The sequence below is a fragment of the Hibiscus syriacus genome, unplaced genomic scaffold (assembly GCF_006381635.1).
Source record: "Hibiscus syriacus cultivar Baekdansim isolate YM2019G1 unplaced genomic scaffold, ASM638163v2 tig00002237_pilon, whole genome shotgun sequence".
Lineage (NCBI taxonomy): Eukaryota > Viridiplantae > Streptophyta > Magnoliopsida > Malvales > Malvaceae > Hibiscus > Hibiscus syriacus.
Window position 1 is genome coordinate 4,779,691 of NW_024061918.1, and position 72,089 is coordinate 4,851,779.

Below are 72,089 nucleotides of genomic sequence, written 5' to 3' on the forward strand. Positions count from 1 at the left end.
GAAAGGTAACTCTTTTTTACCTTTAAGACCTCAAATAAAACTTTTAAACTTTTGCTAGCCTTAGTGGGGTAAATGGGTGAGTTTAAGATACATTTTTGTGCCCAATGTAGGGCATTTCAGGTCGTATCGGTACTGGAATAACAACACCTATATTGTTATTTAGGTAGTGTAAACATGGGTGTTTTGTGAAGGTAGTATCGATACTCTCTCATAGGTATTGATACTCATGGTTCGGTATCGATACTCATGGTTCAATCTCGATACTTAAAGGGTGGTATTGATACCAGTGACAATTTAAGGATTCTAGTAGCCAATTTTGGACTGATACTCATGGGAGTATCAATACCAATGGTAGAGTATTGATACTCCCTATAAGAGTATCGATACTAAGGTATTTCTCGAAACATCAAAGATATTGTGAGTATTGATACTGTGAATTAGGGGTTTTGAGGTCGTATAAGCTTTATGTACCCAAATACAAGTGGAAACAATTAAAGTAACTAATTACACACCTAGAAATCAAGAAAGTCAGGATGATATAGGGCTGGCCATTATGTGACGCTCGAGAAACGGAAAAACACCCAAATTTATCTAGTATTATGACGATAGTCCTTCATGATGTGATATTCGAATATTGTCTGTCAGTGCGTTATGCACTTTAGTTGTCGCTGGCGTGGACGCCTCAAGACTCGATGTAAGTTAGTCAGGTACATATCTGATGCTCGTAAAATTCCAAATTTTGTTCAATGCTCGAGAGCCTACATGTGGGTTCATAAAATTTTGGTACCTATCCCGAAACTCTTGAGTAATAGGGATAGGACAAGGAGATAGTTTTCGATGCTCATAAATTTCGGCACTTACCCTAGGAATATTATGTCTTTAGATAGTTGGTGTTTTGTCCGAGATGCACACAAATTTCCCTGACCACATTGCTAGAGTTATCTTATGTTTGATATACTTCTGCATATCCTAGGTAAGTTTGGGGTGTTGTCCTGAGATGCACGTAAAATTCCTCCGACCACACCACTAGACTTACCTCAGCGTATTTTTTAGTGTATTTGTATGCACATGTTTTTGTTTGTTAGCATGATCATTTAATGAATGCATGTAGTATAATAGAGGTATTGTGTAGCACGGGGCTTGTGAGCTCAATTTTCGGAATATGTTTTCGTTCGCAGGTTTCAGGTTTCGTGGAGTGCGATGGGATAACGATATCATCGAAAGAGTCTCAGCGGAGTATCAGAGTACCGTGTTGACGACCTAGTGGGCATGTAGATGTCATGAATTAGAACAAGTCAGCTTGTAACATTTTAACTACTTATTCAATTCACCAAGTTTCTAAATTAGGGCCATGTTTTTATAATCTGTTGTGATTTTATACGTTGTATAAATATTTTAAAGTGAATAGGGTTTCAAGAAAAGAATTTTTGGCTTAACCACTTCGATTGTTCTGTGTACATTCAAATATGTTGGATTTGGGTGTTACATTTTGTACTATTAGAACTAGAGTTTAATCATTTCTAGGTTATTCTGGTCGAGGTACTCGCCAACTGAGACTATGATATCTTTTGTCCATCACTGATTGGTAAGTTAAGGTGATGATCTAGACTTATAAATGGGTAACGAAGATAAATCGATAAAATAAAATATATTAAGGTGACTAATTTGGGAATATGAAAACTAGTGAGTTTGGCATATCAGGTGCTAAAATATGATAGGAAAGGTTCGAGTGTGGAAGCTAGTCTCTCATGGTAAATATAGCTAAGAAAGTATTTTAGGAATCTATGGATAAAGGTACTCAGATAGAAGTGTAGAAAGTGTTATCGTAAGACAAAACCAAAAGGAAGTTTGTGCCTCATCAATAGATATATGTGGAAGGATAATCTCATCAGAGTGATTAGTGATTCATTAAAATGAGAGTCGATTAGACTGTCATCTTTTCATTAGCTTTATATACATAAGTGAGGTTAAGTTTTCTCCTTCAGTCATGTCTGAAAAATCAGAGTGCACAGCAAAAGCGATTACACCCCAGCAATATTTCAATTAGAAGTTGAGATTCTCTTAGGACTTTGTTTTTGTGAATCTTGTTCAGTTAACCGAGCCATTATGGGGTAAAGATATGTGTTATTCCTCTAAGTCAATGACCAATGAGGAACAAATTTTTATAAAACTTTTATGTCTTCAAAAGAAATCTTTTGTTTGATTCTTATAGAATGTAGTCCTTAATTATATCTTAGAGGAGAATCCTTATGATAAATGTCTCCACGAGCTTTTTGAATTCTATTCTTTATTATGATCGTGTCATTTCGTCGGTTAATTCTATCAATGGTGTTCATATGTGTTCGATCTAAATCTAGAGCCATCAAGTAAATCATTTCATTAATGAAATAAGTGGAAGTCTCCTTAATTTTGAAGATTCTCTACTTGTGATCTTTGAGCAATATTCATATGTAGATGAACAAATATTTTTCTTGCTTTGATAAGTGAATATCTTTTTAGCCTTGCTAAATGAATACTTTGTTTGTCCTAGTAATATTCCCTAGTTGGATGTCCTATGAAGGCAAGTGGTCGTATTAATTTTAAAACAATCATATTTAGCTCTAAGAAGAGTCGTTAGTGTGTTAATATATTTGTTAATGAGATTTTGTTATTTGGTAAATCGCATGTCAATTGTTAAAGGACTCATTTGTCCAAGATCTGTGTTATCTCAAATTTGTGGACCATAGGATTTCTGCAAATTGTGCACGATAAAAATTTCTCCATAACTTATTGAATTCACTCATATTCAAGTTTCCTTGACCACGAAAAATCGCTTCTTGTAAATTCTGAAATGATATCCCTTGATTAGATGTCGATGGAGTCTAATAATCAAGTTAGACCTTAAAGTGCGTCTCACATTCTCAAAATAATCTAGAATGTGAGTATTTATCTTTGTAAACTTCTCGGATGCTTTACGCGTTTTGTTGACCTTTTGTTAAGTCTCTGATGTTTTATTGTATTCGAATGATTCATTCAACACTAATTTTTAACAAGTTATTATAAATGACGCTTTGAGTTCTATCAGAGAAAAAGAAATACTTGTTGCTTCGTCTCTATTCCATGTTACGCTTTGTACAATTAGGGTATGGTAAAACTCCCCTGATCATATTGGTCTTTACCTTGTTAGAATTTCAATCAACCTATATTTGATATTATATTCAGTTGTGTCATCCTTATTTCCTCTTTGATGTCTTCATTTGTGCCATTGTATCGTGAAACATGTTGGAGGAATGTTTATGAATCAAAGATTTCATTTTTCTCAATTTGATAAAATTTAACCAGTATGTTGTATCTCTCATGCATTTGTAAATCCGGGGTGTAAGAGAGAAATTCGTTAAAGTTGCTAATTATATTACCGTGTTTCTTGGTTGATATGTTAAATATTGGAAATATTTCGCTTAATCGCATATTCCTAGAAAGATTACTCATTTTTGTTCGAGCATTTTATTGCGGAAAACTGATCGACTTAGAATTTGTGAACTCGTTTGGTCAAATATCTTTTAATACTTTAGATGAACGGTGACTCGTAGTGATGCGTTCCGAATAAAGTAGAATGCATTTAGTAAATGTCTTTGGAAGGACCTAAGGAATTACAATGGTTGTGCAGCTCGAATAGTTAAACTAGTTGTTTCATTTAGGAAATTTCGAGGATGAAATATTCTTTTAGGAAGTGAGAATTGCAACGCCCCGAATATCGACCAAGTAGTTTCGAGCTAACCCCAGAAATTATTTAATAGATTTATTATAGCATGAGGGTCTATTGGTTCAAATTTGAGTTTAATTGGGTAAGAAATAAGTCTTGTAGAAGATAAAAAAAAAAGGATTTTTAAATTTAGAAAGAATATATAAGGACCTAGAGTGTAATTTTACCATTAAAGAAAAACATGGCTGATTTGGAATGATTCTTTTCTATTTTAGCCGTGGGTTTTGTGGTGAGCAAAAAATGGCTCCTTTCCTTTTTCCTCTTTTTTTCTCTCTTCTCTTTCTTGCTTTACCTTCTCTCCACTCAAGTAAGAACAAAAGAAAAAGGCTTTATCTTTCTTCATCTCTTCGCCAATCCAAAAGTCTAAGGTAAGATTATTAATCTAGGTTTTTTAATCTTAATGAAAAGGTCACCATCTTCTTCAATGGTGGTTTTGAGTTTCATTAAGGTTCTAAGGAGGATTTAAGCTCCAAGAGCTTCCTCCAATGTTTCCATTCGATTTTCTTATGTTAAAGTTGTTATTTAACAACTAGTGTCATTCTTTTCATGTTGGAATCAGTTTATGGCTTTTGGTTAGTGAGAGAATGGAACAAGAACCCCCTAAAGGCAATAAGTTACCAAGAATAGTTTTTGGAGGATCTAGAAAGGTATTTGGGTAGCTAGGATTTGAATTAACACATTATAACTTTTCCTTACTACTTGTATGTCATTTAAATAAGTGTGCATACTTGTATGGGGTAGAAAGATCATGTGGGGTTTGGGCTCTTTTTTTTTTATTATGGACATTTTGGATGTTATTTTAGTATAAAAATGATGTATAATAACCCCTATAACTTCCATAAGCTTTAATAATCAACTTAGACCTTAGAATAAGTGTCGATGATGAGTTTGGGGGTGTTTCCCGATAAAACCTTTATGGTTTTTTGCGATAGTATCAATATTGTATTAACATTATCGATATTGTTCATGTTCTAGACGAAAACAGGTTTTTTGAGGCATCAATATCGATACTAGAGTGTTGGTATCAATATTGGCCCCTTGGTATTGATATTATGGGTAATAGTATCGATATTAGATGCTTGGTATCGAGACCGAATACTCGGTCTCAAGACCACTGGTCTCTATACCGAAGGACCGGTCTCCATACCGAAAAATTGGTCTATATACCAAAGATTGAGTATCCATACTGGAGGCTTGATATTTATACCTAACGTGGTTGAGTGACTTCCTGATATCAAATAGACTCAAGAGTGTGGAATATAATATCGATTTGAATCGGCCATCTAGCTTGAATGTGGGATATCACCAAAATGTTCTTAGGGTTAAAATTACCAAATTTCACTTATGGGTCTAAGTGAATGAAATAGCCTATACCAGTTACTTATGTATAACGAGAGTGTAACGGTTGTCCTTCCGTTTCAAAAGTGAATTGAGGAAAAGCATGCTGAGAATGACTAGAGTGTTACCACTAATTAGCACACCTGAGTCAAAATTCAGGCTAATAGATAACCCAACAAGTGAATAGTAGTAATACGATTGTAGTTTGTCTATACCTCATGTAGCTCTTGGTAGCTCTTTTGGTGTGCACGATTGGTTAATTGGGTTTATGAAGCATGTACAAGTAATCTATGGAAAATTCTATCTTTGATTTTTGTAAACATGAAAGGTAACTCTTTTTGACCTCTAAGACCACAAATAAAACTCTAATAATGTTTACTAACCTTAGTTGAGTGAATAAGTGAGTTTAAAATACATTTTCGTATACAAAGTAGGGCACTTCAGGTCGTATCGGTAATAGAAGTACAATACAAATACTCTTCTTCGGGTAGTGTAAAAACAAGGGTGTTTTGTGAAGATAGTATCGATACTCTCTCAAGGGTATTGATACTCACGGTCTGGTTTCGATACGTGTGGGGTGGTATCGATACCAGTTACAATTTAAGGATTTTGGTAGCCAATTTTGGTTCCGATACTCATGGGAGTATCAATACCAAGGGTAGAATATCGATACTCCCCATAGGAGTATTGATACTGAGGAATATTTTAGAGCATCAAATTTATTTTTGGTATCGATATTCACCCTAAGTATCAATACCCATGGGTCAGTATCGATACCATCTTCATGAATTGGATAATTTTTCTCAATTGGTTTAAGTGTTCAGATTTGGGGTTTTGAGGTCGTATAAGCTTTATGTGCCCAAATACAAGTGGAAACAATTAAAGTAACTAATTACACACTTATAAATCAAGTAAGTTAGGATGACATAAGACTAGCCATTGTGTGACACTCAAGAAACAGTCAGAACACCCGAGTTACTCTAATATTATTACAATCATCCTTCATGATGTAATATTCAAACATTGTCTACCAGTGCGTTAGGCACTTCAGTTGTCAGCTAGGTGTGGATGCCTCAAGACTCGACGAAGTAAGTTGGTCGGGTATGTATCCGATTCACATAAAATTATGGATCATTCCCAATGCTCGAGAGCCTACATGTGGATTCAGAGTATGAGCTTTTGATGCAAATAAAATTTTGTACTTCACCCCGAAACTCTCGAGTAGGTGGAATAGGCGAGGGAGATAAGTTTCGATGCACGTAAAATTCTAGCTCTTACCCCATGACTATTTCATCTCTAGATACGCTAATGTGTTGTCTGAGATGCACGTAAAATTTCTTCGACCACATTTCTAGACCTATCTCATGTTTGATATACTTCTGCATATCCTAGGTAAGTTAGGGGTGTTATTCCGAGATACATGTAAAATTCCTCCGACCACACGACTAGAATTACCTCATCAAGTTTTTGAGTGTATTCGTATTCACATGTTTTCTTTGTTAGCATGATCATTTAATGAATGCATGTAATATGGAAGAGATATTGTGTGGCGCGGGGCTTGCGATCTCAGCATTCATAATGTGTTTCCGTTCACAGGTTTTATGTTTCGTGGAGTGCGATGGGATAACGATATCATCGGAAGAGTCTCAGCAGAGTACCAAAGTACTATGTTGATGACCTAGTGGGCATGTAGAGGTCATGATTTGAAACAAGTCAGCTTTTAACATTTTAACTATTTATTTGATTTACCGAGTTTCTAAATTGAGGCCCTTTTTTTAAAACGGTTATGATTTTATACTTTCTATAAATATTTTGAAGTGAGTAAGGTTTCAAGAAAATAATTTTTTTGGTTAACCACTTCGATGGTTCCGTGTAACATTCGAATCTGCGAGATTTGGGTGTTACAGACAGCGTTTGACCGAGTCAAGTTAAAATATTTTGAGTTATTATAGTTGACAAGTCATATTTTATAACTTGAATTTGACTTGAATTTTTTTTGAGTTGAGTCGAGTTTATAAAATTTGAGTAAAGTTGAATTGAGTCGAGTTATTCGAGTTTTTGTTTAAATTTAATTGCAAATATCTATAATATTTTGATATTATTTGATTCCATTTTAAATGGTTTTTTTATAATAATATACAATACATATATATTTGTTCATATTTTTTTTTCAAATGTGATATATATATATCATATAGAGCCAAGGGACTCGACTCAAACTTGAAAACAATCCACTAATTACTAAAAATATTGAGTTATTCGAGATATTATTTGAGTTGTATTTTGAAACTTGAGTCAAATGTCAATTTTTCTTTTAGTTGAATCAAGTTTATGAACAACTCTAAGTCAATTTGAGTCAAGTTGAAAAGATCTATTTTTCATGTCGAATTGCATTTTGCTCACCCCGATAATGAATGGTCTTGCATGTTGTAAAATTCCCCTAATAACCTATGATAAAGAAATTGTAGCTAAAAAACATGTTGAACTTCATAGATTTAAAACAAAAACAGTCTCCAAACCACACACTTGAACTGCTCAAAGTACGATGATCAAAATTTGATTCGATTAAAAAATTGATTATTTTTAATTTTTAAGTTATTTAAGTCAATTCAGTTGTTTAAGATCGAGTACCAGTTGAGTTTGAATTTTTAAATTTTCACTAATTGAAAAATAAAAATTAAAACAATGTTGGTTTGGTCTTTAGCGAAGTTATTTGATTGTTTTATGATTTGATCATTGATTTTTTTTCTTCAATTCCTCTTTTTTTCATCTTTTATCAAATTTGAACCACATGTTCCTCAATATTGTATAATATTTATGTAGCTTCAATTCCTCTTTCGTTTTAATTTTATTTTTCTATCAAATTTGAAATACATGTTCCTCAATAACTGTATAATACAAGTATAGCTTCAATTCCTTTTTTTACAATAAATTTATTTTGTTTTCGATTTAGTCTCTCAATTTTATATAATTACCTTTTTTTCTCAATTCTCGTTCATTTTAAGTCCAATTTTTATCAAATTTGTTCCACATGCCATTTGCCACTATGAATACCTATATAACATTAATTCATCTTTTTAACAATAAATTTATTTATTTTAAGGGTAAACTACATGATTGGTCACTTTCGGTTAGGTTTTGCATACTTTCCCTCACTAAATTAAAAAATATAGTATTTAGTCCTTTCGTTTTTATTTAATTAAAAAATATAGTATTTAGTCCTTTCGTTTTTATTTAATTAAGATGTGGTCACTTATAGTTAACTACTGTTCACGGTACTATTCATAAAATATCTTTTGCTTTAAATTTGTTATAACAAAACATAATTCATATGATATGATATTTTTATAATATCATTTACCATTTTAAGGAAATAAATTTTGAATAACTTTTGAATATAAAATGGTTTTAGAAATTCAGATGAAATTTATAATCTGTATAGGTATAATTATACGGGTTACGGGTGTTAGATTTATTGGTATCAGAGCTACAGGTTTAGTTGATTCTAGGACTAAACTGAGTTTATTTTGAGTTAAAAAGTGTATACATGCCACTAGGATGTCAAAAGTTGCTGATAGTTGTATATATATTGTGATGATGCTTATTAGGAGTAAAGTTACTCTTTACTAAAGTACGATGATTTTGACTGTGTTTAGATGTCAGATCATCAAGAATCGAGTAGGGCAGGCGAGCATGTTACTCCTGTATAGAGTGGGAGTAATGAGGTAAATCAGAATCCACCCAATGCTCAGCCGAATGTAGATCCGTCTAATCTGAATCAATAGGATATGCCTGTTCAAGATCGGGGGATGTTCTTACAAGCCCTAGACCATATTATTAATCATCGAACCGAGTATCAGTTCCGAAAGAACTGAGGAATATAAGAGCGCCTAAATTTCGAGGTGATTCAGATGTTAATCCAATGGTTGTTGAATTCTGGTTGAATGATGTCAAGAATATGCTCAACGGGATTCATTGTGATGATCAAGGAAAGTTGGAAGGGGTTGTGTCTCTACTGATGAAGCAAGCCAGTGTGTGGTGGAATACAATCGTCGCAAGAGTTTCCATTGATCAGATCACATGGGAATTCTTTATGAGGGAATTCAAGAAAAAGTATATTGGGGACGTGTTTGCCAATGAGATGATGCAACAGTTCCTAAACTTAAAGCAATCTGGCAAAACAGTTTATGAGAACGAATGCGAGTTTTACAAGTTGAGTCGATTTGCTTCGGAGTTTCTTCCGACTTAGAAATCTAGAATCGATAGATTTATTTTTGAATTGGATTCTCAGTATAAGAGAAGTTTGGTTTCTCATCATTTTACTTCTTTTCAAGAAGCATTTAACAAGGCTAAAGCTATGGAAAAAGTTAACCTTGATGATCTAGAAGCGAAAAAATAACAAACAAATAAAAGGTTTGGAAATTCCTACTCTGCACCCTTTTCCAAACGCAAAAAGGGTCAATAGTAGAAAAGTTATGATTCTTCAGTAACTACGGGCAGAAAAGGATTTGCTGGAGGAAAGTCCAAGCAGACCCATACAGCTTCAGCATATACTAAAGGTTCAGAATTTTGTCCTAAACCAGAATGCGAGTTTTGTGAAAAGAATCATTGCAGTCAATGTCGACTTATGGAGGGGAAATGTTATCATTGCAAAAAAGTTGGACATTATAGAAATAAATGTCCAAAATTATATCCAGATCAGTCAGTATCAACACCGTAACGTGGTAGAAGTAAAAGAGGTAGCAAACTAGGAACGTCTGGGGTGGCATCTAATCGTGAAGGCAGAACTACTGCAAGAGTTTATCACATCAAGACTGATGATGACAGAGATGCTCCTGAGATTGTAGCAGGTATCTTTTATCTCTTTGATGAACCTGTTTTCGTATTGATTGATCCTGGTTCTATATACTCCTATATTAGTACAAAACTAATAAGAGATAGGGGAATCTTTTTAGAACCTATTTCTAGTGATATTGTGGCAATCAATCCATTGGGCCATAGTGCAAAACTTTGTCGGATTTGTAACGAATGTCCGATAAAGATATAAGGAGTAGAATTTCCTGCAAACCTATTAGAATTGCCTTTTAAGGAATTCGGGATAATCTTAGGCATGAATTGGTTATCTTCCTACTATGGTTGGGTAGATTATCGTTTGAAGAGATTGTTTTTAAAAGATACAATGGGTTCTGAGATAATATTTTTTGCAGTAAGGGTAAATCCCTTATTGAATGTGATTTCAGCTTTTAATGCTAAGAAATTATTGTCATAGGGATGTCAAGCAATTTTAGTAAATGTGTTAGATACGAGAACTGTTGAAGTTAAGCTTGGAAGCATTCCAACTATACGAGAGTATCCAGAGGTGTTTCCGGATGAGCTACCTGGATTACCTTTAGATAGAGAGGTGGAGTTTGGGATTGATGTATTCCCAGGTACAACACCTATTTCGATGGCTCCTTATCTAATGGCCCCAACTGAGTTAAGAGAATTAAAGGTTCAATTGCAAGAGCTACTGGATCGAGGATTTATAAGACTGTGTATTTCACCTTGGGGTGCACCAGTGTTGTTCGTGAAAAAGAAAGATGGATCAATGTGTTTGTGCATAGATTATCGACAGATGTACAAGGTGACTATAAAGAACAAGTATCCTCTTCCGAGGATTGATGACTTATTTGATCAACTAAAGGGAGCAGTTGTTTTCTCTAAGATTGATCTTAGATCAAGATATCACCAATTAAAGATTAAAAAGGAAGATGTTCCAAAGACATCTTTGAGAACACGGTATGGACACTACGAGTTCGTAGTAATGTCATTTGGATTGACAAATGCTCCAGTAGCATTCATGGATTTGATGAATCGAGTATTTCAACCTTATTTAGATCAATTTGTGGTGGTCTTTATTGATGATATTATGGTATACTCGAAGACAAAGATAGAACATGATGTTCATCTTCGTACTGTGCTCGAAATACATAAGGATAAAAAGTTATATGTCAAACTATCAAAGTGTGAGTTTTGGCTATCAGAAGTTTCTTTTCTTGGTCATGTTGTCTTAGCAGAAGGGATAAGAGTTTATCCAAATAAATTTCAAGCAATATTGGAGTGGAAACCTCCAAAGAATGTTACAAAGATACGAAGTTTTTTGGGACTTGCTGGTTATTATCGGAGGTTTGTGAAAAACTTTCCAATGATTGCTTCTCCTTTGACCAAGCTTTTGCAAAAGGATATTTCATTTGTTTGGACTCAGAAATGTCAAGAGAGTTTTAAAACTCTAAAGAAGATTTTAACAGAAGCACCAGTGTTGGTACAATCGAAATCGGGCAAAGAGTATGTGTATATAGTGATGCATCTCATAATGGTTTGGGTTGTGTACTTATGCAAGAAGGTAAGGTGATAGCCTATGCTTCTTGACAATTAAAAACACATGAGAGGAATTATCATACTCATGCTTTAGTTAGCAGCAGTCATTTTTGCTCTAAAGATTTGGCGTCACTATTTGTATGGTGAGAGATGCCACATCTACAGGGATTATAAGAGTTAAAAAAATTTGTTGACTCAAAAAGAGCTTAATTTGAGACAAAGAAGATGGATAAAACTTTTAAAGGACTATGATTTGATAATTGATTATCATCTAGGTAAAGCAAATGTTGTAGCAGATAAACTTAGTAGGAAAAATTTTATAGCTTTGCAAGCTATGGATGGGCGGCTATTGTTGAAAGAAAATGACGCACTATTGGCTAAATTAAAAAAAAAGTCGATGCTTTTAGATCGGATAATAGAGCTATAAAGGAAAGATGTCAGATGCTTGGAAAATATTTCATTAGTGGATAAAGGTGAGACTAAGGACTTTGAAGTCAAGTCAGATGGATGTTTGTATTACCGAGGAAGAATCTATATTCCACATGATGATGAGTTGAAGAAATATATTCTTTCTGAGGCAAATTATAGTCCAATGACTATGCATCCAGGCGGGAGTAAAATGTATCAGGGTGTAAAGAGTCGATTTTGGTGGTCGGGTATGAAAAGAGCCATTTATGAGTTTGTTGCTACATGTCTGATGTGTCAACGAGTGAAAGCTGAACATCAGGTGCCTTCGGGATTGTTACAACAAATTTCTATTCCAGAATGGAAGTGGGAGAGAGTTACTATGGATTTTGTTATAGGGCTACCATTGACATCAAATAAGAAGGATTCCATTTGGGATCATGGGAAAAGTATTTGCCTTTAGCAGAATTTGCCTACAACAACATCTATCAAACGAGCATCAAGATGGCTCCGTATAAAGCTTTATATGGGATAAAATGCCGAACACCATTAAATTGATTCGAGTTAAAATATCGAAATCTTGTTGGCCCTGATTTATTGAAAGAGGTTGAGGATAAAGTAAAAATAATTCAAGATAATCTCAAAGTAGCATTTGATCGATAGAAGTCTTATGCAGACTTGAAACGAAAAGAGATTAAATTTCATGAAGGTGATAAAGTTTTTCTTAAAGTATCGCCTTGGAAAAAGATTTTGCGTTTTGGGAGCAAAGGGAAACTAAGTCCAAGATTCATTGGACCTTATGAGATCTTAAAGAGTGTCGGACCGGTGGATTACCAGTTAGCATTGCCTCTAGAGTTGGACAAAGTACACATTGTTTTTCATGTGTCGATGCTTAGAAAGTATCGATCGGATCCTTCACATATCATTGCATCAGAGGAAATTGATATCCAACTAGATTTGACTTATGAAGAAGGACCAGTTCGGATCTTAGCTCGAGAAATCAAAGAACTGAGTAACAAGACGATTTCTCTAGTCAAAGTACTTTGGCAAAATCATAAAGTCGAGGAAGCTACTTGAGAAAGAGAAGAGGACATGAGAAAGCAGTTTCCACACCTCTTCATATCAGGTACGTCTTAAAATTCGAGGACGAATTTTATTTAAGGAGGGGAGAATTGTAATACCCCAAAAATTTAGATAATGATCAAAATGTAAATTTTGAAAGTTTGATGGTCAAAGTAGAAAATTGGGAAAAGTTTAAGGAATTAAGTGGTAACTTTTCCCAAAATGAATTTTATTCCATAAATGAATTTAATATTCATTAAATGATAATTTAAAGATAGATAAGCATGAAAAATATCTGAAATTTTATGACAAAGTGTTCATCTCTTCTCCATGGACGTGAGCTATACCAAGGTAAGGGAAAAATATTTGTTTTCCATTTTTGAGTCAATTCCTTTGGAATTTGGGTTATACCGTGAAATAGGAAAATGATCTACGTAAAAAACGCTATCATTTGGTACCAATATTTCTTTCTAATCTTGCTAGATTTCTAAGATCCCAAATCTAAGGGTTTATGTTTATGATGGGATTCATGAAATTGATGATAAATATTGATGATTTAGAGGTTGTAAATTCATTTTCAAGCTTGATTTATGGTTAAAACATGTTCAATCTTTCTAGAGATTATTATGTAAAATTCAGCCAAATTATAAGTTGGAGAACTTTGTGTTCTGATGAGAGTTGATTAGGGATTTGATTGTAGAGATGTTAAAAGGTTGATTGAAAGTTGATTTCATGCTTGAATCGAATCAAAATCGAGCAAAATCATGAAAACGTAGTTTTATAGGATAAAGTATTCGATCATGATGTATCTAAGTGATAAAATGGTGAAAACCCATTTTATGTAATTGGAAAAGTTGGTGTCAATGTTAAAAGGAATTATTAAGTGTTAAATATTTGGTAGAAAATGAGTTCCAAGTATATTATGGAGTTGTTATGAGATGTGTTTATGTTAGTACAATACTAACATATGTATCGTTATGAATTTGTGATTTATACAGATTGTGATTGATTTGTGATCGAAGCAAGTCAAACAGAAAAAGGGTTTATTGTGGACAATTAGTGAGGAACATATTGTGGATTATATAAAGTGTCAAGGTGAGTGCAATACATGCATGACATTGTACATAGATGTTTTATACATCCTCAAGAAGACTTGTGATAAGTCTACGTTGTTTTATCAACATGAAATTTTGACATGAATGTTATTTTGGGTATGAACTGCCCTAATGTTTGTTTCATGGTTATATGTTGACATGGATGATTTAATTAATGACTAGATGCCCAAGTATGTTATTGAGGTTCAGTGGTATTAATGGCATGCCATAGAGTCTAGCATCTACATATTAGGTAGCACTAGAGTGTCTAGAGAAAGTACATAGTGCAGGCCTCAAAGTGTCTAGCGAAGACACGGTACAAAACACTACGGTGTACAAGATGGGTAAAACCCAACCTCAACACTACGGTGCATTATTAGGCGAGCAATGCTTGACCTCAACACTTTTGTGCAATATTTGACTCATATATCGGGTTCCTCATAGATTGAAAATTGTGGGCAATAGTTGTGGATAAAAATGATATTATTATATTATGTTGATTTTGGCCTTTGAAAATGATATTAAATTTCACGTATGATTTGTATTGCAATGTTATTGTTTTAAATTGCCTCACTAAGTATATACTTAGCGTGTGATGATTTTCACGCATAGGTAAAAATCCAGTAGTGGAATAAAAAGTTCAAAGTGATGATATCAAGCATCGAGGAGTATATTTCAATATCAGTAAGACATCCTACGGTGTAATGCTTACTTTATTAGTGGCATGTACTTATTAATGTTCTATTTGCTTTGTTGAACATATATGGAAACAAAATTGTAACTTTATAGTGATAAAAGGTTAAGTTTTTATGAATTTTATTTATATATATTTTGCTGAAATTATTGTAACAGTGCATCAATACACATTTTAAATTCGATGTTTTTGTGGATCGGTACACTGTTCATTACTGCTTATTACTGCTCACGGTAATATTCATAAAATATCTTTTGCTTTAAATTTGTTATAACAAAACATAATTCATATGATATGATATTTTTATAATATCATTTACCATTTTAAGGAAATAAATTTTAAATCACTTTTGAATATAAAATGGTTTTAGAAATTTAGATGACATTTATAATATGTATAGGTATAATTATACGGGTTATGGGTGTTACACAATCGAAATGAATTTCATCTTAAAGAACTTTAGTGGAAAGTTTGTTAATTAAATAAGTTGTTGTTGCAGCCGCATAAGACCAGTATTTGAATGGATGAGAGGCACGAGCTAGCAAGGGTAATGCCATTTCAATCGCATGATGATGCTTGCGCTCAACTATTTTATTTCATTATGATGTATAAGGGCATGTCACACAATGTTGAATGCCACATCGGAGAATAACAAAGGACAATGAGCGATACTTTCCCTAAATCACTTTGCACCGCCTTAATATCTATACCAAACTATGTCCGAACTAGTTGCTAAAACATATGAAATTCATGCAACGCTTGACCCTTATTATTTAACAAATAAAACCAAGTGTGTCTCGTACAAGTGTCAACGAGTAAAACATAATACTGAAATCCATTCGAGACAATATGAGTAGGTCCCCACAAATCAGTGTTGACTTATTGAAAAATGTGAGGAAGTGTTCAAATAAGATTGACCAATCCCCATTACACTCAGCCTCATCGACCACATCAGTATTATCGAAAGTGACATGATGAGTAGCCCCCGAGTCAACAAACCATGACCTGGAGTTACCATTAATATGAGCTTAAGGACGACCATTATTTTCACCATCTGAAATAGAGGGAGAGCGAGCTACATGACTCGCATAGGCAAAACAATTACGAGAGAAATCTGAACTAAAATGACACATTAGCCACATGATTTGCATAGGAACAACCATTACAGGAGGAAGCTGAAACATCGTGGAATGTCTGATCAAAGTGATACCAACAGTAGTCAACGAGGTGACCATTTTTCTCATAAAATTGACATTACATTGTGGCATACCTTCTTCCTAGACAGCTGGAGTAATACTATGAATGCTCATCTTTGGTGGTCATACTCGAACCTATACTGGAATTATTAGTCTTGACTTGTGTAATATTGGCACTAAGTAGAAAACTATCAAGACGCTCATAATTTTTGTGCCAAGTTTCGTCATCGACAAGCATAAAAATGACCTCATCAAGTGTCAATGAGTCACGTCTTGCTATTTTAATCGTGATAACAGATCAATGGTCAGCAGATAAGTCATTCAAAATGGTAGCAATCAACTTAAATCAGAAACAGGATTGCTAGATACTAAAAGTGCATCACAAATTTTCTTCACTTGACAAAAAAATATATGTTGAGCTCCCTTTTAGTGATAGAGTTGAGCTGATAATAAAAGTTCATGATTGTTATAGTAGATTTGTTGGTAAAAAAACTATTGATCGTAGTCCAAACTTTTGTTGTCATATCCTCACTGACCAACTAAGGCAACAACGATGAGCTTATCATATATAACAACCACGAAGGTAAGGTACTATCCCGAGTAAAGAACAACTCATAGGGATGTGATCCAATTCAGCATCATGTTTAATTTTGCATCTCCAACCTTTCAAGGGGAGAAACTTTCTAATTTTCTACACAATGATGTGTATTTCATATGCTATAACCTAGTTATATTCATATATTTATACTACATCTATAGTTGTAATGATAATAATTTATTTACTATTGAGGCATAAGTTATTATTATATATTATAGTACACATCTTTATCTTATACACATTAATATAGTTCATGTACTTAACTTATTCTTTATGTTTTAAGTGTAGGTACATTTGGCCATAACTTGGGAGCTATCTTGGAGCAAAATGGTGAAAGCAACAGCAAGGAAACTTATATGGGGACGTTTAGGATAGCATAAGGAACATTTGTTGAAAAGTTGTCCGGAGACCCGTGAGCTCATAGCTGGATTGAGCTGAAGATTTGAGCTACAGGATGACTTCAATTTAGTTGGGGAGCTGCACCATCATCATCTCCACTTAGAACACTTCAAATATGTCCTAAGTCAATTTTTTGTGAAATCATACCTTTTCGCGAATAGTTGCCAACTCAAGAGGTACCTCTCCACAAGGAGATGTCATAATGTTCATCATGTTACAACTCACCTATGGTCAGCTCACCTCCAGTTCATTCACCTTGAACTAGTTCAAACATGAAAGGTTACCTTCCAACAATTGTGACCTTTCATGAATGTTGTTGCCCATGAAAATGATCTTTCATCAAGATACACGTTGGTAAAGAGTTTACATCCATTGGAGGCCTAAATCATGAAGAGACGTGAGACAAACACCATGCCTATTTGGACACCATCCACATCCTTTGCACATGAAGAAATTGGCACCAAGATGAACCAACACAACACCATTCGGCCAAGAAAGATGACTTTGGCGCCAATATGAACAAGCATATCACCATTTGGCCAAGGGAGAAGTATCTTCATCCTAGTGGAACCAACATGTCTTATTTGAAGGGATAGTCAAACCATCACCATGCCAAGGGACTTCTCCTTTCATTTAATGCATTATGTATTTTCAATTAAAGTCATGTACTTGTCGAATCACTAGGTGACTATTCGGCCAAGCCCCCTCATTTCCTATAAATTGATAAGCTTGCTTTCATTTGTAATAATCTCATTTCATAATATAAACAACCTTTGTAAGTTAAATCTCTCTTCAAAGTTCTTTGAGAACTGTATAAATTAAGCAAGTATATTTCTTATACTTGTGGCGTCATTCCTTCACCTTGATTCCTAAATTCCTAGATTTTATATCTAGTGGGTTGAAGACACCATTACCACCCCTCAAGCAAGTTTGTAAAGATCGGGGTTGTGCTCTCTAGCATAGCTTCTTCTTTGGCGTGTTTGAGATACACCATCATCACCATCTTCCATACAACATCAACACCATCAACCATCTTCCATCAAGACCACCAACATCTTCATTTATAATTCTGCAGCTCTTTTCATCTCTTTTATTCCATTACTTATATTACTTATCCTTTCTTATTTCATTACTAATTTCATCTCTTTATTATCTTTGTTGAGCCATACTTATAATTCAAGGGCATTACTAATTGTCATTCCTAGATCGGGACAACAATAAGGTTATCTATCATCTTCTTCATTGAGGGCGTAGATAAGCCTACATCACATAGGCTTTATTATCAACAATGGTGTCATCATCGAGAGCAACTGTTGCTGGTGACAGAAAGACCGACCCAAGAAGAAGTTTTTCCAATCGATGATTGCAAACAATGAGTAGGACGTGTTATTTCCACATAAGAAAGTTTTGTTCGTCCAATATTCACTAACTCGTTTGTTGGAGAACGTTTTCTGGGTGCCTATCAATGAACCTTTCGAATCCCCCATAATTGATCAGAAAAAACCGATACAATGGAAGAAGAAGAAGAAAAAGAAAAAACAGCAATTAAAGCACACCAGGAAACTAAGCTCTGATACCATATTAAAATCACTGTTTGATGCATGTAGGGTTTATAAGAGAATACATTTTTATTTCTTTAAGCTTAATTTTATAAGAGAGTGGAATATAAATATATATAGCATTTTGTGCATAGTTTTCCAGCTCAACAAGCTATGACCTCAGTATAACCATAATATTTACCAGCCTAACAACCTCTATGCCAGCTCACCAGTGCTCATGTATTGCATGCCTTGACATGATTCAATAACAATTATCATCACCTTTAAGTCTCTACCCATCGATCAAAGGCTAAACGGCCACTACTCCAAACGACTAAAGGTTAAAGGATTTTTAAGCCAAACGAGATTAGGGCCGATGACCATCGTACTCTGTGTTGTAGTTGGAGCCTCTTCTTATGTTTAAACGGAGTGGTTATGTAACATTATATAAATGTATTGAAACTGTAAATCCTGAAATGAAGGTTCGATTTGTTGTTGGCCTCAAGGAGTGGCGGGCTACATGGAATTTGGATTAATCAAATTGCTTAAGAGAGTTTTCCTTTGTTATAAATCCACGGACAACAAATTGGAACTTCCAAACAAAAAAAATGCAACCTGAGAAAGAGCTTAGAGTTTAGGATTTACTTTGTTTTTACGCTCTCTATCACTCTCAACTCTCGGGGTTGGGGTTTGTATCTTAGCATCCCTTCTTACTCTTTATCTATGGTGTTTCAATGGAGGTTATAGTTGTAGAGAAAAATGGAAGCAAGTTGGGTGTTTGTAGACTGCTGATGAAAGCATCAACGGTGATAGTGGGAGGAAGTTTAGGGTTTCTCTGTAATTTTTAAAAATTGTCTTTCTTAAAAATAATAATATTTTTAAGTTTTTAAAATTAAAAATTTTGGGAAAAATATAAAAGTGATATATGTTATATGACAACCTTTTTAATGGTCATTACGACGTATAAACTTAAAATAGTAATATTAAAAATGTTAAGCACCTAATTTGAACGAATAATTCTTTAGGCACCTAAATTTCAAAAAGAGTATAGTTTAGACATTTTTTTTTTTGCATTAAACCTTTAAAATTTAAAAAGTATATATATATTGAAAAACAATTAGAAAACTTTTAAGGTAAATTAGATATAAAATCATTGTTCAAAGACCTATTTGATGTTTTAGTAACCACTTTGTTACTTTTGAAACTTTAGTGGGAAAATGAAAACTTACTCAAATATTAGTTATCATTTGTGTAATTTACCCCTTTTCATTTTATAAATACCTTGTGACACGTCAGTTATCCGTTAAAGATCTAACAACAGTTAGTTTTGAGTGACCACATCTTAATTAAATAAAGATGAAAGTAATCAAATCTTAATTAAATAAAAACAAAAGTTACAAAATATTATGTTTTTTGAATTTAGTAAGGAAAAATTTACAAAACTTAAACGAAAGTGATCAATGCTATAGTTTAACCTTATTTTAATTAGTCTTTCAACTTTATATTTTATTTAATTTGGTCCTCCAACTACAATTCCTAACGAATTCTTTTTACCCTTCAATTCTTTGACTCCTATATATTCTCATCAATACCTTTGTTTACTCAAAATACATTCTTTAAGAAAAGTAGTGCCAATATATTATATATTTTTTATGGTATTTGATTTATTAAATAATATTATAAATCTTACTTATACATACGAAAAAATATAATATATATATATATCATATATGATTAGTGAATATCGTTTAAACTGAAACAAAAACAATACCATAACATTACAAATAGTTACTTTTAAAATTGAAATAGAAATTTGAACAAATATTTTCAATCTAACTCGACTCAAATTTTATAAATTAGACTAAAATAATTTCAAGTAAAGTGTGAATAATAAATTGATAATAAAAAATTCGATTAATTCAAATTTATTTCACTCGACTTATCTAATATTCATCCCTAAGGAATGGGCTTGGCTAGATATCCTCCACTCATGTCAATATCATTTGGACTTTCTCCTTTGGATTGTGTTTGAGAATTTAAATTTAGAAAAACTAATATAAATTGTGTTAGAATATGTAAATGGGTTAGACTTTTTTTTGGTCTAATTAAATATTTGTACTTAATTTATTAATTTAAATTGGTACTTGATCCTTAACAATAAATTCATTTACTAAATTAATGCACGAACCAATTTACCTAAGTGGTTAAAGAAATTGTCATTGTTTCTAGAGGTCGTTGTTTCTAGAGATAATGAGTTTGAGCACCAGCGACTACAGCAGAGTGATTGAACGTTCATTGTCAAATGGTTGATAGTATTTAGAACAAATACTACTTTGTAATCACCTTAGCTTAAACAAAAAAATAAGTCCAAATTTAAATATATGATTGAATAATAAGGTTTAATTGTTGAATTATAGCTTAAAATCAGGTTTAAATACTATAATAAAAAGATCATTATTTTTTATTATCTAATAAGACTTGTAATATCCTTGAAAGAAATCTCATATTCTCTCGCATATATTTACCCTATCTTACTAAATTTGGATATTAGAGGATTTGGTTAAATATTAATAAAACAATGTCATTAACTAAATTAAAGCTTTTTACCATAAATTTCTGATTTACTCAGAAGTAAGTTGTAAGCATATATTTAAATTGGATAGTATTATTGAATACGATATATCAATTAGTAAAAGTAATTTTAAAAGATATATATTATTTAAACACAATATTTTTATCATAATAAGTTCAAGCTAATCAAATAATTAAAACGACATAAACAAATACCTTCGACTGAAAAGTGACGTTGAATACTAACAATCAGTTGGTCTAGTGGGATAAGGTACTAAATTCTTTAAGCAAGGTCAAGGGCTCGAACCCTGACGTTTGCCAGTGAATTAAATTAGATTCGAACTCCGATCTGAATTAGTCGGTTAATAGATCATATACTGGTAATTAATTCAAAAAAAATGATATTGAATACCCCTAAGCAATGGAGGTGGGGGAATGCTTGGCTTGCTATCCTCCTCCCATGTCTATTCATTTCGGTTTCCCTTTCGGTTGTGTTTGAGAATTCAGATTCCAAAACTAGAATAAATTGTGTAATAAAAGTAATAGGATAACTTTCAGATTTGATAAATTTAAATAAAGTATTGTTCCTTTTATCTTATTTTAAAATTTATTTATGAATTATTGTTTTATCTTATACTTGAATTAATAGTTTAAGTTTAAATTTCAAACACAAATTAAGTTATCCTGATGGTAAAGGAACCATTCTTCCTTAAGGTCTTAAGTTAGACATGAGACTTCAATGTCAAGTGGTTGAGAGTTGTCTTTAAATATATATTACCTTGTAGTTATACCAGATTAATTAAAATAAAATAGATTTCGAAGTAGAAAGATTAGTTTTACTTCTCTTTTTTTTTTTTCTTTTTGCACAACCGATATAATTTTATTAATATGAGTAAAATTGACCTGAGGCCAAAAAGTTGCCACTTAGTGCTTCAAAGAAGCAAAAACACAAAAATAAGGCCTCACCTACACCCAATTCTCATGATCACAACGTAAAACGACTAAAAATAATAGTGATAGCATCCAACTAACACCCAAAACATATCAGATTTGTCATTGCCTAACAGACCCCTAATAGCAGTTGCTTAGATCGCTCCTCCAAACCACAAAAATCACCATGGTTAACTTTGAAAGTATTCACGATAGCCACTAAGCAATACATTGAAAAGCACAAAATGAAACTCATCAGGCCAAAGAATCACCCATCCCCATCCATAGATGTCGCAAAACTAAAAATTAGATAAATTTTGAGCGTTGATTCATTTATATAATTCAAAGTTTATTTCCATTACATCATTAAATCAATATTGTTTTGCTTGAGAAAATTTGTTTAAATATTATGTTTGGCAAGATTTGAACTCTAAACCGTTTTTTTTTCAAGATTTGATTAAATTATTATATTGATTTCCATTCAATCAATAAAAGTTTCTGCTATATTTTTATAAACATAATATACATATCATAAAGTTCACAATATTCATAATTTTTTATTTAAAACTGATAAGTAACCATCATTTGTTATAAGAAAAAATACTAATTAAATTGCTTTACAAAGGTACAAAACCTTCTTATTTATAGCTGAACTACATACAAAGTTTCTTTAGAATGATCTGTAACAACCTGACAGCTCACCAATAAGGGCTAACGTCATCCATGCAGCTGACTCACACCATTCTTTTAACTGTTTAGAGGATTTGTTACAGCTGTAACTAGTAGAATTACCATTGCTCTAACATTCTCTAATATCCTCAAGGGCTTCTCCATTGGTAACTCGAATCTTTTCTCGAAATGAAGCAAAGGAAGATTTGGACAAGGGCTTTGTCAAGCTATCGGCAAGGTGATGAGGTTCAGGAACATAACTCACACTAAGTTCTTTTTTCGTTAATTTCTTGCGTACAAAGCACATCAGCTCCACATATTTGGATTTTACATGAAAGACTGGATTTGAGCTTATTGCCACTGCGCTCGTATTATCACTCCGTATGACCGTAGTTTCCACTTGTTTCACATGCATGTTACGCAGCAACGTTCGAAGCCATACAACTTCAGAAACAGTGTCTGCAATACTCTTATACTCGGTTTCAGTGGTGGATCGTGCCATAGTTTTCTGCTTTCTTGAGCTCCACGATATCAAATTGCTGCCAAGGAACACACACGGCCGAGAGATTGACCTTCGATCGTCAAGATTGTTTCCCCAATCAGCATTAGCGAAAGCAACAAGTTTGGAAGCAGAACTATTTGCATGGAAGACTAAGCCATAGTGTATTGTTCTCGCCAGGTAACGCAAAATGCTTTTAACAGCTACCCAATGTCCTTCGCATGGTTTGTGCATATATTGAGCTACACTATGGTCGAGTGTGACTTAGGTACATCAGACCGCCCGTGATATTTTGAAAATATTGCCCATCAGTTAGATGTTTCCATGCTTCCTTTGTGAGTTCTAACACCATAGGAGTGGGGATAAGTTTAGCTCCTGTCATTTTTTTTCTTTCAAGTAAGTCGCGAATGAACTTTAATGCCTTAGAACAAGCCCATCCTTACATCTTGCAACCTCAATGCCAAGAAAATAGCTTGACGCTCCTAGATCTTTAAGAGAATTTTTTACCCAATTGCTGAATGTAGACACCCATTTTTTATCAGGATTATTATTATTATTATTATTATTATTATTATTATTATTATTATTATTATCATAATTATTATTATTATTATTATCATAATTATTATTAATTATATTTATTTTTATTTTTATTATTAATATTAGTATTTTGTAATGTTTACAGGTCCACAAATGAAGTTTAATACAGCAAAAACCTAGCCCATCTGTTCAATACAAACCTAAGCTGCTAATCCGACCCGAAAGAGGCCCAACTCAGCAACTCTACAAAAATTAGGGTTTCTAAACCCTAAACTTTCTAAACCCTAAACTAAAGACAGCAGCCGCCAAACACTTCAACTCCAGCCGCCGTCAAGCTGCTCTCGTCGCCACCAACGCCGAGCCATTGAATCATCGAGCAGAGCCATCGAATGTAGTCATTGCCTACGTCAAATAGCACCTGAAAATTGTACCAAATCGGCCAACAGATTACAAACAACTCCACTAAGCCTTTAAAATAATCAAACCTAAAACCTAATTCCCCACTGAGTTGAATCAAGCAACTATAAAAACGAAATGAAGGGGGAGCGAAGGAGAGGGGAACAAAGAGAAAGGAAAAACAAGAAGAAAAGGGAGACGACTTACAGTGGAGATTCAAAGCCATTGGGAAGCTTTAAAGCTGGCCGTGAAAGCTTGAAAGTTGTCATGTTCTTCACTTCTTTCGAAGGTAATAATCCAGATCTACGGGTTTTGGGTTATTTGTAGGTTAAAATAAGGTGTTTTTTAGGTAGATGATAAAATAAGGAAGGTTTTGGTGATTTTCGGTTTGCTCCGACCACCGGACGCCGCCATGTACCGCCGTGGATTCCACCGGCGAACGGCGATCTTCTCTCCGATTATAAGAGAATTGAGCTCCCTCTGTTTTATGTAAATGAAACAAATGAGAAAGATGTGAGAAAAAGCCTTAATGTTAGGCTTATATACATCTAATAAAACGATGTAGTTTAACCAAAGGAAGTAATCTGTAATTTCACTCATGGAACATTCGCAAATGGTGTTACTGTTAGTTTGTAATTTTCTATTATGGTCATTAGTATAACTTTAATTTTATTTTAATTTGAGTTACTATTTTAATTTATGTTACGTTTTAATCCCATTTTATATGTTATATAATTCCTGTTAATATTCGATTTTGGGCTTTTATTTTTCAATTTTCGAATTTAAGTCACCATTTATATGTAGTTTAACCAAATCGGCCAACAGCTTACAAACAACTCCACTAAGCCTTTAAAATAATCAAACCTAAAACCTAATTCCCCACTGAGCTGAATCAAGCAACTATAAAAACGATAAGAAGGGGGAGCGAAGGAGAGGGGAACAAAGAGAAAGGAAAAACAAGCAAAAGGGACAGGACTTACAGTGGAGATTCAAAGCCATTGAGAAGCTTTAAAGCTGGCCGTGGAAGCTTGAAAGTTGTTGTGTTCTTCACTTCTTTCGAAGGCAATAATCCAGATCTACGGGTTTTGGGTTATTTGTAGGCTAAAATAAGGTGTTTTTTTGGGTAGAGGATAAAATAAGGAAGGTTTTAGTGATTTTCGGTTTGCTCCGACCACCGGACGCCGCCATGTACCGCCGTAGATTCCACCGGCGAACGGCGGCTTTCTCTCCGGTTATAAGAGAATTGAGAGAGTCCGATGACTCTCTCTCTCCCTTCTGTTTTATGTAAATGAGACAAATAAGAAAGATGTGAGAAAAAGCCTTAATGTTAGGATTATATACATCTAATAAAACGATGTAGTTTAACCAAAAGAAGTAATCTGTAATTTCACTGATGGAACATTCGCAAATGGGGTCACTGTTAGTTTGTAATTTTCTATTATGGTCATTAGTATAACTTTAATTTTATTTTAATTTGAATTACTATTTTAATTTATGTTACGTTTTAATCCCATTTTATATGTTATATAATTCCTGTTAATATTCGATTTTGGGCTTTTATTTTTCAATTTTCGAATTTAAGTCACCATTTATATGTTTTAATATGTTGTTAATATTTGACTATGGTTTTGTTGTTGGGACAGCGTGCATGATTGATAACAATTTTAACTTGTAGTGATATGCATGGTTTTTATAACAGGACCGGTTAGCGAACCGGTCATGCTACTGGTTTACTGGTTCAATATGTCGAATCGGTCCGATCGGTCGGAAGAATCGGACGACGTCATAATTATTTTAAAAATTAAATGAAAATATCAAAAATATTTAATAAAAAATAATTTTTTATATCACAAGTCATATTCAAAGCAAGTCATAACATATATAAGTTAAAAACTATAAAATCAAGTGAAACAAAATTATTCAAATTAACTACAACATAATATTTAAGGTAAAACATATTAAATAATAAATATAATTATATAACTATAATTAAAAAATAAATTTGGGGTTAAAAAAATCATAACAAAATTATATAACTATAATTATATAATTATTCGTTCACTTCAATCAAGCTCGAATTTTAGTCTTCAATCGAGCTTCTAATTTTTTTTTGAGTTCAAGCCTTTTTGAGTTCAAGTTTCAATATTATATTTCGAGTTTGAGTTAAACTTGATAATTTTTAGCTTGTGAGTTTGAGTTGAGTTGAGCTTACTTTTAAAGTTTCAAGTTCGAGTCGAGCTCAGCAATACTCGAGTTCGACTTGGCTCGTTTAACAAACGACGTTGTTTGGTTTAATTTTAAAAAAAACAAAAATCCCAGTTTTTCCCGATTTTTTCCGATTTTTTTTTATTTTCAGCCGGTCCGGTTCGAACGGTTCAGCGGTTCTGATCAGTTCACTAATAACGGTTCAACCGGTTTAGATTGAACCGGACTAAACAACGATTCCCGATTGAACCGGTTGAACCGACCGATCTGATCCGATTTTCAAAACAGAGGTGATATGTTTAATCCGTGAGTAAATACTTTTAAAAGGATACTATGCTTGCATGTGACCATTCCATTTTCTTTAATATTCAACTTTTGCAACATGACCCCACATTTTCATTCTTTTCTTGATTTCACGTTATCCTTTATTAATGTAAATGGATTGCACTTACAATTAATTTGGCTAAATTAAAACAATTAATTCATTTACTTTTTGAAAGTTATGGTTTAAGTTTTAACCTAAGTAAATGTTTCATTTTAGTTTTCTTCTATGTTGGTCTTTATAAATTTAAATACTTATTTTTTATATTTGTATTTAGATTTGTAATATTTAGCATTTTATTTCAGTCCTTTGAATTTCTTTCTAAGTTATTAATTCGAAACAAATTAATTAAATTTTAATAAATTGATCATATTTTAACTTTATATTCGATTCAATAAATTCTACCATTTATGACAATATGTAAGCAACACAGTATCAATTTTGGGCGGTGTGGGGGTGTTAATCCTTCCCCACGTGTAACCGACTCCCGAACTCATTTTAATCGAATCTTTGGTAAACGCATACCAACTTTTGTCTTAAAAATATTTTTTCTTAAAACTGTTTTTAAAAGACGTTTTTAGGTATTCGACCTACCTAACTTAAAGGTCGATGACGACTCTTTTCAATTTAATCCAAAATAATCCAAAATTACCCAATTTTCCAAAATTAAAAATCACAACTGTTTTTTGAAACAATAAACGATTGTCCCGCCGAAAAACGGTTACGACAGCTTGGCGACTCTGCTGTGGACTTTTTAGAGAGTCAATCTGTAGGTCGGTTACACATTGTTGTTTGGTGGAAATTATGAGTTCGAGTCTTTAGTTAACTTATGATCCTTTTATTGAAGTTTTTAATTGCTTCATTATTTTTATTGGCATACTAACATTTGAATTTTTGCTTTCAGATCTGTCCAAGTTTTCATCGAGTGGTGTCGTTTTCCTTTTGAGTCAAAGGGTTAAATGTTCCTCCTCACACATATCATGGGCATTTGCATAACATAAGCTCTATACCCGAGCTATGAACCTTTCTAAGTGGGGGCGAAAGCGACGCCTTCATGAGAATTTATTCTCCGTGCAGGCCTAGCAAGTAACCTTTGGGATTCATATACCTTATGTCTTCGAGGGAATTTATTCTCCGCATAGGCATAAGGGAATGTATCCTCTCGAATTGAACTCGTTCCGCTTGAAACTTGTAATGGGTGAGGATCGAGGGTTTGACAGCCCAAGGGGGCACTGACATCAAAGACAATTCGAGTATCTTTTCTTGATAGAGCTAAAACCATGCATATAGTGAACCGTAGAACGGTTACTGAATCTCTGTCCGTCAGTAGGTAGCCAAATAGGTGTACACAAAGGAGGAGCGTTTTTGAACCTTTTCTTTTTGCTTTAAATATTGTTTAATAACAACATGTGAACTAGATACCATGCAGTTAGGATTATTTTCTTGAAAATACATCATTGTGGGTAGAAAGCATGTCCGGGTAGGAATGTTATTTAATTAAAGCATGTTTGGGTAGATATCATGACGGGGTAGGTGTTTTATTCATCTTTGAATAATAGTTTTATCTGTATTGATTATCTTACATGTACTAACTAATTTCTTTTGTTTTGTTTGTGTACACTAACTTCTTTTTTTTGTTTGTGTCATTTTTTTCATCTTTATTTGCATTGCATTGCATCTTAATAACATAATGCAAAAGTATTGATTCGCAAGTGGATATTCATTAGAAAATCTTCACAAGAAGAGATAAAAAAATTCAATCAAGCAGTCGCATACACAGACATATGTTGAGTGTTAAGAGAAGTCCAGAGTACTAGAATGAAGAACGTATAATATTTGAGATTGGAAAGTTGATCCTTTGTTCCAAGAAGTAATCCAATAGTATATTCTTATCTACGATCATCTCATAACTAGCCTTCAAGGAGCGACGTACTAACTTCAACACCGCTAAAGCATTAATGGAGTTAGTTTATAGAGCATTAAGGGGCATCAATTCCAAAAACGAATATCCAAGACGAAGCAGTGAACTCAAAAATCGTGCAGCATTCGAGACTAAAATGATAATCGACTGATCCAATGAATAATCCATCAATAGATTCTTATCTATGATCATTTCATCATTAACCATCAAGGAGTAATGCACTTCAGTGTCACCGGGGCATTAACAGAGTTAGGTTACAAAACGCTTAAAGGGCATCATTTTTAAGGACGAAGATCCAAGATAAAGAAGTAATCAACTTCAGACTCAACCATCTAAGTGAAGGCATGTATGTAAAGTGGATTGTCTAATAATGTGAAAGCTTTTATCACTGGTAAAAATTGTTCTACAATATTCATCGTTGGGATCAACATTTTTGCATCTGCATTTGCACTATTGCATTTTGCATACATTCATTATTCATTGCATTTATTTTACATATTTTACATTAAGACATGCATTCATTCATTAAAACACCAAAAATAATATAAAATATAATTTCCAATCATTGTAGTTATTCTGGCATTCACCTCACACCCGTACGGAACTCGGAATATAACTAAGAAAATGGAGGCAAGAATGATCCAACTTGAACAAGAACAAAATAAAGCTCAAGAAGAAATGAGAGAGAGATTAAATAAGATGGAAGGAGAGATAATAAACTCGTAAGCCGGTCTACTACAAAGGATTGAAGAGATGTTTAAGAAACATGCTACAGGTGGAAATAACACTGTGGAAGACCCTATACATCCTCCGGGTTTTACACCTGTTCACATTCATGAGCACATCTCTGCTCATCAAGGAATCCGATCACCAGTCTGCTTCACTATCCAGAACCTACAATATAATGCTGGAGCTTCATTCCCCACTGATTGTCCTGCTGCTTCTGGGCTGAAGCTAGGTGAACAGTGTGTTAATATTGAGGTCTCTGACCAAAATGAATTAGATGCAAATAAAGAGGTTATCCAAAGAATAAAAGATATAGAAGAGATAGTAAAATCCAAGGAGATGGTCAATGCATTCTATGGGAGTAACGCAATGGATCTAAGCTTGGTTCATGACCTCATATTACCCTCGAAGTTCAAAGCACCAGACTTTGAAAATACAACGGGAGCACTTGCTCATCGGCCCACCTTATCACATTCTATAGGAGAATGGCAGGTTACACTGAAAACGAGAAGTTTCTGATACATTACTTCCAGGATAGTCTTACTGGAACACCGATCAAATGGTACAATCAGTTGACCAGGTCCCAAATCAAATCATGGAGAGATTTGGCACGAGCATTTTTGGAGCAGTATCGTCATGTCACTGACCTAGTGCCTGATAGGTGGACATTGCAAAACATGGAAAAACGACACAGCGAAACCTTCAGGCAGTACGCCCAAAGATGGTGCGATGTGGCATCACAAGTACAACCCCCGTTGCTAGAGAAGGAGGATACAATTATCTTTGTGAATACCTTGAAGGATCCATATCTGGGACATCTGGTAGGAAATGCTACCAAGAACTTTGCCGACTTGGTCATTTCTGGGGAATTAATCGAGAACGTCATTAGGAATGATAAGATAAGAGGCTATGACAGTACTGATGTTAAGAAAGGAGCCGATGTCAATATAGTGAGTTCTTATTCAGCTAATCATGGGGCCAAACCTTATAAAATGACCCGAGAGAAGACCCCTCTTAGAAAAATTCCGGTGAAATATGAATAGCTCCTCCAGTACTAGTTGAGAAGAATCTCGTGACTCCAGTTAGGTCTAAACCGAAAGAACCTCCATTTCCTTAGGGGCATGATGCTAATGTAGTGTGTAGCTACCATATGGGAAGCTCGGGGCATACTACTGAGAATTGTGGGGCATTGAAGCGTAAGGTTCAACAATTAATCGATTCAGGGGTATGGACATTCGAATGATGATAGGGCATTCTGATGCAAACCAAGAAAAATCATTACAGCCACTGAACTTTTGATGCGCTCGCATATTGTCTTTTTTGAATTTATTTTCTTTCTCTTTTCGTTAAAAAAAATTTGTAAGTCGCTTGACAATCAATCATTTTAAATGCTACATTCTGAGGTTATGAGCAATGAATAATTTTCAGACTCGAAATTCTTTGAATATCATTTTGATTAAAAGCTCTTTTAAAAATCAGAGTTATAGATCTTTGACAAAATGACAAAATTGAAAACTGATAAAACAAGGACCCTTGACCTTACCACAGATGATACACTCGAATCCCATACCCTTCTCTTGTAGAGACCACTTTAGCCTTCTCCTCTCATGAGGAAATGATCAAAAGGCTTGGCATTCAGGTATGAATAGGAGCGGATAACATGGGGCATTTCTTATGTATGACATTGCAAAAACTTCCTAGACTACACTTCTGTTGAAGACGTTCAATGATGATTATGATCTTTAAGGATGAAATAGTCGAGTAGGTGAATCTGGTTTGGGTCAGTTACTTGGAAATTGAACTCTAACGATGAGATTTTCTTACTTTCAATAACACCTAGATTATAACAGGTTTTTCTTGACAAGCTTAAGAAATTGATCCATGTACCTAGATTATATTCCTATATATGCAATAAAGCTTTAGTTGTCCCTCTAAAGCAATTGGTTAATAGCCCCGGCTTTATGGATAATATTCAGCTAGCTTATTATACTATTATATACAATAAAGCTGAGCTATTCCGCTAGGCAATTGGTTATAGAGGAAACTCGAAAGCCCTGGCTTTATGAATAGATTATATTCAAACCATGACCTTGATCGGATACTTGGCAATTCGGTGTATGCTCCACTGTGATTATCAAGTCAAAGACTTTGTGATGAGATGAACCCTTCAGCTAGCCCGATAAAGGCAAATTACAATAAAGCTGATTTCAGCTAGCCAAACCATGGCAAATTTTATAAATAAGGAGTTTCGGTAAAGATGGACTAAGGGAGTTAAGGAACACCTGTTATAGTCAATTTCACACGAGCACTCAGAAATTTCATTTTTAGATCGATATTTCTGCACTACATTGGCTAGATGAGTCTACGAAGCTTGAACAAATAGAAGATTTCATAGAACTGAAATAGAATTTTTCTAGAAAGTTTAGTAATTGACTATGCTAGTTGCGTCATTTTGTCTGTATCTGATTAAAATGCCAAGCCAAAAGAGAGGGGCATGTCGTAAGGTTCACAGGGACCGAACAGGAAATGAAATTTTGATTACTAAAACCTTAAAAACTTAAAGGAGCTAACTTAAAACCAACCCATCAATTTTGACACTTGTCAAATAGGTATAACTTTGAAAGATTAAAGAGCTGTTGATTCTCTTGATATTTACTGAACTCATGTTCTGTGATTTGCTTCAATTGTGAGCCTAAAAGAATGACATTTTTTCTTAAATGAATTTTTCATATTAAAATAAAAAAAATGAAAACATTTTCAAACAGGATAATCTCACTGGAGAGTTTAACCTGGAAATTGACAGAGGTCCCTCAGACCTAGGAGCTCATAATCATAAATTGGAAAAAAATTGTGTTAAGGAGCCAGAAAAGCATATGTTTGCAAAGAAATGCGATGGTACACCTTGGTGTGAGAAAAGAATGAAGACGAACAGATCAAGAAGAGAACCATGATTGCATGATCACCTTTCCACTACTATTAATCAAGAAAAACATGCATTACACCTACATGAATTTGCATCTTTGCATCAAACATTCATTCATGATAGTTGCATTCAGCTATATTTTTGCAGATCTTTCAGGAAGAGTAAAAGACCACAAGACATCCTCAGCAAGAGGGAGCAATCATCTTCAGATTCAACATTTCCAGACAAATTTTATCTCGCTTGAGACAGTCTCATTTAATACGGATGATTTATCTCACTGAAGTTTGTTTTTCTTAAAACATACTTTGTCTCACTTGAGACTGCTTTACTTGAAAGAAGACATTTCATTTGACTGAAGAATGCTTTTCTTAAAACAAACTTTATCTCACTTGAGACCGTTTTACTTGAAAGAAGACATTTCATTTGACTGGAGATTGTTTTTCTTAAAACAAGATTTGTCTCGCTTGGGACAGGTTTTATTCAAAACAAGACATTTCATTTCACTACATGTTGTTTTTCTTAAAACAAGATTTGTCTCGCTAGAGACATTTTTTACTCGAAATAAGAAGATTTATTTCACTCAAGATTGTTTTTCCTTGAAACAGAAGATTTTATCTCGCTTGAGATAGTTTCTATTGAAACAGAAGATTTTATCTCGCTTTAGATAGTTTCCCTTGAAACAGAAGATTTTATCTCGCTTGAGATAGTTTCTATTGAAACAGAAGATTTTATCTCGCTTGAGATAGTTTCTATTGAAACAGAAGATTTTATCTCGCTTGAGATAGTTTCCCTCGAAACAGAAGATTTTATCTCGCTTAAGATAGTTTCCCTTGAAACAGAAGATTTTATCTCGCTTGAGATAGTTTCCCTTGAAACAGAAGATTTTGTCTAGCTTGAGATAGTTTCCCTTGAAAAATAAGATTTTGTCTCGCTTGAGATAGTTTCCTTTGAAACAGAAGATTTTGTCTCGCTTGAGATAGTCTCCCTTGAAACAGAAGATTTTATCTCGCTTGAGATAGTCTCCCTTGAAACAGAAGATTTTCTCTCTCTTGAGATAGTTTCCCTCGAAACAGAAGATTTTGTCTCTCTTGAGATAGTTTCCTTCGAAACAGAAGATTTTATCTCACTTGAAATAGTTTCCCTCGAAACAGAATAAGCCTCGCTTGAGAGATAAACATTTCCAATTAAGAGTTCATAATGAAAAGAACTCATCCGATAGAGAGAGAAGAAGTTCATAATGAGAAAAGCTTGTTCGACCTATCACTTGATTCACGGCATTTCAAATCAGTGATGCCTTGCTTGAGGGACCAACATTTCAAGAAGAGTTCATAATGAAAAGAACTTGTTTTAAAGGATAAAGTTCATAATGAGAAGAACGTGTTCCTTTCAAGTCCACCACAGATGGAGGTGACTCAACATTTTCAGTGAAGAGTTCATAATGAGAAGAACTCATCCACAAGAGAAAATAAGTTCATAATAAGAAAAACTTGTTCAATCGAACAACGAAGGAAGACTGGACAAAAAACTGGTTGTCTTTTTCATCTTTGCCATATTCTTGTTAACACAAGAATGTACAAAGAGAGGCAGCTGTAGACACCCATTTTTTATCAGGATTATTATTATTATTATTATTATTATTATCATAATTATTATTAATTATATTTATTTTTATTATTAATAATAATATTAGTATTTTGTAATGTTTATAGGTCCACAAATGAAGTTTAATACAACATAAACTTAGCCCATCTGTTCAATACAAACCTAAGCTGCTAATCCGACCCGTAAGAGGCCCAACTCAGTAACTCAACAAAAATTAGGGTTTCTAAATCCTAAACTAAAGACAGCAGCCGCTGTCAAGCTGCTATCGTCGCCACCAACGCCGAGCCATTGAGTCATCGAGCAGAGCCATCGAATGTAGTCATTGCCTACGTCAAATAGCACCTGAAAATTGTACCAAATCGGCCAACAAATTACAAACAACTCCACTAAACCTTTAAAATAATCAAACCTAAAACCTAATTCCCCACTGAGTTGAATCAAGAAACTATAAAAACGAAAAGAAGGGGGAGCGAAGGAGAGGGGAACAAAGAGAAAGGAAAAACAAGAAGCAAAAGGGACATGACTTACAGTGGAGATTCAAAGCCATTGAGAAGCTTTAAAGCTGGCCGTGGAAGCTTGAAAGTTGTTGTGTTCTTCACTTCTTTCGAAGGCAATAATCCAGATCTACGGTTTTTGGGTTATTTGTAGGCTAAAATAAGGTGTTTTTTGGGTAGAGGATAAAATAAGGAAGGTTTTAGTGATTTTCGGTTTGCTCCGACCACCGGACGCCGCCATGTACCGCCGTGGATTCCACCGGCGAACGGCGGCTTTCTCTCCGGTTATAAGAAATTGAGAGAGTCTGATGACTCTCTCTCTCCCTTCTGTTTTATGTAAATGAAACAAATGAGAAAGATGTAAGAAAAAGCCTTAATGTTAGGCTTGTATACATCTAATAAAACGATGTAGTTTAACCAAAAGAAGTAATCTGTAATTTCACTGATGGAACATTCGCAAATGGGGTCACTGTTAGTTTGTAATTTTCTATTATGGTCATTAGTATAACTTTAATTTTATTTTAATTTGAGTTACTATTTTAATTTATGTTACGTTTTAATCCCATTTTATATGTTATATAATTCCTGTTAATATTCGATTTTGGGCTTTTATTTTTCAATTTTCGAATTTAAGTCACCATTTATATGTTTTAATATTTTGTTAATATTTGACTATGGTTTTGTTGTTGGGACAGCGTGCATGACTGATAACAATTTTAACTTGTAGTGATATGTTTAATCCGTGAGTAAATACTTTGTTTAAAAAGGATACTATGCTTGCATGTGACCATTCCATTTTCTTTAATATTCAACTTTTGCAGCATGACCCCACATTTTCATTCTGTTCTTGATTTCACGTTATCCTTTATTCATGTAAATGGATTGCACTTACAATTAATTTGGTTAAATTAAAACAATTAATTCATTTACTTTTTGAAAGTTATGGTTTAAGTTTTAACCTAAGTAAATGTTTCATTTTAGTTTTCTTCTATGTTGGTCTTTATAAATTTAAATACTAATTTTTTATATTTGTATTTAGATTTGTAATATTTAGCATTTTATTTCAGTCCTTTGAATTTCTTTCTAAGTTATTAATTCGAAGCAAATTAATTAAATTTTAATAAATGAATCATATTTTAACTTTATATTCGATTCAATAAATTTCACTATTTACGACAATATGTAATCAACACAGTACTAATTTTGGACACTGTGGGGGTGTTAATCCTTCCCCACGCGTAACCGACTCCCGAACTCATTTTAATCGAATTTTTGGTAAACGCAGACCAACTTTTGTCTTAAAAACGATTTTTCTTAAAACTGTTTTTAAAAGATGTTTTTAGGTATTCGACCTACCTAACTTAAAGGTAGATGACGACTCTTTTCAATTTAATCCAAAATTACCCAATTTTTTAAAATTAAAAATCGCAACTGTTTTTTGAAACAATAAACGATTGTCCCGCCGAAAAACGGTTGCGACACTGAACTACTTTTTCAATTGCTTTAGAAGAATTCTCGTTGACTACTATGTCGTCAACGTAGATGAGCATAATCACATAACTTCCACTCTTGCATTGAATAAACAGAGAACCATTGGCAACCGTTTCTTGGAAATCCAAGTCGAGCAGAAAACAATAATATTTGGCATACCACTTCTTGGAGCCTGGTTCAGTCCATATAGTGCCTTCTGAAGTTGTCAAACTAGAGCTTCACCATCGGCACCATTTTGTTCGAAACCCATGAAGAGTTCCTCACCTAGGTCGCCATTTAAAAAGGCGTTATTTATGTCCACGTGGCGTACACAACAACAGATAGGACAACATTTATTGTAGAAGCTTTGACCACTGGACTGAAGGTGTCCCCAATGTTACACCCGGTGTTTGGGACGATTTTATTAGTAACTTCTCTTCTTCTTCTTCTTTTCCTTTTAATTTTGATCGATTTTATTATTTTCTCTTTTTTTCTCATTTTTAAATTTTGCAAATGGTTTTTACTTAGAGGACTAGTTTTTTTTCTTAAAAAAAAGTCTTGGTTATTTTTCTTGTAATTTATATGAATTTTAAGCCATCTTGAAGAAATTTTTTGTTTAGAATTTTCTTCATTGTTATGTGTTTATTGGAAATATATTTGCTTGTATCCTTTTTCATATTTGTTTGAGCCTCACCAAATTTTATTTTGCTGTAGTCTATGATAGATGCTGGACTGCTGGTTGAGAGCAACCGTATGCCAATTTATATTTGTCTGATTGTCTATTTTTCTTGGACTTTACTGATAAAATGATGCGATGCCACATTTGAGTTGGATTTTATTTGGAATTTCCAACTTGGTAAATGGAAATTTAGTTTCTAATATAAAATTGTTGTGGCTTCAAGTTGCAACAAACAAAGCAACTTAGAGTAGTTGACTCTGAAAGCTCAATATCTGCTTAACAAATCAAGAGTATCAAATTTGATTCATCAGAATATACCTGGGCCGGACATTTCGTTATCAAAATTTCATAGGAGAAGCATGTTTTTTTATTTTATTTTTCTAATTTCCTTTTGTAGTAGACCTTGGTTCTTTGTGATTATCAAAGAGGAGAGATATTGGAATAAGATTCATTAGAATATGCACATGTTTCTATAGTTGTTACTTCTCTTTACTGCCTGGTGGAGCCTATTACGAGGAGGATGTCGGATAAGATTTGAACATGATGATTGTGTTCTTCCTTTGGAAGTAAATAAACGGTCTAGTTTGTATTGGATGCTTTTATAGTTATGGCTTTTGCATCCTTTCAAATGACTTTTTAGTAAATCATCTGATGTATCATTCAACAGGGTTTGCTCGAGAAGATGGAACCATTTCTGAAGATACACTTAAAAGTGCTTTCTCTGCAACCGAAGATGAGTTTCTGACTCTTGTACGTAGGTCATGCGGAATAAAACCATTAATCGCAGCAATTGGATATTGTTGTCTGGTTGGAGTTATATGGAAGGGAACGTTATACGTCGCTAATTTGGGTGATTCTCGAGTTGTGATCGGGTATTTAGGTAGATCGAATAAGATAGTTGCTGAGCAGTTGACTAGAGATCATAATGCAAGTATAGAGGAGGTGAGACAGGAACTCAGGTCATTGCATCCAGATGATTCTCATATTGTTGTTATGAAGCATGGAGTATGGCGTATTAAGGGCATCATTCAGGTATGGTTACTTTTCTTCATTATCATCTGATTTCCATGTTTTCTGCTATGATGTATGAGTTGTTATTTATGGGGACCACAATTAGGACACACAAATAAAAGAAGGTATACTTTTTTTTTTCTTTTTAATTGAATCGCTTTACATAAAGCATAATTTGTTTGCTTAGCATTAAGATTGTTTGCTATCATTACACCATGGACGAGTAAGTTCAAGCTTTTTCTTTGTTTGCTCCTCAAATGGCAGCCTGCCTTTGTATGAGGACAACGCACGCACACCCTGCAGACACAACTGTTCGAACTTGGAACCTCTAGGGAGATAACACTCCCTTCTACCACAGGGGTCACTCAATGGGTTCAGCTCAAACTATATTTGTGATGGCAAACTTGTAATGTAATCCATTTGGGAAATACTCCACTTTTATAGAACTCGTTGTTTGACTGGTATGGTACGCCAAGCACATTCAGCAAGATGTGCATTTTAGTCTGATTTCTCTTATACTTCACTTGGAGGTCGATTTGATGTCGGTTTGCTTGCGACACATTTCGTGTTTGACTTTTCTATGTTCTTTGTGTTTACCTGTGAATTACTATGAACTGATATCAGAATGTTGTCCTATCTGTTGATGAAGAATGTTGTTGCATTTGAAGCTGCTGCTCAACAACTTAAAATGGGACGTACGCTAAATGTAAGATTTACTAATTTCAAATGATATTCGTGATCCAAGATTTACTAAACAAGCAACCATATAGACAATAGTAACGCGCCGACATACTTCCGGCAGATCATCTTGTCCTGGTTGTACTTCCGAGCCAACGCCATCAAAGAAGACTCGATAATGCCACCGCGGAGTCTCAGAACCAGCTGAAGGGTTGATTATGCACAACTCAAAACAAACAAACAATTAAATCAAACTAATATAAACGTCCGATAGTCAACAGAAAACCAAATCAGTCCAGGCTTCTCAATTCAATAATGTTGATGAAGCAATACTTAAATGATTTGATTTGATTAAATAATATGCCTCCCAGATAAAGCATAAAAAGCTAATCTAGATCAACTTGCATTGCCATTGATTGGTCAAAACTCTATCCTACCTAAGGATCCGCGATGGTCCCAGCAACACTAGTCGTTGCCTTTGTTGGTTCCATTATTTGTAAGAGTGTTTCGGTATTTCATTCCCCGGTGAATCTAATCAATCATAATCACCCCATTTTCATGTATATTTTTTAACGGTAAATTATATATTTAGTCATTTAACTAAAGCTAAAAATAAACAAAACAAAAGTAATTCCCTTCTTTCAGGAAGTTAAATAAATTTATTTTAACAAACCAAGAATCAAGTGAACAAAAATGCATATCTTCATGTGGGATTAGGATTATGAACTTTCGTTACACTGTATTTTTCATCTTGTTCAACCGAATAAATTCATGTGAACACTTTTATGGATTACACAGTCATCCAAGAAGATTTTAATGAATTAGCTAGCTACATTTTGTAATGCGGTTCTCGTTATAATAAAATAAAAACTGATAATCATAATTCCTCAAAATAAAGATACAGAGTTTGAATTTTAATTTACATTTGTATTCTTACTCAAGTATATCTCATTTGTTACATAACAAAAACTCATTTAATATATTTTTACATAAATTATGTAAATTTAATATTAATTAAAATTAAAAATACATGATATATTTAAATACTAAGTAATATATCAAAAAATAGAATTTTATATAAATAATTTTTATTTAAATATTTAGAATTTCACTTGTTAAAAAACCAAATATAGAACAAGGATAATTTGGTAAAATATACATTCTAGTAATCTTTTATTCCTTCAACCAAACACTGTAATCTTACATTCCTACCAAACTAACCAAACACAATAATGTAACATTCTCAATAATCCTATTCCCTGGTAATCTTTTATTCCCACTGGTAATCTTACATTCCGTGAACCAAACGCACCCTTAAATGTTTAGAGGATTTGCCACAGCTATAATTATTATAGAATTACCATTGCTATAACAAAATCTAAAATAATAATTATAATATAAATATTATATATTAATATATATATATATATTAATATATATATATATATATATATATATATATATTATTTCTATATAATAAATTATATAAATATAATATTTTTATATATGCTTTATAATATTTCTATAAAATAAATGATATATTAAAATATTTTTCAAAAAAAATCCTTACATTTTTTAAAATTTTGAAATTCCCATCAAAACTCAAATTTCTAAATACTAAATTCCTATTTTCACCCATTGTCATTAGATCTTTACTATTAATTACCCCACTCTTCTATCACCAGAAATCAATAAACGACGTGATAATTGATCATTAAACGTCGAATGTAAAATATTTTAGTTGAACCACAAATGACAAATGACGTGCACAATAAGAGGAAACTTCATTGTGACAATAAAGATGTGACTATTGACGACGATGATGGATGAATTTAGAAATTAAGGTTTTATAAAAATTTAAAAGATCGATTTTGATTTTTGGGAATTTTAGATTTTTTTAATTTTAAGAATTTAAGGGGTTTATGAAAAATTAATTTTGTATAAGTCTTGTATAAATATATTTGTTTTTATATATTAATATTATTTATAATATATTTCTATTATAAGTAATATTGTAGTTTTAAAACATAAATTATAAATTTTTTGAAATGTATGATATATTTATTCGTTTGTGAAAATATAATAAAAACTTAAGTTGGTTTAGTGATTATGCTACATATATGAATAAGGTTTTGGGGAAATTATCGGTGTGACCCTAGAATTTCTAAGAATTATGAAATTTTCTCTAAACTTTGACCATTGTTCAATTTAGTTCTAGAGTCACTAATTTGAATATCATATTTTGAATTTATTCAATTTAATCCTTAATAATTCATTTTTTATTTTGATTGAGTCTTCAATTTTGGAATTTTTTCATTTTAGTCCCTCCAGTTTTGCAATTTTCTCTTTAATAAACAAAATTAATTCACAAAACTTTTAACCCTGGTCGGGGTGTGACAAATACCAACTTTATTGCCTCGACGATGTAATGCATGTGAAACCAAAGCATGTAAATCTCAATTTACACTTTATGAGGGGGAAAATGTTAATTGAAGGTGGAAAAGCTGGTTTTAAATCATTGTCTAAAACACACTACCAAATGAGTCGATTTAGTATTCTTGTAACCTGTTGTTATAGAATTTTTTTAATAATTTAATATGATTACAATATAATATATGTTTATATTATTTTTTAAGCATTGAAGATGTATACATATATTGCACACGTAGTTATTCGAAATCAAAACTTTTAGAAAGAACGAAACTCCTTTTAATCATTGATATTGTTAGTTGGGTTCTATTATAGATTGTTTTTGAATCCGTTAAGAGCAATTTTGGACTTATAAAAATATTTTTAAATTTAAGAAAAAAAAGGGTAAAAAACATGTTGCTTAAAAAAAAGGAGCGAAAGCAAGGTGGAAAGTTTGAGATCTCAAACTCAACGATGGACCATTTTTTCCCGCAAATAGCAGGAAGTTTCATCATCTCTCTGCACTAGTTATGAAGTGAAGTGAAGTGAAGTGAAGTGAAGTGTAGGCTGTAGGACATACCAGGAAGGAAGTTTCATCCTCATCTCTCTGCACTACTTATCAAGTCAAGTCAACTCAAGCGTATCCTCTACATAGGACATACCAATAAAAGTCTTCGAAACCCAATACGTCCCCAAGATTCATGGTACCAATTACCATACCCAACCATTTTTCTCCAACCTCTTATTCTTGGAAATTTCCTCTGTCAACGTAGAAATGTTTACCATTTCAATGTTTGCTATAAGTTCCTTCTCACAATCTTCTTGTCCGAAGGAATTCAAGCCCATAGTTATGGATTGTTCCGCATTCTATACACCAAAACTTTCGTTTTTTGCTCCTTCCTTGTTGTTTAGCATCTTATGCCTTAGTATAGTCTCTGGCACTGCAACTGAACTTAAGTATGGTCGTCACTTGTCACTGTAACTCAGTTGTTCATGACTCGAAACCAGGTGATGAGAAGTACAATGTCATGCCTTTTTCTGGACGTCAGAATGGTTACTTCAGTGGTGGGGATAATGTCCTAAATCGTTCACATATGTACTATACCCCGGAATCGAAAGCACTCGATTCGAGGATGTGTTCAAGGTGGAAGGAGACCTGATCTTCCAAACCTCATATTACTACGAACAGAGTTTCAACCGTGACGGCTCATTTATTTCGAGTTTTAGCGATTCAAGTGATCGCGGAGCTCTGGACTTCGATTTTCATGGCTTCTGGTCTCGAACCACCGGGGAGCTTTGCATGGTGGGATCGAGCGATACTTACTCCGATGAAGGTAAATTGCTTCATCTTGCAACTGTCCTTAAGATTAATAACCTTAAGAGTTCAAGTAATATCAACACGTTAGTCACTGGGACCATTTCTAGCTTGAATCCTGCTAATGATCCAAGTTACTTTAATAAAATATCACTGCTGATGTTTCCTCAAATGAATTACGGTTACACCATGGCTTCAAAGCAATTTAGTCAAGGGTGTCCCCTGGGAACCGATGTCCAACTGAAGTTGTCCCTCAGCTTATCGCAAACTCGAACTATATGCGATATGTTGTCTGGTGGAGACAATGCTTTCGAACTGGAGTATGCAAGTGGTTGTGGTTCTTCAAAGAGTTGCTGTCCTTTCGGAGATGTCATCCGATATTTGCCTCCGGCGATGTCATTGAGTATGATTCAATGCTCAGGGGATAGGCTAAGCTTGAGGTTTCTGATAGAATTTCGGAACAACAGCTACAGGGGATAATATAGCTCTCCCAACATCAGCACTTCATTAATTGGAGAAGGAACTTGGGATGCAAAGAGCAATCGGCATTGTATCGCCGCTTGCCGAATCTACAATGCATCGAGCTCCTTTGACAAGTCTCCTGTCGGGGACTGCACAACACGTTTGAGCTTAAGATTCCCGGCAGTCTTGTCTATCAGACACACAGATACTGTTGTTGGTGAAATCTGGAGCCTGAAGAAGAGGAATGAAGCCGGTTTCTTCAATAGAATCGAGTTCCAAAATACTGGCCATCATAGGGGAAAGATTCAACTTCAAGGTTTGAAGTATGAATACACGGAGATGGACAGGGTGAAGAAATCTTGTCCAAAGAAGAATCCTAGGACTAGGAGCAGAAGGGTACAGTATCCAGATGGTTATTCTGGAGACATGGGTTTTAGCATGTCAATCCTCAATGGTTCCAAAGTAAATATCGGATGGGGTTCTTCGGATCCTCTTGGGGCCGGCAATCAGTCGAATCAGAGATTTCCATATCTAATACCATCCTCAAGCTCAAAGCCTAAACATCCTGGTGTTAAATCTAATTCCAGCAGTGGCTTGCTTAATATCAGCTATAAAATGAGAATTTCAGTGCCTAGCTGGGAAGTTTATCCTGGCCTTACTCCAGTTAACAAATCTTCAAACGAATATCTGGAAACGGAATTCATGATTTCTGCTGATGGGATTTATGATAATGCAACAGGTATCCTATGCATGGTTGGCTGCACCCGTTTAATGTCGGGTGAGAAATCATTTTCAAGTCATTCGATGGATTATGAGATCCTTGTGAATGTCTATTTTTCTCCGCAGGACTCAAACAGGAGAAGTAAGATCAAGGGAAGCATCGAGAGCATGTGTGAGAATACCGATCCTTTGTACTTCGAGCCTATGCAGTTTTTGGGATGGGCTCATTATCGCCATTGGATATCCGAATCGATTTGGAGAATGAATTTTGAGATGATCATGTCGGTCATATCCAATACTCTTTCAATTATCTTTGTGGCATTTCAAATCTTTCATGTTCGGAAGCACCGTGGCGCTGGTCCTTTGGTTTCACTTCTCATGCTTGTTATTCTAGCCTCGGGACACTTGATCCCTTTGGTTCTAAATCTCGAAGCAATGTTCGAACAAGATAGTGAAAGGTCTGTCTTGATTAGAGGTGGAACGTGGATCGAAATTGTCATAACCATTTTTAAGTGAAACAATTAAATATTATTTTTTAAAAAACGATTACGACTTTATTTTAGAAAAATTGGGTGATTTTGAATTGATTTGAATAAAATTGAAAAGAGTCGCCATCGACCTTTGGGTTAGGTAGGTTGAATACCTAAAAACGTCTTTTAAAACAATTTTAAGAAAAATCATTTTTTAAGACAAGACTCGGTCTGCGTTACCAAAGATTCATTTAAATGGATTTGGGAGTCGGTTACGTGCGGGGAAGGGTAAACACCCTCACAACGCCCAAAATTGGTACTGTGTCGCTTATACGTTGTCATACATTGTGAAAATCGTGAGTCAAACGTAAAGTTAAGATGTGATCTATTTATTGAAATTTAATTAATTTGCTTCAAATAAATTAATTACAGAAAATTCTTTAACTCGAAAAGAAATATCGAAATTAGTAATCCTCCATCGGGAAAGCTAACTTGACTATTTCTTGTCAATAAAAGAATATTCCCTCATTGATAAATTTGCGAAAAAATAAATAAAATTGACGTTTGCATTCGAATAAAAGGAAATAAATAGTTAATTAAAAATAACACACATTGCATCATTTGAATAAATTAATTAGTAAAATATACTCGACTTGATGCAAATTCCTATGTCATTAAAATGCCGTATCGGATCGTACCACTTCGATCAAGTGATACTTTCCTTGCCCGTTCTACAAATACAAGTTCTTGAAAATGTTCGAATTAGTTATAAAATATTTAACCAAATATGATAAATACATGAAGTGGTGACACAAAATAAATTAATATGAACATAAATCATGGAGGAAAAGCAAATATGTATATATATATATACGGCACAAAGGTGGGCTCCACACGAAATACACATAAATACACTTAACATAATACTATATACAAAAAAATAAATCCCGAATATATAATTTGTAAATTAGAAATTTAATAGGAAAATAAAGTAAATATATCACACTGCTCATACATACATATATATATATATATATAATATATATATATATATATATATATATATATATATATATATATATATATATATATGGAAAACATAAATAATAAAAAGGAAGTTTAATTGACACGAACATGATCCATGCACCAATATAACTATATTTACACCAAGCAAGCATACACATTATAATTTATATTATGGCCTAAGTGAACAAACATCAAAAATGGCAGATCAAAGTATGAAAATTAAAACTAAAAGCAAGGAATAAATAAACACATCACAAATTAATAAGCGATATCAGCCATTTAACCAAAACAATTAACAGTGTAAAATGACTAACAAAAATGATGAACTTTAAAGTTCAAAGTAAAATAGCCAACATTTCAATTAAGGACTGAAATATAATAAAATAAAATACCATGATACTAACAGAAACTTAACCAAAGATAAAATAACAGAAAAATAAGGAACTAAATGAACTAAACATAAACGATACTGCTTGAACATAAATAAAATAAAATATAACGGCATGGGCTTAGATATATACACAAACGCATTTACAGGCGAAAAAGGACTAAATTGCAACATAAATAGAATAGGATCTCAAAATAAAAGGAAATAAAAATTTCATTAACTGGTGAAAACGGAAATCTTACAAAATAAGGACCAAATGTGGTATTAACCCCAAAAGCCCAGAACACGCGAGGTGAGATTATAAAGCTATGGGGACCTATTCTACTATTAACCCTAAATGGAAAACACGCCGAACTCCTCCTTGTGTTAAACGACGTCGTTTCAGTCATATAATTTAAGCCTAAAATGGGCTTTCAATTTCCCATTCCCCTCATTTACCCCATCATCCCCTCTCTTAAAAATAGAGAACAGAAGAAGCTCTCAATGTTCTCTCCTTCTCTGCCTTTGTCTCCGTCGTGGAGAGAAAGCAGAGGAACACGGCGCCGCCGCAGCCAGCGGCGATGGCTTGAGAAATCAACCCATGACCAACCCTTCTCTCTTCCTTTGAACACTAACCCTTCTCCTACCCCAAGCAAAAACCGAAACCCCCTATTCGAAAACCCTAGATCCAAAATAAGGGAAAGTTTACCTTCAATGCGGCCTTCTCTGTTCTGGCTAGGCTACAACGACGAGGTTTTCTACAAGGGTAAGATCTCCCTCCCTTTGTTTTTTTTAGCACTCTCTCTATTTTTTTCCTGGTTTTCACTTTTTCTCTGCAAAACCCCAATAGTTTTCTTCTATCATTGCATGTATGTTTCTTATGGTCCTTGGCTGAGAATCATCATCTCTATTTGATAGGAATGATGTTCCTAGGCTCGGGTTAGTACCAAAAGCCGAATATTTAGGGATTTAGGACTTTTTTAATGGGTTTTCAGATTTGGCGAGATTTGAACTGTAGATGATATATATATATTTTTGATTGGTTTTGCTGTAGATGATGATAGTAGAGCAGTTGGAGTCAGGTCGGAATAGTGATGGCGGTGGAGCTTTTCATCTGCTCATGGCAGCGGCGGCTACCGTTGGAGAAGGAAAAATAAACCCTAGTGGGTTTGGGGTTTGAGTTAGAAGCTGGGTCGGGTTGTACACTGGGCCTGAATAGGGTTATAATTTGGGTTCTGTTTGTTGTGTTGATTGGGCTTCGGGTTCTTGCAAATTGGGCTTCAACTAGGCCTGCAAAATGTAAATGTAAATTAAATAATAATAATAATAATAATAATAATAAATATAATAATAATAATAAAAAAGACCCGGACAAAAACGGGTGTCTACAGCTGCCCCTCTTTGCACATTCTTGTGTTAACAAGAATAGGGCAAAGACGACAATACAACACGTTTTTGGCTGGTTCTCTTTCTTTTTCCTATAAATTGGATATGCGTGTTGGTGGGGACGACACTGCTCATACGTGATGAAGAGTTCTGGTCGTCTAAGGGTGACTCGGTTCCTACGTGATGAGGAAATCTGGTCAGGGGATGACACTGCTCATACGTGATGAAGAGTTTTTGGCCATCTAAGGGCGATAACTCGGTTCCTACTTGATGAGGACGACTGGTTATCTATGGTTGACACGGCTTATACGTGATGAAGAGATCAGGTCGAATGATGACACGGTTCCTACGTGATGAAGACGGCTGGCCATCTTTAGGGATAAGAGTTTCAAGGGAGACCGACTCAAAGATTTGTTTCAAAAAGAAACAAACCCAAAGATTTGTTTCAAAAGAAACAAACCCAAAGATTTGTTTCAAGAAAAACAAACTCAAAGATAATGTGTTTCAAAAGCAACTGTCTCGAAAGAGACAAAATTCATTTCAAATGAAACAACTCAAAAGATGACGTTTAAAGGGAATTGTCTCAAGCGAGACAAAATTCGTTTTTAAGGGAAACGATCTCAAAGATGTTTGTTTTGTTTCAAGGGAAACAAATTCAATGATGGTAAATTTTGTTTTCCAAAGAAACAAACTCAAAGATTTTTCTCAAAGAAACTGTCTCGAGAGAAACAAAATTTTGTTTCCAAAGAAAGAGATTCAATGATTTTTTTTAAAGACATTGTCATAAGAGACAAAACTTTGTTTTTCAGAAAATTGTATCTTAGTGAGACAAAATTTTGTTTCCAAAGAAACAGACTCAGATTTTTCTTCAAAAGAAACTGTTTTAAGGGATAAAACCTTGTTTCCAGAGAAACAAACTCAAAGATGATCTTGTTTTAAGAGAAAATGTTTCAAGAGACAAAATTCGTTTGAAGGGAAACGACTCAAAGATGTCATTGAAAGGAAACTGTCTCATGCGAGACAAAATTTGTTTTAATAGAAACGATCTCAAAGGTGGGTATTTTCAAAAGAAGTTGTCTCGAGAGACAAAATTTTGTTTCAAAGGAAACAAACTCAAAGATTTTTTTCTCATAAGAAATTGTCTTTAAGAGATAAAATTTTGTTTCAAAAGAAACAGACTCAAAAATGGATCACATCTTAAGTGAGACCAAATTTGTTCCAAATGAAACAATCTCAAAAGTTAGTTTTTCATTAGAAACTGTCTCAAGAGAGACAACATTTGTTTTTAAAGAAATAGACTCAAAGATGATTTTGTTAAGAGAAACAAACTCAAAGATTTTCAAAATGAACATATTCAAAGATTTACTTCAAGAGAAACTGTCTCAAGAGATACAAAATTCATTTTAAGAGAAACAGATTCAAAGATTTTTTTCAAAAGAAATTATCTTAAGAGAGACAAAATTTTGTTTCCAAAGAAACAGACTCAAAGATTTTTGTTTCAAAAGAAACAATCTCAAAGATTTTTTTTCACAAAATCGTCTCAAGAGAAACAAAATTTTGTTTCAGACTCAAAGATTTTTCACGAAATTGTCTTAAGAGAGACAAAACTTTGTTTCAAAAGAAATAGACTCAAAGATTTTTTCAAAAGAAACAACTCAAAGATTTTTATTCAAAAGGAACAAACTCAAAGATTTTTATTCAAAATGAACAAACTCAAAGATTTTTATTCAAAAGGAACAAACTCAAAGATTTTTTTTCAAGAAATTGTCTCAAGAGAGACACAACTTTGTTTCAAAAGAAACAGACTCAAAGATTTTTTTCTCAAAAGAAACTGTCTCAAGAGAGACAAAAATCGTTTTAAGAGAAAAAGATTCAAAGATTGTCGATTTTGTTTCTAGGGAAACAATCTCAAAGGTGTTTATTTTGTTTCAAATGAAACAATTTCAGAATTTGTGTAAAGGGGAAACTGTCTCGTGCGAGACAAATCAGCTTTGAAAATCTCAAGTGATATTAATTTTGCTTTAAGTACAACAACCTTGAAATTTGTATTATGAGAGAAAATGATGTCTCAAGCGAGACAAAATTTGCTTTAAGATATAGTCTCAAATGAGACAAAATTTGTTTTTCGAGAAATTGTCTCAAGCGAGACAAAGTTTGTTTTTGAGAAAACGATCTCAAGTGAGATCAACTTTGTTTAATGTGAAACAAATTCGAAATTTGGATCTCAAAGGGAAAAGGTCTCAAGCGAGACGAAATTTGTTTTGAAAGAAACAACAATCTAAGGTGAGATTAATTTTGTTTTAAGTGAATCAAATTCAAAATTTGTATCTCAAAGGAAAAATGTCTCAAGCGAGACGCAATTTGTTTTAAAATTCTCAAAATTTGTGGAAAAATGTCTCAAGCGAGACGAAATTTGTTTTAAAGAGAAAGTTGTCTCAAGCGAGACAAAATAAAATTTGTTTTTAAGAAAACTATCTCAAGTGAGACGACATTTTATTTTTTTTAAAGAAAATAATCTCAATAGCTCAAAGTTTGTCTATTGACTCCTGCATGTTGAGGAAACATCTTCAGAAGATCTGATTGTTGACTTCAGGAAGCCAAATATGTGGATTGCATTGTTCTTTCAGGTTGAAAACATATGGTTATTTCCGAGCTCTTATTTCCTGAAAAGATCAGAATGATGCATTTTTGACTAACTATCTTGGAAGTTATGATAGATGTCAAGATGAAATTTATTTGATTTTCTTTTATTGAATTTGTCCTCAAGTGAGGAGAAAAATGTCTTTAATACACATGATGATAAATGTTTGATACAAATTTTATGTATCATGTATGTATGTGTATGTATGTATGTATGTGTATACTTTTCTCGATCTGGGAGGAGAATGATCGCGAGAGCAGTCTTCACTCTATCATTGATTCAACTTGTCCGTATTTCCACCAGTGTATACTCTTACAAACCTTGACCTGAGACCATTTGTTTATTCCATCAAATTTTGCCCTAAAATTTAGCTTCTCTTGCCCCAGCTTCGATCTTGAGCTTCAGATAGATATTTTTTTGAATTCCAAGATACGCCTCCAGAGAGATTATCTTGTTTGAAAATGTTTTTCTTCTTTTATTTTCAAAAGTCTGAAAATATCAATCAATAGTTTTGAAAAATGTTTAATCAAAAGATTTGAAAATATTGTCGCTTTTAAGGTTTCACAATTGACAAATCATAGAACAAGAGTTCATTGGATATCAAAGAATTAATTACACTTTTAATCCTTCAATAAATTATAGCTATTTAACAAGTGTCAAGATCAATGTTATCTTTGAGAAATGGTTAAGTAAGGAAGGATAAAAAAGGTCTCAAGTGGTTATTTTTGGTCAAAGGTATGATATTCTCATTTATTTGATGTTCACTGATCTGATGGAGTAACTTTTGTACTTATCTACTGGAATTGTTCTTCGACTCCCAGCTCTTATGTTCTCATTCAGGTCGTGCGATGCATCGTCAAGGGATTTGTGCAATCGTCTCCTATATAATAATCTTCATATTCGAGCCGCCCTTTCAGGTTTTCAACTCGAATCCTCCTTTGGTTTCAAGACGTTACTCAGAATTTTACGTCTTGAACCCCCCTTTGTTATTTTTCTCTATCATGCATTAAAGATTTTAGAAAACCTTTATAAGTAAAATATTAATCCTGATAGGCGGGATGAAATATGAGGATAGTCTCTTCCGCTTAGAAATCCATGTATGATTAGAAGGGACTTGTAAGGCACGTAATGTAGGTCATGGTTCAGGGTTATGAAAGAAAGGAATAAAAGGCCCAAACATGTGTTTTAAGGGTATTTGAACCAAGGATCAATTAACTCTGATGCCTTCGATCTTGTTTTGCTCAATTTGAATCTACTCGCATGTCTTTCTCTTGATGTTTTATATGATCTTCGAGTCAAGTGATTGTGGATCAATCTCATAGTTTGAAACTTGATGTGTTATTTGACTCGAGGGAATATTTGCATGTGCTTCTTATCCTCTTTTTTCTTCGCCTTTTCTTTGATTTTTGCTTTGATTTTTTTCTTTGCTCTTTGTTTTTTTTTCTTTTCTCTTTGTTTTGATCTTTGCACTCTGCGTCTGGTTCACCTTTCGGTATCTCATTTGGATCAATTTTCTTCACTCAGATTTCCTTCACATTGCCCCCAGTGTGGAGAGTGATCCTTGGTTAGGGTTGAATCAAAAGAAAATATCATTCAGGCTCAAAGGGGACACAAGGGATATATTTTCTCCTTTTGTGAAGGGATAAAGAAAGAAAGCCGTTCATCATCTCATACACAGAAGTCCTTGCAGAAGAGGTATCCCCAGAGGGATATATTTTCAGGATTAATTTTTATTTAAATGAAAACAATGTAATTAATGCATGATAGAATTATTTTGAATGAAGTCTATTTTTTCTTTTCGCTTTTTTTTTTTGCTCTCAGCATGTCTCAATTGCTCATGCTCGTCTTCAGAAAATTGATGCGAGATGCCCCACACTGTGTCTTCTTTGTAGGAAGGTTTATGTTCAAGTGAACATCTTGTACTCAATGTCTGTAGGTTTTATTGGTAGAAAATGTTGGTTTTACATCTAAGAAGACGATGGTGACTTTATTGGCTCAAAGAAAGGTATGGGTATGACTTTTGTGTCTCAAAAAAATAAATACAGTGTTTCAAGGTGGAAAGAATGTTTCAAGGTCTCAAAGAGAGGGAATGTTTCAAGGTCGAAAAGAATATTTCAAGGTCTCAAAGAGATAGAATGTCAAAATTTGGTTATTTGGTAGTGACCAGGAATTATTTCGGGTAAAAATCGAGATTTTATTTTAGGGTTTTAGACAGGATAAAATAGGTCTAATCTTGCCATATGTCAAAAATCTATAATTCTTGAAGAATTAAAAGAATATGTAATTCATTCGATATTCAAAGAACTAAAGATTTAAATTTATTCAATTATTTAACCTTAGAAGGTAGCATCATTTCAGTCATCAAAGATTAAAAATATTTAAGCAAATATTGAAGAAAGAACAAAAACGAGTTCAAACAAAACAATCTCTATGGATGCAAGTGGTTGATGCAATGACTTCTCTGGCTTAGTATTAGGATACCCCTGAATAAATCATATTATGGATTTTGTGCTTTAGTGTCTTGCAGTTCTCAGTGGAATGTCTGGAGCTTCTTAGGTGGAAATTGTGCACTGGATCAACATCGTAGACCTCAGGGAACGATGACTCTTTTCTCGAACCATCCTGGAAGACTCAATCGAACAAGCTTCTATCGTGTTGATTTCAGCTTCTTGTTTATATTCTCAATATGGTCACGTGATCAAGATTACTTCCACTGACTTCTCCACAAATTGATCTCATGTTTTTATGAATGATGCATATGAAAATGCTTAAAAATAAAATATATATGCAAAATAAAAAGATGCAAATGCAGATGGAAAAATGTTGACCCCAACGATGAATATCATAGAATAGTCTTCACCAGAAATAAAAGTTTTCACATTACAAGACAATCCAATTTACAAACATGTCTTCGCTTAGATGGTGAGCCTGGAATGGATCACTGCTTCATCTCGGATCTTCGTCCTCAATAATGATGCCCCTCAAGCGCTCTGTAATCTGACTCCGTTAATGCCTCGGTGGTAGTGAGGTCGGTGTGTCGCTCTTTGATAACTAGCGATGAAATGATTGTAGATAAGACTCCATTGCTAGATTACTCCTTGAATCAGTGGATCATCATCTCAGTATCGAATGATGCACGATCTTCGAGCTCACTGCTTCGTCTCGGATCTTTGTACTTGGAACCGATGCCCCTCAATGCTTTGTAAAACTAACTTTGTTAATGCCTAGCCGGTGCTGAAGCCATTGCGTCGCTCTTTGATGTGTAGCGATGACATGATTGTAAATAAGAATCTACTGCTGGATTACTTCTAGGATCAGTGGATCACCATTCCAGTCTCGAATTATGGACGATCTTCGAGCAAATCTCATTTTTGTGTTCTGAGCTTCTTTTAACCCTCAGTGCATGTCTGTATACGAGACTGTTTGATTGAAAACTTTTACCTCTTCTTGTGAAAATTTCTCTCTAGAATATCCCCTTGCGGGTCAACATTTTCACATTATGTTATGTTGATGCAATGCAATGAAGAATGAAAAATGACACAAACAAAATAAACGAAATAAGTTAGTGTACACAAACAAAACAAAAGAAAATAGTTAGTACAGGTAAGACAATCGATACAGGTAAAAATGTTATTCAAAAATGAATATAACACCTACCCCGTCATGATATATATCCGAACATGCTTTAATTAGATAACAGTTCTACCCGAACATGCTATCTACCCAAAATGATATATTTTCAAGAAAATGATCCTAACCGCATGATATCTAGTTCGCATAATGTTATTTAACAGAAAATATATTTTACGAACTTAAAACAAAATATAAGAGTCTAGAAATGCTCCTCCTTTGTGTACACCTAAGTTGGGTACCTACTAACGGACAAAGGTTCAGTATCACTATACCTAGGGTGATCGCTCTATGGTTCACTATATACATGGTTTCGGCTCTAACAGAAAAAGGGAACTCGAATTGTCCTTGATGTCGGTGCCCCCTTGGGCTGCCAGACCCTCAATCCTCACCCATTACAGGTTTCAAACGGAACGAGTTCAATTCGAGGGGATTCACTACCTTATACCCATACGAGGAATAAATCCCTACGAAGGTATAAGGTATGTATCCCATGGGTTATTTGCTAAAACTCATACGAAGAATAAATTCTTACGAGAGTAAAGCATTCACCCCGACTAATTTGGATCAAAGCTCGTGTCTAGAGCTTATGTTATGCAAATGTATGTGATGTGTGTGAGGAGGAACGTACCTACCTTTGACTCAAAACAGAAAAGAAAAAACACGACAAAAACTTAGACCGATCTGAAAGAAAAAAAATCAAATGTTAGTATGACAAATAAAAAAATGAAACAATTAAAAACTTCAATAAACGGATCATAGATTAACTAAAGACTCGAACTCATAAATTCGACCACAACGACAATGTGTAAGCGACTTACAGCTCGACTCTAAAAAAAACGTCCCCAGCAGAGTCGCCAAGCTGTCATAACCATTTTTAAGTGAAACAATTAAATATTATTTTTTTAAAAACGATTACGACTTTATTTTAGAAAAATTGGGTGATTTTGAATTGATTTGAATAAAATTGAAAAGAGTCGCCATCGACCTTTGGGTTAGGTAGGTTGAATACCTAAAAACGTCTTTTAAAACAATTTTAAGAAAAATCATTTTTTAAGACAAGACTCGGTCTGCATTACCAAAGATTCATTTAAATGGATTCGGGAGTCGGTTACGTGCGGGGAAGGGTAAACACCCCCACAACGCCCAAAATTGGTACTGTGTCGCTTATACGTTGTCATACATTGTGAAAATCGTGAGTCAAACGTAAAGTTAAGATGTGATATATTTATTGAAATTTAATTAATTTGCTTCAAATAAATTAATTACAGAAAATTCTTTAACTCGAAAAGAAATATCGAAATTAGTAATCCTCCATCGGGAAAGCTAACTTGACTATTTCTTGTCAATAAAAGAATATTCCCTCATTGATAAATTTGCGAATCAAATATAAATAAAATTGACGTTTGCATTCGAATAAAAGGAAATAAATAGTTAATTAAAAATAACACACATTGCATCATTTGAATAAATTAATTAGTAAAATATACTCGACTTGATGCAAATTCCTATGTCATTAAAATACCGTATCGGATCGTACCACTTCGATCAAGTGATACTTTCCTTGCCCGTTCTACAAATACAAGTTCTTGAAAATGTTCGAATTAGTTATAAAATATTTAACCAAATATGATAAATACATAAAGTGGTGACACAAAATAAATTAATATGAACATAAATCATGGAGGAAAAGCAAATATGTATATATATATACGGCACAAAGGTGGGCTCCACACGAAATACACATAAATACACTTAACATAATACTTATATACATAAAAAATAAATCCCGAATATATAATTTGTAAATTAGAAATTTAATAGGAAAAATAAAGTAAATATATCACACTGCTCATACATTTATATATATATATATATATATATATATATATATATATATATGGAAAACATAAATAATAAAAAGGAAGTTTAATTGACACGAACATGATCCATGCACCAATATAACTATTTACACCAAGCAAGCATACACATTATAATTTAATATTATGGCCTAAGTGAACAAACATCAAAAATGGCAGATCAAAGTATGAAAAATTAAAACTAAATGCAAGGAATAAAATAAACACATCACAAATTAATAAGCGATATCAGCCATTTAACCAAAAACAATTAACAATGTAAAATGACTAACATACAAAAATGATGAAATTTAAAGTTCAAAGTAAAATAGCCAACATTTCAATTAAGGACTGAAATATAATAAAATAAAATACCATGATACTAACAGAAACTTAACCAAAGATAAATAACAGAAAAATAAGGAACTAAAATGAACTAACATAAACAGATACTGCTTGAACATAAATAAAATAAAATATAACGGCATGGGCTTAGATATATACACAAACGCATTTACAGGCGAAAAAGGACTAAATTGCAACATATATAGAATAGGATCTCAAAATAAAAGGAAATAAAAATTTCATTAACTGGTGAAAACGGAAATCTTACAAAATAAGGGACCAAATGTGGTATTAACCCCAAAAGCCCAGAACACGCGAGGTGAGATTATAAAGCTATGGGGACCTATTCTACTATTAACCCTAAATGGAAAACACGCCGAACTCCTCCTTGTGTTAAACGACGTCGTTTCAGTCATATAATTTAAGCCTAAAATGGGCTTTCAATTTCCCATTCCCCTCATTTACCCCATCTTCCCCTCTCTTAAAAATAGAGAACAGAAGAAGCTCTCAATGTTCTCTCCTTCTCTGCCTTTGTCTCCGTCGTGGAGAGAAAGCAGAGGAACCACGGCCGCCGCAGCCAGCGGCGATGGCTTGAGAAATCAACCCATGACCAACCCTTCTCTCTTCCTTTGAACACTAACCCTTCTCCTACCCCAAGCAAAAACCGAAACCCCCTATTCGAAAACCCTAGATCCAAAATAAGGGAAAGTTTACCTTCAATGCGGCCTTCTCTGTTCTGGCTAGGCTACAACGACGAGGTTTTCTACAAGGGTAAGATCTCCCTCCCTTTGTTTTTTTAGCACTCTCTCTATTTTTTTCCTGGTTTTCACTTTTTCTCTGCAAAACCCCAATAGTTTTCTTCTTTCATTGCATGTATGTTTCTTATGGTCCTTGGCTGAGAATCATCATCTCTATTTGATAGGAATGATGTTCCTAGGCTCGGGTTAGTACCAAAAGCCGAATATTTAGGGATTTAGGACTTTTTTAATGGGTTTTCAGATTTGGCGAGATTTGAACTGTAGATGATATATATATATTTTGATTGGTTTTGCTGTAGATGATGATAGTAGAGCAGTTGGAGTCAGGTCGGAATAGTGATGGCGGTGGAGCTTTTCATCTGCTCATGGCAGCGGCGGCTACCGTTGGAGAAGGAAAAATAAACCCTAGTGGGTTTGGGGTTTGAGTTAGAAGCTGGGTCGGGTTGTACACTGGGCCTGAATAGGGTTATAATTTGGGTTCTGTTTTGTTGTTGATTGGGCTTCGGGTTCTTGCAAATTGGGCTTCAACTAGGCCTGCAAAATATGTAAATGTAAATTAAATAATAATAATAATAATAATAATAAATATATAAATAATAATAATAAAAAAGACCCGGACAAAAACGGGTGTCTACAGAAATGAACGAGGTGATCATTAGAGTTGTCACAATGGTGGCTTTTCTACTGCAAATCCGTCTTCTGATGCTCTCATGGACCGCTAGATGCTCCACTGGAAAGAAAAAAGGCCTTGTGGACTGCAGAAAAGAGGGGGCTCTACGTGTGTTTTCCAGTGTACATAGCCGGAGCTATGATTGCGTTCTACGTCAAGTCGAGGCAGAGTGTACATCAAACCAGAAGGCCTTCTTGGTACTACATGAATGAAATCATTTTGGGGAGTTCAAGACCTTATGCCGGTTTAATACTGGATGCCTTTCTTTTCCCTCAAATCATCTTCAACATGTTTCAGAACTCAAGAGAACCCGCTCTTTCTCGATTCTATTACATCGGAATCACTGTTTTTCGCCTATTTCCCCATGGATATGATCTTTACAGGGCAAACAGCTATGCTGATATAGAGGACACGTACATTTATGAAGATCATGCTGCAGATTACTACTCAACTGTTTGGGACTTCATTATTATAGTGTTGGGTCTATTCTTTGCAGCAATCATACACTACCAACAGCACCTCAGCGGTCGATGTTTGCTTCCAAAGAGATTCCAGGAATCTGTGATAGATGGGGAACTTCCAGTGGATTCAGAAGAACAGTTGCCACTGAAAAATAGCACTTAGTGCCTGCCTTGTGTTAACTAGTAGTGTTTATCCTGGAGATGTTTCTGGTACTATTCAGAAATAATTATGTATTCTGCTCTTTTGTTTTGTTAGCTGAATTAAACTATTGTAATATAAAAAGTTATATATAAAATTGTATGATAAATTCACAGCTCTGAATGAGTTTTAGGTTCAAAACTGGGATCATAAGGAAGGGGAAGGTTCAAGGCTCAAACATGTAGAATCCATATTTCCATTACATTAAAAACATGGTTAAACACAGATATTGATGCATATATAACAGATATAAACATAGATTCTAATACAAAATATAACAGATAGAAATTCTTTTAGACATAACTTTTAATGGCAGAACTGTATCCACTTTGATCATCATAGTACCTAGACCACAACATTGATGGCAGGAAGTACTTGAGAAGTGAGATCAGATACAGGGATAAATCCGCTACGGCTGCCTCAGGTGATGCCGGGAGTCCTAAGAAAATTTTGGTAGCTGGAACGTCAGTAGTTCACTGCTTCCATGCATTTTCAAGGTTCCCAATATCACCAGCTGTGCATTGGCATGTAGGGTTGTTATAGAACTGTACCCAAACATAGTAAAAAAGGCCAATTTTAAGGGCACCTCCAACCCAAGCATCCGGGAATGGACATTGAGGGGCTGCTGTCAAGTATACTTTGGTGTCGCCATGTTTGCTATACCCAAAGCGGTACCTGGCAAGATCATCCCAATGTTGGTTCGTTCCGCCTTTGATATTGAAATCAATTCCATCCAAAATCGCATTACCGAAAGATCGAGAAACTGATTGTCCGCCCAAAAAATTGTTCCACAAGTAGGTCGCAACCTGTCTATCATCATGGGATGAGGCAAGGTAATAGCCTGCTCCTCCTCCAATAGAAAGCATTACTTTAATCCCCTTTGCTTGGCATGATCTGATGTCTGAGCTTAAATTAGTACATCCATTGCTATAAGGATCACAATGACCAGCAAGGTTGATCATTGGAGTCTGACCATTTCCGAATGTCGGAAGGAATGCTAAGTTGACAAAACCATAGTTTCCGGTCGCACACGTCTCTGCCAATGTGCCTTCGTTTCTGTTCTGACCCCGGTAGATGGCAATGTCGCCGGCATTTGTACCCGAAACAAGCACCAGAATCAATGAGCTGATGAATGCAAATGAGATTGCAGACTTAATAGCCATCTTTCTTTTATGGTCTGCGAGAGTTTGAATCGTTTTTTATGCTTAAGTTGTTCAAGAGATCATCCTTTTATAGGTGATAAGGTTTGCCAGAAAGTAAATAAAATTTTAATTTTTTATGAACTACTGCCATGAAGTTCAATGCATTGTTTGCTATTTTGGTAGCTTATGATTGTTTCTTGTCCCTTGAAATGCTCGTATATATCAGATATATTTACCTCTAGCTTTATCTGTTGATTGTAATTGTCTGTTCTGCCATACAAGGCATAGACATAATAAACCTAAGAATTTCCTGTCATACAACACTTTCAGATTTAGTAAATGGTTTACATAGCATTAAGGTAGACACTTTCATATATTTTTAATAGTATGAGATGATCAACGTATTATTTGTTCAATTTTTTTAACATATTGATAATGCACATATATCCTCTATATCCAAGCACATAACTGCTCAAAACTGATCCGAGTAAATAGAACAGAATTCATTTTATAATTTTTTAGAATATGAAATTCGAAAAAGATAAGTTCAGGTTTTGGGTTGAGTTTTATAATTATTAACTAAGGTAAACTACACAAGTGACCATTAAACTATGATTAAAAATCACTTTGACCACCAATATTTTAATTTGATCAAACATACCACTCAATTATTTAATGGCTCATTTAAGCCACTCATGGTGACATGTCAGTTAATAAAATTAGCATAATTATACATTTAGTCTTCGCTATTTACGTATTTTATCAATTTAGTCCTAATTTTAATTTAATTTAAAAAATTAATCCCCAATCCAGAGGTGTCATGTGTCACTGTATTATTAGACGGGGCAAACTTCACTTTTGATTTTAAATAGCAAAGCCTTTTTTTATATTTTGTTTACGATTATTTCACACGCGCTAACTTGTGCGTACACGCACGCATATTGAAACATATTTAATAAATAAATTATATATATATATATATATATATTAAATTGTAGTTATTGAAAGATTTTAAAATGAAAATAATATTTTTATATTTTAAATTAAATTAATTTTTTTCACAAGTATTTTCAAATAATTATAAATTTAAAATAATTAAAATATAATTAAAAAAGTTTTCAAGACAAAAATTTAAGATTCAGATTACAATTTTTTTATTATTTAAGTTATTTTGTGATTTTGGATTATATATATATATAAGTTATTTTGTGTGTGTATGAAATAATCGCAAATCAAATATATAAAAGCCTGTGCAATTCAAAATTAAAATTGAAGTTTGTCTCAGCTGTAAAGGCTTGCCTAGGGACTATCTTTGTCGTTGGTTTGATTCCCCTGGCAAGCATTTATCTTAATTTTGCTTTCTCTTTACTCGTGGGAAATTATTTAATTAAAATATTAAATTTAATTAATTTAACCCTCCAATAATATAGTGGCACATGTCACTTTCGGATTGAGGGTTAATTTTTTATATTTAATTAAAATTAAGACTAAATTGATAGAATTTATAAATATTGAGGATTAAATGTATAATTATGTTAATTTTATTAATTGACACATCACCATCTATATTAAAAATTAACAGAGAATGATTTGAATGAATCATTTAAATAGTTAAATGATCTGTTTCATCAAATTAAAACATTAATAGTCAAAGTAAATTTTGACTATAATTTAATAGTCACCTATATAGTTTATCTTATTAATTAATTTGACTATTTTGGAAAGTTTATAAACAAATGTATAAGACATGTCAAAAGCTAGAAACATTCCGCTATATAAGAACATGAATTAGTAGCCGATAAAGCGGTCATCAACTCCCCATTTAATTTTTTCATATTTGCCTTTTTTTTTACAAATTACTATGCAAAGTAATGGGAAAAAAAAGAATGTGAGAAATTATTTTATACTCTTCTCATGATATGTTCTCAATTAATAAAATTGGAGTGAATTATACATTTAATACTTAAATTTTCAGTTTTAGTACATTTTAAAATCTGAATTTTCAATTTTTTCAAAACCATACTTAAAATTTAATTTTTGTTCATTTTAATAACCCACCGTTAAAAACTTAATAGACAAGATGACGTGGAATTATTATTCCATTTCTAATTTTCCATGCATATTTTTATAACCCACGTCAGTATCCCACATGAAAATGTGGAATAGAAATATACTTATTTAAGGGATAAAACCCTAAAATCTAAAAGAGATTTCTTATTATTCTTTCTTCTACAACAGTTAGAGCATCGGTAGGGACAACAAGTGAGAATAAAACGCATAATGGAGAACAACTTTTTTATCACTATGGTTATCCAGCTATGTTGAAAACATTTTGGACAACAGAATATGAAACTTTGTATCCAATAAATTATAAAATTCCAATAAAAGACCAAAACAAGAAATATTGATTTTCTAAAAAAATGGAGACGTAATAAGTCTTTGATATTGTAAACATACTTCAAAAAATTCATAAGACCAAAAGAAGAAATTAATTCAAAAGTTAAAGAATGAAGAGTCCTATACCATAACAGTGGCTGAGACATTCCTTTCATTTGAAACTTTATTCGTCTCACTACAATGGTCCAACAAGTGACAAACCTTCCCCCAAATGAATAATAATCCTAAACCCTAAACCCCAAATGAATAACAACCCATAAAAATAAAGAAACAAAGAAAAATGAAGAAAAAAACTCTAAACCCCATATGAAAAAACAAAGAAAAATAAAGAAAAACCCAAAAAAATAAAAAATCTAAACTGAGAAAATAAGAACCTTAAACAAACTTCAGCTGTTCAACCTTCAAACTCATGGGTAATTCTAGTGAGGAAAATCCTCTAGGTTCTCTTGCAAATTCTCATGGTCTGGTTTTTGGTTTTCCTCCTACCCAGGAACGTAATGTTGAAAAGTCAATGCCAAGTTGGACACTTGGCCAAAACTTTCGGTAGTCTGCATATTAGTTTTCAACATTCACGGCTATTCGGTGCAGCAATTGTTGAAAAAATAAATGGTATAATTGCTAAATTAGTCCCTATACTTTAAGGTATTTATAATATTAGTCCTTAAGCTTCAACTATAAATACCCTAACCCATTTAGCTTCAAAACCATCCCAAATCATTCTAGCTTTCTCCCAATACTAGAGAATTTAGAGATTTTTCTTGAGAATTATTTTCTCCTTTTTATCAAGAGAGAATTGTTATTGTTTTCTAATTGTTAGATCGAGAGAAGTTGTAATTCCTATTTTCTTATAGTGAAATTCTTCTATCTTTGCCCATGGTTTTTACCCTATATTATTTTGGGGGTTTTCACGTAATTTTGTGTCTTTTTTAGCTTTATTTTTATTTTCTCAAATTATCAGTTGCGATTTTGATTTATCCGTTAGTCGTATTCCACAATAATTGGTATCAAAGCCAGGTTTGAGTGTGTAATATCTACTTATTGTCTTTGTGGTTGCCACTAAAAGATGGATCCTCCAACATAAGAAAATAAGAAGATATTACCCATTCTTTGAATGTTCCAGAGAACTATTCATGATAGTGAAATAATTGGAGCTATCCATAATATAAGCTATGTGAACGAAATTTGATATTGAAAAGTTTAATGGGAGAAATTTCTAATTGTGGAAATTAAAGATGAAGGCCATCCTGAGGAAAGACGGTTGTATAGGAGCTATCAGTGAAAGGCCGGTAGATTTCACAGATGACAACAAATGGATTGAAATGGACGTGAATGTTATGGGAAACTTTCATCTAACATTAGCAGAGGAAGTATTGTCAAGCATCGAGGAGAAGAAGACAACTAAGGAGATATGAGATCATCTCACCAAATTGTACAAGGTCACATCGTTGCACAATAAAATTTTCCTTAAGAGGAAATTGTACACTCTCCGGATGCCAGAATCTATTTCAGTGACGGAGCACTTAAACACGCTGAACACTTTATTTTCTCAGCTTACATCCTTAAGATGTAAAATAGGAGAACAAGAACGTGTTGAACTTCTACTTCAAAGTCTACCTGATTCGTATAATCAACTCATCTTCAACTTGACAAACCATAATGTCATTAGTCTAGTCTTCGATGACGTTGCAACTGTTGTTCTACAAGAAGAAAATCAACACAAGAACAAGGAAGACAGACAAGTAAATCTGCAATAAGCAGAAGCGTTGATAACAATGAGAGAGAGATCAAAAGAACGTGGCCAAAATATCAGTCACAAATATGGTAGATCAAAATCAAGAAGCAAGAAGAATTTAAAGTACCACAACTGTGGAAAGAATGGTCACTTGAAGAAGGATTATTGGAGTCTAGGTAAAAACTCCAATCCATAAGGCAATAGCGCAAACACTTCAGATGATAGAGATGCTCAATGTTGTGAAGCTCCAACCACTGTGGAAGGTAGAGAGAGATTTGCAGATATATGGCTCATTGATTCAGGAGCAACATATCATAGGACCTCAAGAAGAGAATGGTTTCATCATTATGAACCTGTCTCAAGAGGATCTGTGTATAGTTGCAATGATCATGCCTTAGAAATCGTTGGTGTGGGAACCATCAAATTGAAGATGTATGATGGAACAATTAAAGTTGTTCGAGATGTGCAACACGTGAAAGGCCTGAAGAAAAAATTATTATCCTACGGATTGTTGGATAATAATGCAAGCAATATTGAAACATGAAAAGGAATCACGAAGGTGTTCCGTTTTGGTGATGAAAGGTGAAAAGATAGCATCAAACTTGTACATGCTGAAGGGAGAGACTTTGCTAGAAACAGAAGCCTATGTTGCCTCATGTAGTTTAGATTCTGCAATGCTATGGCATCAGAAACTTGGACACATGTCATAATAAGGAATGAAATTCCTTGTGAAGAAAAATCTACTTACAGGCTTAACAAAGACATCACTTACTTTGTGTGAGCATTGCATAACAAGTAAGCAACACCGGTTGAAATTAAACACGCCAAATTCTAGAGGAAAAAGTGTTATAGGAGCACTTAAACACGTTGAACATTTTATTTTCTCAGCTTACATCCTTAAGATGTACAATAGGAGAATAAGAACGTGCTAAACTTCTACTTCAAAGTCTACCTGATTCGTATGATCAACTCATCATTAACTTGACAAACAGTAATGTCACTAGTTTAGTCTTCGATGGCGTTGTTGCTACTGTTCTACAAGAAGAAAATCGACACAAGAACAAGGAAGACAGACATGTAAATCTGCAACAAGAAGAAGCGTTGAAAATAATGAGAGGGAGATCAATAGAACGTGGCCAAAATAGCTGTCACAAATATGGTAGATCAAAATCAAGAAGCAAGAAGAATTTAAAGTGCTACAACTGTGGAAAGAATGATCACTTGAAGAAGGATTGTTGGAGTCTAGGTAAAAACTCCAATCCACAAGGCAATAGCGCAAACACTTCAGATGATGGAGATGCTCAATGTTGTGAAGCGTCAACCACCGTGGAAGGTAGAAAGAGATTTGCAGATATATGGCTCATTGATTCAGGAGCAACATATCACATAACCTCAAGAAGAGAATGGTTCTATCATTATGAACCTATCTCAGGAGGATCTGTGTATAGTTGCAATGATCATGCCTTAGAGATCGTTGGTGTGGGAACCATCAAATTGAAGATGTATGAAGGAACAATTAAAGTTGTTTGAGATGTGCGATACGTGAAAGGCCTGAAGAAAAATTTATTATCCTACGGATTGTTGGATAATAATGCAAGCAATATTGAAACAAGGAAAAATCATGAAAGTGTTATGTGGAGCACTTGTGGTGATGAAAGGCGAAAAGATAGCAGCAAACTTGTACATACTGAAGGGAGAGACTTTGCTAGAAACAGAAGCCTCTGTTGCCTCATGTAGTTCAGATTCTACAATGCTATGTCATCAGAAACTTGGACACATGTCTGAATAAGGAATGAAAGTCCTTGTGAAGCAAAAACTACTTCCAGACTTAACAAAGGTATCACTTACTTTGTGTGAGCATTGCATAACAAGTAAGCAACACCGGTTGAAATTCAACACGTCAAATTCTAGAGGCAAAAGTGTTCTAGAATTGGTTCATTCTGACGTATGGCAAGCACCAGTTACATCCATGGGCAGAGCAAAATACTTTATCTCATTCATTAATGACTACTCCAGAAGATATTGGTTGTACCCTATTAAGAAAAAGTCAGACGTGTTTTCAACTTTCAAAAACTTCAAAGCGCGAGTGGAACTTGATTATGGAAATAAGATCAAATGTTTCAGAACAGATAATGGAGTAGAATATACAAGTGAAGAATTTGATGACTTTTGCAGGAAAAAAGGCATCAAAAGACAGTTCATAGTGGCGAACACTCCTTAACAAAATGGAGTGGCAGAGCAGATGAGCATAACCCTGTTAGAAAGAACAAGAGCAATGTTGAGGGCTGCAGGCCTAGAAAAATCATTTTGGGCAGAAGCAATCAATACCGCCTGTTATTTGGTGAATCGAGCTCCATCAACTGTAATAGAGCTGAAGAAACCAATGGAGATGTGGACTGGTAAACCAGCTGATTATTCAAACCTCCATGTATTTGGAAGTATTGTGTACGCGATATACAACTCCCAATAAATTTCAAAGCTGGATGCAAAATCCAGGAAATGCAAATTCTTGGGGTATGCTGATGGAGTAAAGGGGTATCGCTTGTGGGATCCTATTGCCCGCAAAGTGATCATCACCAGGGATGTTATCTTTGTAGAAGATAAACTACAAAGAAAAGAAGACGATGATAACGCTGAAAATTCAGAGACTACACAGATACATGTGGAAAAGGAATTTGAACAAGGAGTTTCTTCTGAAGCAGAACCAGCACATGATGAACAAGAACCAGAGAGTTTTGAAGCTCTAACAACTCATCAATTAGATCGTGTGAGAAGACGTCCCAATTGGCACTCAGATTATGTTATAGAAGGAAATATTGCATACTGCCTTTTAACAGAGGACGATGAGCCATTAACATTCCTGGAGGCAATAAACAGCTCAGATGCTTCACTATGGATGATGGCGATGCAAGAAGATATCGAAACCCTTCATAAAAATAATACATGGGACCTTGTGCCACTACCATAAGGAAGGAAGCCAATTGGTAACAAATGGGTCTTCAAAATCAAGCGAAATGGTAACGATCAAGTTGAGAGGTATCGTGCACTGGTGGTCAAAGGATATGCTAAAAAAAGGTATTGATTTCAATGAAATATTTTCTCTTGTGGTTCGACTAACAACAGTTCGAGTAGTCTTGGCAATATGTGCTACATTGAATTTACATCTAGAGTAGCTAGATGTTAAAACATCTTTTCTTCATGGAAATCTTGAAGAAGAGATTTACATGCTCCAGCCTGAAGGTTTTGAAGAAAAAGAAAAGAAGAACTTGGTTTGCAGGTTGAAAAAATCTCTGTACGGGTCTAAAACAGGCGCCAAGGTGTTGGTATAAGAGATTTGATTCCTTCATTATGTGCCTTGGATACAACAGACTTAATGCAGACCCTTATGCTTATTTCAAGAGTTTTGGTGATAACATTTTTGTTATATTGTTGTTGTATATGGATGACATGTTGGTTGCAGGACCCAATAAATATCATATTGAAAAATTGAAGGCACACCTGTCTAGGGAATTTGAAATGAAGGACTTGGGATCAGCAAACAAGATTCTAGGGATGCAAATTCACCGAGACAGAAGTAATAGGAAGATTTGGCTTTCACAAAAGAATTACTCGAAGAAGATATTGTCAAGATTCAACATGCACGATTGTAAGCAAATTTCTACCCGTCTTGCTATTAACTTCAAATTATCCTCCAGTATGAGTCCTAGCAGTGAAGAAGAAAGGATGGAGATGTCTCGAGTACTGTATGCATCAGCAGTGGGAAGTTTAATGTTCGTTATGATATGCACAAGACCAAACATTGAACAAGCAGTAGGAGTTGTTAGCTAGTACATGGCGAATATAGTCAAAAAACATTGTAATATAGTAAAGAGGATCCTGAGATACATCAAAGAGACCTCAAATGTTGCATTATATTACGAAGGATCAAACTTATTAATCAATGGGTATGTAGATTCTGACTATGCAGGAGATTTAGATAAAAGTAAATCTACTACAGGATATGTATTCAAAGTTGCTGGTGGAGTTGTAAGTTGTGTTTCAAAGTTGCAGTCAGTTATGGCTACGTCCACAACAGAGGCAGAATATGTAGCAGCTGCATAAGCCAGTAAAAAAGTAATTTGGTTGAAGATGCTATTGGAGGAGCTTGGGCACAATCAAGACTATGTCTCTCTGTTTTGTGACAGTCAAAGTGCCTTGCATCTAGCAAGGAATCCAACATTTCATTCAAGGTAGAAAGAATGATGTCAAGATACGAGTTCAATACCATTTCATTCGTGAAAAGGTGAAAGAATGGATGGTAGATATGCAGAAAATTCATACCAAAGACAACATAGCAGATTTCATGATGAAGGCGGTCAATTATGATAAATTTACTTGGTGTCGATCCTCTTGTGGCCTGTCAGAAACATAAGCAACATGAAGGTACAAGGTAGAAAGAATGATGTGAAGATATGATTGTTCCAATCAAATCTTCAAGTAGGAGATTGCTGAAAAGTCAATGCCAAGTTGGCCACTTGGATAAAACTTTCGGTGGTCTGTAAATTAGTTTTCAACATTCATGGCTATTTGGTGCAGCAATTGTTGAAAAAATAAATGGTAAAATTGCTAAATTATTCACTGTACTTTAGGCTATTTACAAGATTAGTCTTTAAGCTTCAACTATAAATACCCTAACCCATTTAGCTTCAAAACCATCCCAAATCATTTTAGTTTTCTCTCAATACTAGAGAATTTAGAGAGTTTTCTTTAGAGTTGTTTTCTCCTTTTTATCAAGAAAGAATTGTTATTGTTTTCTCCTTGTTATATCGAGAGAAATTGTAATTCCTATTTTCTCATAGTGAAATTCTTCTATCTTTACCCGTGGTTTTTATCCTATATTATTTAGGGGTTTCCACGTAAAATTTGTGCCTTTTTTATATTCATTTTTATTTTCTCAAATTATCAATTACGATTTTGCTCTATCCGATAACCGTATTCCGCAACACGTAAATGGTTCAACATAGGTCAAGCAGAATATGGTTGTCTTCCATATTCACATGGTCTGGTTTTTGGTTTTCTTCCTACCCAGGAATGTAAATGGTTCAACATTGGTCAAGCAAAATATGGTTGTCTTCCGGTGACTCATCAACTGGTTTACATAGGGTTTTCAGATGGTCATGTACAAATCCTTCCCCTCTAGAAGGAGGGAAACTCTAGGGATCATTGCCTCTGCCATCAAGTTTGGTGCCCCGAGCAAGTTAAGGTCGTTGCTCAATGGATTAATGTCACTGTCGTAATTTTTTTTGCAGGATTACAATGGATGTAGCTACGTTGGAAGATGGACAGAGATTGGGAAAATAGTGGAATGGCATCGGGTGCGAAAGAAAAGGAGAAAGCTTGGCAAGGTGGGAAGTATATCCCAATCGGCTTTCAACCACTGCTCATTTCCGATAGCATGTTGGGTTAGCTTCACCAACTGGAATCTGTCCCAAGAAACATGGAAGCTAAATATATTCATAGAGTTGGAGGGGTATATACTTCAGAGGTTAGAACTATGTACACCGGAGATTTATTGGAGCCACCATATCTTTAGCGGTTAGCATCAGCATATCCATGGCGGGTGGCTTCTTTGAAGACATATCATCGAGCAAAGTCAACCTCGGAGAATGAAATCAGCTGGAACACCAGCTTTTCTACGCTGAACAATGGATTACTAAAGATTTTCTAGGATATCCGCTGGACAAAGAAAGTCATAGGTACTATTGTCTTTTGGTTTTCGCTCTTACATGGAAAATTAAACTGTTGGTTTGGCACTAAAGTGCTAAGTCTGAATAAACCTTTTACACTTTTGAAGGTCAAAGGTTCCAGATCTGGTCATTTCACTCATGATCCTAATTTATCACTCACCCATTTAAGGAGTAGAAAGCTTTCTTTTGTTCCTTTTACCAGACCAGATTTTCCAAGTTTCTTCTGTTTCTCAAAGTAACTTGAAGCTACCTTTTACCTTCTCCATTTACATTCTTCTCTGAATCTAAGTGGTAAATCTGTTTATGAATTTGAAGCGAAACTTGAGATGGGTGACCTCTCTAAAATACCCGAACAAACGGTGGAGGATGCGGAGTAGCTCCGCCGAGAGTCATGATCGTGCTATGTTGGAATTGTCGCGGGCTTGGTAACCCGTCGACAATTCAAGAACTAAGCAGAATTACTACTTCTTCAAGACCCCATCTTGTGTTTCTTAGTGAAACTCGTTTACCGAAAAATAAAGTGGAGCATCTCAAGTGGAGGTTAGATATGACTGGTTGTATTGTTGTTGAACGAAGCAACCAGTGCATGGGATTGGTTCTATTGTGGAAGGAGGATATTAATGTCGATCTCCTTGCTTACTCCAATCATCATATCGACGTGGAAATCAAGTGGAAACAAGAACATGTTCGATTCAAGGGGTTCTACGGATATTGCGAACGTGGTTTAAAAAGAGAAAGCTAGAATCTACTCCGTCGTATTCGTGATTCCTCGCCTCTCCCATGGGTGGCGGGTGGCGATTTCAATGAGATCCTTTACAACAATGAAAAAGTCAGAGGTCGAATTAGGGTTGAGACGGATATGGATTGCTTCCGAGACACTTAGAGATTGTGAGTTGTGGGACCTAAAACCCAGAAAATGGTGGTTTACTTGGCATCATGGGAACTCAACAACAAACCATATTAGAGAGTGTCTGGATCGTTTTGTTGGATCATCTAGTTGGTTGGAACTGTTCAAGGATTTCTCAGTTGATACAGTGCAGACCTATAACTCGGACTATGCTGCTATAGTGCTTGATTCCCAAGGTTTAAATGTGAGGCCAAAGCAACATGCCAGATCTGATTACTTTAAATTTGAAGAGTGATGGGCACAAGAAAATGAGTGGTGATATTGTGAAAAGTGAGTGGACCAGATCTCATAGGTCAACTTTGGGAAAAAAAATCCTTTTAGTGGGTTCACGTTTGAATGCTTGGCAAAAGGAAAGGAGGTCATCGGCTAGGAAAAGAGAAAGAGATTTAAAAACAGAAATTGATGTGCTGGTACGTAGAAGCCCCAATTAACGATGCTAATGTCTCCAATCTTGATGCAGCTCGGAAAGAGCTTAAGTTCTTGATGGATAAAAATGGGGTGTTCTGGAAGTAGAGATCAAGAGTTGCTTGACTTAAGGAGGGTGACTGAAACACAGTTCTTTCATGCACGAGCCAATGGTAGAAGAAGAATTGTGTGATTGTTCTCGAATCTGAAGATGGTACTTGGGTGAATCAAATTGAGGATATCTTTCAGGTGGCTACAAAACATTTTTCCACTCTTACACTCCTCCGGGGAAACATCAAATGTGATCCTTGATGCTATTGAAAAGTGCATTACTCTGGAGATCAACACCGAACTTTGCAACGAGTACACGGATGAGGAAATCCGCGTTGCTTTCTCACAAATCAATCCAAACAAAGCCCCCGGATTAGACGGGATGCCTGGTAGTTTCTTCCGAACCTTTTGGAACCTCGTTGGTAATGATGTTATTTCCTATTTCTTAAATCTTCTTAAAGGTGATGCTAGTTTTGATTCTATTAACCAAACTGTTATGGTGTTGATTCCAAAAATTAAATGCCCCCAGTTACTGAAAAACTTTAGGTCTATTAGCCTTTGCATGGTTATTTACAAGATTGTGTCAAAAACCATGTTAACCGTCTCAAAAGAATCATGTCCATTTACATTTTTGAAAACCAATGTGCCTTTGTTCTTGGTAGACAAATTTCTGATAACTTTTTAGCAGCCCATGAACAGTTACATTACCTTAAAAGCTCAAAAAAGGGCCTAAACAAGGGGCGGCTATCAAACTTGATATGGAAAAAAGCTTATGACAGAGTTGAGTGGGGGTTTGTTGCTAATGTTGGGTAAAATGGGGTTTGCAAACAACTTTGTTCAACTTATCTTGAACCGCATCACTTCGGTTTCATATTGCTTTCGCATTAACGACAAACTTTCATGTTTCTTTAAACCAGAGAGAGGGGTCTCAGACAAGGTGAGTCGTTGTCCCCATATTTTTTTCTCTTTTACTCGCTGGGTTTTTTTTGGCTCTTGTAGTCACCATTTTTTCGTTCTATATATGTTTATTATTATCATTATTTATATGTTTATTATTATTACAAATCCAAACCCAGTAGGCCCAAAATACAAATCAGAATAGACCTAATTACGAAGCCCAAGCCCAAATTTAAACCCTAACTCAATTTAACCATAACCAAAAACCCTAGCGGCTACTGCTACCGCCCTCCACCAAAAAACAATCCATCGCCGTTAGCCACATCGAACCATTTCGATCACTGTGCCATCGTTACCCCTACAATCAACCAAAACCAAACCAAATTAAATAAAAAATAGTAAAAATAAAAATGAAGATGTAAAAAAATCCAACCATACCCGACCTAACCCTTGAAAACCTGAGAGCCTACCTCTCTGTCACTAACCCCTACCAAATGACAGCAACCACAACAAAAAGGGAACAAAAATCGGTCAACAGGGGGAGAGGAAAAAAAGAAAGAAAGAAAAGAGAGGAGAACAAAAAAATTGAAAAAACATAAAAGAAGAGAGAATGAGCGAAACCTTACCCCTCTGCTAGAGCTCTTCGCCAACGGTGGATACGTCCCTTGACAAATCCAATGTGAGGAAGCGTGTTGAACACCTGGGAGCGACAAACTCCAACATCATCCCAATCCAACGGTGGAGAAGACAGATCAACAAGCTTGAAGCTGAAAAAGTTTTCGACTTATTTCACAGCATTTGAGGCCATTTCATGCGAAACGGAGCCCGGATTCGAGATCGCAGCATTGAGGAGAATCAGCTTGGAAGTTTCGTGCTCGAACAGCCACCGGAGACGGTGGCGGTGTAGCCGCAGCGGTGGAGCTCTTCATCGGTTTCTAAAAATATAGAGAGAGGGGAGAGAATTTTGAGGATAGAGAGAGAAGAAAAGAGAAAATGAAAAAAAGAGAAAATAGAAAGGTATTTATACCCAAAACAAAGCGGCGACGTTTTGGACCATACTGGTGTGTTTTGGTCCCTAGTGGTCAAATCATGCCCGCAACCATCACAAGTTTCATCGGCTTACATTTTTGTCACCAATTTAAATTTAATTTATTTTAAAATTAATGTTCTCATTTGGTTTTTTCCGATTTTTATGTTTTAAATATTAACTATTTGGTTTATTTTCTTTCAAGTCACTCAACATTTAGTGTGTTTCTACAAATAGGTCCCTTAACTTTATGAATTGTTTGAAATATATAGACCTCAATTGCATGATTTTTCATTATTATGTTAACTTATAAAAAGGGAGAAATTATCTTTAGATCCCTTGAATTTGTTAACATTTACATTTTAGTCCCTACACTTTTAGCTAATATTATTTGGGTAAATTGCTTATTTTAAATGTTAGTTTCTTACTTATTGCATGTTAGTCCTTTTTTTTTATTTTATGTTATGATGCTTTATTTACACTTTCAGTCACTGTAACTTGACAATGTCTTCATTTTGATATTAATCTTGGTTGAATCTTCATGGAGTAATGTGGATTATTATGTTAATGTCCTTTCCTTTTAGTAGTTGCGATTTAGTCCCTATATTATTCCGTTTGTCTTTACTTCATTTTATTTTATTTAGTTCAATAGAATATAGTAAAATATATTTTTACGGTATATTAAATATATTAAATATGTAACATGTTTATACATATATTTTTCAAGAAACTTATGCATATGTCTGTTTTAAAAAAAATGTTTTTAGTGTTGATTAAGAAATTATGTTAATAAATTTTTATGGTTTAATATTATAAAATAATGTGATATTTTCGTTAATTGTTCGATTAACCTATGGAAGACCTCTAAAAATCTGGAGTGCCCTTCTAAAGGTTATTCGAATAAAAATTATATTTTATCATTTATTATTTATTTGTCATGTTACGTGGTTATTTCATCTATTTTTCACATTACATTTATTATTGTTGCATTCATGGTCATGCATTTGATTACTTGTTTCCCACAAGAT

General features: G+C 34.2%; 3 protein-coding genes, 1 long non-coding RNA gene and 1 pseudogene across 5 annotated transcripts; 2 read left to right on the plus strand and 3 right to left on the minus strand.

The window, feature by feature from the left end:
• Positions 1-22,723: 22,723 nt before the first annotated feature.
• Positions 22,724-23,326, minus strand: LOC120140184 (secreted RxLR effector protein 161-like). Its single transcript, XM_039155201.1, has one exon. The coding sequence runs from the start codon at positions 23,324-23,326 to the stop codon at positions 22,724-22,726; it is 603 nt and encodes a 200-aa protein (XP_039011132.1).
• A 431-nt stretch (positions 23,327-23,757) lies between these two features.
• On the minus strand, positions 23,758-34,588 carry LOC120139326. Of its 2 annotated transcripts, XR_005517623.1 has the most exons (4): positions 34,256-34,588; positions 25,009-25,296; positions 24,236-24,508; positions 23,758-24,050 (listed from the first exon to the last, which is right to left on the minus strand). It is a non-coding gene; the product is annotated as an uncharacterized LOC120139326 (long non-coding RNA). The 2 variants fall into 2 exon arrangements; XR_005517622.1 differs by lacking the exon at positions 34,256-34,588 and having other exon boundaries at positions 25,009-25,341.
• A 1,820-nt stretch (positions 34,589-36,408) lies between these two features.
• LOC120140194 (probable protein phosphatase 2C 68) lies at positions 36,409-38,047 on the plus strand. Its single transcript, XM_039155212.1, has 3 exons — positions 36,409-36,442; positions 37,038-37,402; positions 38,006-38,047. Exons 1-3 carry the CDS (start codon positions 36,409-36,411, stop codon positions 38,045-38,047), a joined length of 441 nt encoding a protein of 146 aa, XP_039011143.1.
• Positions 38,048-41,427: 3,380 nt separating this feature from the next.
• On the plus strand, positions 41,428-43,481 carry LOC120140205. Its single transcript, XM_039155221.1, has 3 exons — positions 41,428-41,612; positions 41,696-42,186; positions 42,304-43,481. Exons 1-3 carry the CDS (start codon positions 41,428-41,430, stop codon positions 43,479-43,481), a joined length of 1,854 nt encoding a protein of 617 aa, XP_039011152.1.
• A 13,504-nt stretch (positions 43,482-56,985) lies between these two features.
• Positions 56,986-58,008, minus strand: LOC120139336 (annotated as a pseudogene).
• Between the last annotated feature and the right edge of the window lie 14,081 nt (positions 58,009-72,089).

Bases quoted from the DNA above. Each gene is read 5' to 3' on its own strand.
- LOC120140205 (XM_039155221.1), top strand. From the start codon at position 41,428: ATGGTCGTCACTTGTCACTGTAACTCAGTTGTTCATGACTCGAAACCA. The intron at 41,613-41,695 runs GTGGAAGGAGAC...TTCGAGTTTTAG, and splicing joins GATTCGAGGATGTGTTCAAG to CGATTCAAGTGATCGCGGAG. The intron at 42,187-42,303 runs GTATGATTCAAT...TAATTGGAGAAG, and splicing joins GCCTCCGGCGATGTCATTGA to GAACTTGGGATGCAAAGAGC.
- LOC120140194 (XM_039155212.1), top strand. From the start codon at position 36,409: ATGATAGATGCTGGACTGCTGGTTGAGAGCAACC. The intron at 36,443-37,037 runs GTATGCCAATTT...ATCATTCAACAG, and splicing joins ACTGCTGGTTGAGAGCAACC to GGTTTGCTCGAGAAGATGGA. The intron at 37,403-38,005 runs GTATGGTTACTT...AACTGATATCAG, and splicing joins GTATTAAGGGCATCATTCAG to AATGTTGTCCTATCTGTTGA.
- LOC120140184 (XM_039155201.1), bottom strand. From the start codon at position 23,326: ATGCACAAACCATGCGAAGGACATTGGGTAGCTGTTAAAAGCATTTTG.